This window comes from Pistacia vera, unplaced genomic scaffold (genome assembly GCF_008641045.1).
Source record: "Pistacia vera cultivar Batoury unplaced genomic scaffold, PisVer_v2 Contig374, whole genome shotgun sequence".
In the NCBI taxonomy this organism is placed as follows: domain Eukaryota; kingdom Viridiplantae; phylum Streptophyta; class Magnoliopsida; order Sapindales; family Anacardiaceae; genus Pistacia; species Pistacia vera.
In genome coordinates this window covers 271,718-343,806 of record NW_022196195.1, presented here as the reverse complement: position 1 = coordinate 343,806, position 72,089 = coordinate 271,718, and the positions used below count along the sequence as shown (strand labels likewise).

General features: G+C 37.4%; 2 protein-coding genes and 3 pseudogenes across 2 annotated transcripts; all 5 read left to right on the top strand.

Annotated features, from left to right (window-relative positions):
* Positions 1 to 13,463: 13,463 nt before the first annotated feature.
* On the top strand, positions 13,464 to 14,231 carry LOC116140581. Its single transcript, XM_031426197.1, has one exon. It carries the CDS (start codon positions 13,464 to 13,466, stop codon positions 14,229 to 14,231), a length of 768 nt encoding a protein of 255 aa, XP_031282057.1.
* A 13,612-nt stretch (positions 14,232 to 27,843) lies between these two features.
* LOC116140580 lies at positions 27,844 to 28,557 on the top strand (annotated as a pseudogene).
* Positions 28,558 to 41,309: 12,752 nt separating this feature from the next.
* LOC116140579 lies at positions 41,310 to 43,536 on the top strand (annotated as a pseudogene).
* Positions 43,537 to 59,517: 15,981 nt separating this feature from the next.
* LOC116140636 (wall-associated receptor kinase-like 1) lies at positions 59,518 to 60,897 on the top strand. Its single transcript, XM_031426238.1, is given in 3 exon segments — positions 59,518 to 59,529; positions 59,671 to 59,997; positions 60,000 to 60,897. Coding segments are annotated over 2 exon segments (618 nt in total). The 5' UTR covers positions 59,518 to 59,529; positions 59,671 to 59,936; the 3' UTR covers positions 60,557 to 60,897.
* An 8,639-nt stretch (positions 60,898 to 69,536) lies between these two features.
* Positions 69,537 to 70,983, top strand: LOC116140578 (annotated as a pseudogene).
* Positions 70,984 to 72,089: the final 1,106 nt, after the last annotated feature.

The following is a 72,089-nucleotide window of genomic DNA, read 5'->3' as shown; positions in this document are numbered from 1 at the left end:
TCCAAATCTCTAATCAAATTCTCATTCAATTTATATTTATATTTATATTTATAATTTATTCTATTATAATTTATTTATTTATACTATTCAATTTTTTCTATTTTTCAATATCTCTCTTATTCATATTATTATTAATTTTTTTCATTTTAATTATTTATTATTTTATCATGAATCATAATGGATTCCCGAAATGATGCATTCGGAAGATCATCCCCAAATGAGTTTTATGTTCCATCCACAGAAGAAATGGAAGGATTCAATCCATTTTCACCCTTTCCTCCAAAGGCAGCAACTGCAATTCAACAACCACATTCGGCAGGACGAGGTGTAGCTAAACACAAGCGAACTGCACACTCAGCCGGCACGGCATGACCTAACCCCCCTCCCCCCCCCCCCCCCCCCCCCCGACTGTCAAAGAGGGTCGTGTCTGATGTACGGCGACACTTCACCGAATCAAAACGACCAAAGACAAATGGGGAGGGGGAAGAATTGGGTGGAGTATGTAATTTCTGTGGAACCACTATTGGCGCTGAGAAGGGGACTTCGACGATGCGACAACACTTGGAGAAGAAGTACCCTCAAATAATGCAGCTGTCCAGTACATCTTCAACTGGATTAGGTAGGCAAATTCAAACTCAACTTAATTTTAATCCATAATCCTCAACTCTCTCAACATGGCAATACAATGCACATATTGTACAAGAGGAAATAGCAAGATTCATAGTTGCTACGGACTCTCCCATTTGTTTATCTGAAAATCCTTATTTTATTCACATGATTAAAACTGCATTTTGTCCAACATATACCCTTATTAGTAGAAGTACAAGTATAAAAGATATACTAAAACTTTATAACAAAATAATTAATAAACTGAAAAACGAATTTCAAAATTTTAGAAATATATCTATTGTACTTACATTAGACATATGGGCTCGTAGATCAAAAACAGATTTTTTAACTGTCATAATACATTTCTTAGATCATAGTTGGGGTTTACAACAAAAATTGATGGGTTTTAACCATTATATGAAAAACATAGTGTTGACACTATTTACTTTACAATTCTTGAAGTTTTGAAAGAATATGTATTAACTGATAAAGTTGAAGCGCTAACGCTTGATAATGCAACTGCTAACACTGCGGTAATCTCTTTATTTGAAAAGAGATTAGATCCGCGTGGTGAAGACAATTTTTTTCACCAGAGATGTGCTTGCCACATCATCAATTTGATTGTTAGAGTAGATTTAGATGTTATACATTCAAAGATGGAAAGGGTGTGCGTGGCTATCGAATTTATCGTCGGTGGTATCAATAAAAGGTGGTAGGAGTACGTCAAATATTGTAGGCAAGAGGACCCACCGGTTCGACCTTTGAAGTTATGTACGGACATGCCTATCTGTTGGAACTCCACCTACTTGATGTTGGAAAAAGTTTTGCCAACTGGAAGAACCATCTAGAGGAAGTTGTGAGCTATAATTTTTTATGATTCCACTAATACATTAAATTGTATTTATTATCCAACTACTAATTTAGCGTTAGATATTTTACTTCAAATTTCTAAATTTTTTGCTAAATATAGATATAATGATGTTTTAATGGAAATTGTTTTAAAGATGGAAGAAAAATAAGAGAAATATTGGTTAGATGTTCCATTCTTATATGGATTAGGCCTTGTTGTAGATCCTAGGTTTAAATACACATAGTTAATTGTATAATTACTGAGATAGGCCAGCATTTAGGCGATGATTATATGTCTTATTTGACTAACTTTAAGCAAAAACTGGAAAGCCTTTTTTCTTTATATCAGACTGATACAATGGAAGTGGAAGTGGAACGTCTAGGAGACACGATCAGGACCCTGATGAAGACCTCCATCAAGGACCGAGCATGTAGACGTATATGGAACATGGCGGAAGTAGCATCTCCAGCTCGTACATACATGGGCCAAATGAGCTGAATCGCTACCTACAAATGGACTTGTCCTACATGACGAAGAAGGAGAACCGTGAGATGGATTTGCTTCAATGGTGGAACCAACATCAAAGTTGATTCCCCATTGTAGCCCAAATGGTGCGTGACATATTATCTGTGTCGATTTCTACAATTGCATCCAAGTCAGCATTTTCAACGAGTGGCTGGATTGTTGAAGATAGATAATACGCTTTAACCAATGAAATGATTGAAGTGATAACATGTTTATGGGATTGGACTCATGTAGAGGGAAGACTACAACGGCACCCTGAAGATCCCAAACTACTCGAACTCTTTAGGAACACAATTTTAATGATTTAACTATTGTTGACGATGAAGATGAATAATTTAATAAAAAAAATTATTTAATTGTTTATTTATGAAGCGTGATTGTGTGAATATTACATTTATGTTAAAATTAACCATTAATTTATTTTTTAATTTATTATTTTTTAAATTAATTAAACTTTTAAAAACTTACTAATCTATCCCTGAAAATTACTAAACACCCTACAGAATTTCATTTCGCCCCTAAAATATAAAAAAAGATAAGGGGGAAAATAAAATTTTGCAAGCTCATAAGACCGGTCCGGGACTAGTCCCTTTGGCCCAAGCCGGAGCCTGCTTGGGACCGGTCCTTAACCAGCTCTAGTGTGTATTGATTCAGGTTTACAAAATGAATGAATAAAGAGTGGTGTTATCTAAGCTCGCTGAATCTCTCTCTAAACCTCAATAATAATTAAATTCATTTTAAAAATTGAATTTATAACATGATGTCCACTTTTGTCAAAAATTAAAATCATCAAGGTGTTATTTAAGCCCACTAAATCTCTCACTAAACCTCGATAATAATTAAATTCAATTTAAAAATTGAATTTATAACATGATGTCCACTTTTGTCAAAAATTAAAATTATCGAAAATTGCCCTTCCCTAAATTTTTTTGTCAGCCTTAATGATGCCCACTTTTGTCAAGGAGGGGACCAACATGACCAAGGTGATTTCAAGGTTAGTGACTTTGGGAGATTATGACATGGTGTCAGGAATTCAGTGGCTGGCAAAATTGGGGCCAATTTTGTGTGATTTTAAAAAGCCCTAGATGAAATTCAAAATTTAATGAACAAGATGTGTGTTAGTAGGACTGTAAACGAGCCGAGCTGGCTCGGCTCGGCTCGGTAAAAGCTCAGCTCAATAAGGCTCGGTTTGACTCAACTCGAACTCGGTTTGTTAACCGAGTCGAGTTCGAACACAGTGAAGCTCGGCTCGTGGGCTTGCGAGCCTGGCTTGGCTCCTGGGCTCTCGAGCCTGGCTCGGCTCGATTAAGCACTGTACACTTTATAGTTTGTTTTGGTGATTTTTAAACTATTAGGTATTAAACTGATATTTTTCAATGAAAAAAGTTTTAAAAATGACATTTTCCCCCCAAACTGCAAATTTGAAATAACATGAGTTCCCTATATCTTTTCTCACTTTCTTTTCGTTTCGTCTTTGTTCGTCTTTAGGGTTTTGGTTCTAATAATTTCTCCTCCTCGGTAAGTTCGCATCGATTCGACTCTAAGTAGATTCTATTTTCTTCGTTCGCTGCTTATCAAATTTTCGATTGCTGTCTTCTTCTTTGACTACTTACTATTTTCGGCTTGTTCAATTTGTGCTTGGACTTTTTACACTAATTTTTCTTTGTTTGGGTTTTTTCGATGATAATAAATACGAATTTAAGGTTTTCTTTTTGTCATAATTGATGTGTTGACTTTTCTCGACGTGTAGGTGCTATTTGAAATTTGGTTTCTGCAAGGAAGATGGAAGATTGGTTCTTTTAATTTATGAGTTTTGTTTGATGAAATTTGTGTGGGATTTTTAAACTGGGGTGGAATTTGAGAATTTTTAATTGGATTATAGCAGTTATTTGTCTTTTGTTTTGTCTTGAGTTAAGTTGGTCTTCAATTTTTTTCTCTCAACTGAGTTTTAGTAAAATTGGGTATGTGCTTTCTGGTAAAACATAAGGGCTCACGAACCTTATCGAGCTCGAGCTCGATAGTAAGCTCGACCGAGCTTGAGCTCGAGTCTCAATTTTGAGGCTCACCAGGCTCGAGCTCGACACTGTTGTAAACGAGCCAAGCTCGATAAGCCAAAAGCTCGGCTTGACTCGGCTCGTTTACACCCCTATGTGTTAGTAGGAGCACCAATGGGGCCTAATAAATGGTGTCTACTGATAAAATGAGTAAAAAATTGAAATAGGTTGGTCAAACTTCAACAACTCATACTTTTTAATTCGTGTTGAAGATTCGGGAGAATTGGAAGAAAAATTATTAAAGGAAAATCCATTGCCACCATCTTTGAAAGCTCTACTTCAACAATTTGAGCAAATTTTTGTCGAGCCTAAAAAGCTACCCCCACCACGGAAGCCGATCATCAGATTCCTCTCAAGGCAGATATAAACCATGTAAGTGTTTTTGTCAACTTACGAAGATTGTATGCATATTTCTTTTGATATATGCACTTTTGATTGATTAAGTATAATCATGTTTGTTTTGTTGTTTGCACATGTCCTGACATATTGTTAGATGTGTACACATTTTATTGTTCATATGATCATATTGAACAAATATGTGTGCAAATTTCTCCTTACGTATAAACATTTTATTACAGTACATATGTCTCACTCATTTTATGTTTTAAGATATTTTTATCTTGAATCTTTCATGAAATTTGTGTGAAAAGTTTACAAGTGTCATTCTTTTTATGAGTGGTTTGTTAAAAAGTGCATGTGGCTTGTTAAAAAGTTTGCAATGTGTATTGTAGAGATTTTTTGAGCAAGGATATTTAAAGTCATATTCTTCTTCCTTGCTCTTTAAACCTAAATGTTGCTTATCTTTTGAGCTCTGAAAATTTAAAGAGTATATTCACTCAGGTTCCTTTTTGTTGTTGGTTTCCTCGACGATCTAATTTCTTGTTGTTGAGAATTATGAAACTTGGTTCCTTATTGAAGCTTAAAGGGAGTGCAAGTTTTAGAGCTGAAAGGAGTTTTCAGCTATCCAAGTTCAAGAGTTGCTTGAGCTATCCAAGTGGTTACTTGGATCCAATCAGATCGTAGTTGGGCAGTCCAATCAAGAGTGTGGATTTAAATCTTGTAGACAGGCAATGCTTACTTTGATGTATTTAATTTTAGCTTTGTATTGACATTTGGCTTGTTGCAATAGTGGATTTAATTGAGTTAAACTTGGTCCCATGGATGTAGGCTAAAATGGTTTTTAGCGGAACCATGTAAAAATTCTTCGTGTGCTTTACTTTAGCTTTATATGTCCAATGTTGTTTAGATGTTGATTGATCATCCTTTCGAAGCATTAAAGAACACAATCTAACCCATTTCGCCAAGTTTGAAGAACCTTTAAACATTTTCGAACCCTAGTAATTAGGTTATATCGTTAACCTTATATTAAAAAAATGAGTTTGTGAGTTGGTTAAGGAATTGCTTGATTTTGTAGTATAAGACCTAGTGTTATTCCTTTTTCTTCACTTGTGTTACTGATAAAAAAAAAATGATAATACCTAGATGATGTATGTTAACTATAAAGCATTGAATAGCAACACCTTCAAGGAAAAATTTATGATACCAACTGTTGATGAATTATGATAATCCTATTTTTCATAGTGTTTTTGCATCATATTTCGATAAGATTTAGAGTACTTCTCATACATTTTGAGCTTAATTGAATAGTAGTTCTTTGTATTTTTACACTTTGCAGTTTTCGAAGCAAAAATTGTGATTTTAAGCTTTTAAACCTAGAAAGGATCTGGAATTTGAAGAATTGAGAAGTTTTGAGGATTTAAGGGAAGTGTTCTTGAAGACTTATTCAGAAAGAAGACTAAAGAAATGAAGATTCAAGGGTTTAAGTCAAGAAAGGGCATTTTCGACATTTGGAAAGAAAAGCTTGATTTATCCGTGGCGAAAATCTCTCTGGAATTATGGGCTTCTAGCTTTCACTGCAACGAAAATAAATTCTCGCTGTGTCGAAACTGTGATTTTAAGGAGAAAATTAAAATGCTCTGTTTTGGATTGTAGAGTTTTCAACCAAAAAAAGAAACACTATTTAAAGAACGAGAGAGAAAATTTTGAGGGAGTTCACTCACTTGGGAGGCAAGGAAACGTGAAGAGAAGAAGAAGGAGCAAGATTCATCATTTTAAAGAGATTTCCTTCATCCTTTACTCTTGTTTTTCTACGATGGACTCAATTTTACTTTGTTTGTCTTGTTTTGTTTTCATTTTTATGATGAACTAATTGCATGTCTAGGGTTCTAATGTAGCCTTGATACAATTACTCAATACATATGATTTAATCTACTCTTTTATTCTAATTTCATTGCTTGAGTGTTTATTTCTATGCTTTTTGAATCATTTAGATGATTGGCCTCTATGTAATTGATATGATGAGACTGAGAAGTAATTCATGATATTTGCATCTTGTGATAAACACCATAGGTTGAGCGAAAAGTAAAGATAGACAAACGCGGCCTATGTGACCTATAGAGGATTCCATTAAGCTTAATAAACTTTGAACTATTAACTTTCAATTTATGAGTGTTGAAGGTTAATAGGAATGAGTGGGATAGCATAACCTGAGAAGGAGTGTTAAACAAATTATGCAATTCGGTCTTCAATTGAGAAATTAGTAGTTTAGGTAAAAAAAAAAAAAAAAAAAAAATCTATGTATTGGATAGGAGTATCTTAGTGAAATTAAATACCCTAGAGTCTTGAACCATTTGTGAATTTGTGTTAATATTGGGTCTTGCTTAAGTTCATTATTAAGTGTTTATCTTTAGTTAATTTGTAGTTAATTGTTAGCATTGCATCTTTCCAATCTTTGTTGCTTCAATTAAGATTTATTCTAGATAAACAGCTAATTAATACACAATCCTCATGGAACAATACTCTACATCATCACTTTATTACTTAATGCGACTAGTGCACTTGCTAAATATGCATATGAATTTGAAGCGTCAAATTATTAGATGAATTGAATGAGGCAAATTTCTTTTCAAAATTGGACTTAAGATCAGGTTACCATAAATTACAGTTCACCTGGCTTATGTGCATAAAACAACCTTTAGAACTCATTAGGGTCACTGTGAATTTTTAGTGATTCCATTATGGTTAACCAATGCATTCTCTACCTTTCAAAGTTTGATGAATGTTATTTTTAAGTTGTTTTTGAGAAAGTTTGTATTAGTGTTCTTTGATAACAGAGGAGGCTCACTCGAAACACTTGGAGGTAACCTTGGAAGTATTAGAGTAAAATGAATTAGTTGTCAAATGGTTAAAGTGTTCTGTTGGCCAACAACAAATTGAATAGTTACAATGTCTAAGACCTTCTTCCTTGAAATGTTGCATGGTTTTTTTATGACTTACGACTTATCACAAGTGATTTGTTCGAGATTATGAGAAATTAGTCTTCCCTTGACTAATTTGATGAAGAAAGATAATTTTAAATGGAATGAAGAAGCAGAACATGCCTTCACTATTTTTTAAAAAAGGTAATAGGCACAACACTGGTGTTAGCGTTGCTTGATTTTTCCAAACAATTTGTTAGGGAGTGTGATACATATGAAGTAGGCATTAGGGCAGTTCTTATGCAAGAAAGTAGACCAATTGCCTTTACGAGTAAGGCTTTCACCAAAAAAAAAAAAAAAATGGCTTTGTCTATTTATGAGAAAAAGATGATATTAGTGGTATTTAAAGTGCAAAAGTGGAGGGCTTATCTGTTTGGTAGATTTTAAAATCTCCAATAGTGATTACAATTTAAAGTATTTATTAGAGCAACGTATTATCATTGCCATGCAACAAAAGTGGATGATAAGTGCTTGAGAAGGCACTTATACGTAGTGATTTATTGACATTATTTATGGAAAATTAGGTTTAATTGGTTTGATTTGGCTTAATTATTTCATAAATTTGTTTTTTGGGATCACGGGTATGTTTTGTGCGTTTTTAGGTCATAAATACTTAAAAATAATATTCGGATGATGAATGATAATGGCGACGGAGTTTGTGATGACTAGGAGCAAACGGTTCAAGAATCGGAGTTGAAACGAAGAAATTATGCCACTTTGAGTACAACTTGCAAATCCTGGAACATGTTTGAGTCTGGAACATGCTTCAGTATTTTGACGATAACTTAAGTTGTAGACCTCGTATTTGGGTTATTCTTAAACCATTGGAAAGCTTAGTCGAAGGTGTGAAATTCATATATTTATGACTTTGCCAGGTTCAGCAGTTAGCAGTTTTATCATGCTCAATTTGCCACTTCTTTGCATGCCGCAACATTCAAATTCTTCTATCGTGCCATTGGAGTCTCGGGTTTGGCTGGGAAATATTTAAATCTTGAGCGCGCTGAGGCAGAAAAAAGCAATGCCGCAGCATGCGTCCCGGAGTGCTAATTCTATGCGCATTTTAAAAGTTCTATCCAAATTTGTCTATCCTAGCTTGAATAGGATTGTTCCAACTACACTCCTAAAACCCTAGTACTATAAATAGTAGTTTTAATAGGAAGAGAGAGAGAGAGAGGGAGAAAGAGAGAGACAAACAGCACTTAATAAGATACAAGGATCTAGTCTTTGGAGTTTTGGATCATCAATTGGGGAAGCTTTCTTTTATTTTTCTTTAGACTTGTGTCTGTTATTTTTACAATGGTTATTTCTTTTAATACTATTATGAAATGAACTAATTTTCTAGGGCTAAGATGTAGCCCAATTTATGAATATGTGTTGATGGATTTATGTTAAATTTTGTTAAGCATATTTTTTCTAAGTTTTATTATCGTTCTCAATGCCTTCAATTCTTTTGGTACTGAGAGTTGATTGATCTAATAAACTATGTTGAGATCGAAAGATGAAATCTAGTCAGCCTAAGTAATAAAATCATAGATTGAGCAAAAGGTAGAGATAGGTAAACGCAATTTGTGTGACTGTTGTAAATTCCAAAAGGCTTAATGATCCCTTAACCTAAAATCAATTTAGAGATATCTTGGGTTGGTAATAAAAGGTTAATCCGATAATTATTCGAGAGAAAGTTATTGAAATTTCAAGAAATTTAAGGGAATTTGGTCTTTAGAAAAAGCTTAACAGTGTCAGCATAATTTTCAATTGTATTTCCTATGAGATAATGATAAAATAGGAAATTACATTGTACATATTGAAATCGAGAAGTAAAGTCCATTCTTGAGCCTCATTGTGCATCACTATGCTCATTTTTTGGACTTCGATCACAATTTCTAAGTAACAGTATGTCAATCGGGACCTCCTTAAAAGAGTTCACTCTAAGGAGTGCCCTTTTGTAGCCTTGTATCATTAAATTTAACCATAGAAGACCAAAAGACAAAATCCATAGAGAAAAGGTGTAGGAGCCAAGCATCCAAGTAGTTAATGAAAGCAAGTATGTTTAAGAAGTATTCCAAGCTATCAAAATAATGACAGTGAAGTTAGAGTTTAGCAACAAAAATCAGATTTTAAAAAGTGCAGAAAATTGAGAAAAATTAGTGTTTTGGTTTGACATGTTAGACATTACGAGAAATTTGCAGGNCCGTGGGCTTGCCCAACCTAGTCTTCTGAAAGGCTATGTTCATGTTGACAATGTACATATATGAGTTGGCCATCAATTGGAGGGGAGAGATATCAAACCGCCTTAGCATCACAGAGATAAATGGGTGCTGGGGAACCGACACCCTTTAAAAGCATTGTTGAAATCGCGACCCAACTGTTAGAAAGATTCCATGGCACATAACCTACTACCAAGCGAGCCTCGCAAAAGAGCCCGTACTCTTTTTGGATATGAGCAAACTGCTCCTCAATGAGGGGGTAGGTCGCGCTCCTCCCCGACCTGGCAACCGCTAAAGGCTCGGCAGTCTTGACGGGATCAACCTTAGCTTTAATAGGTCGAGTAGTTCTCTCGACCACCTCGTCTGAGAGCATGTTAGACTCATTCCTTTCGCTTGAGGCAGCCTGATTATCTGAGGAACCTTTGTCGACTTTGATGAAACTTTGGTTGCTACTCGCCATCTCATGAACTCATCTTCGGGTACATGAAATGTGAGGAAACAAGTTTTATAGGTTGTTTTAACCTAAATAGATAGTTTACTCACACTTACCTTCAGTCCCAAGTATACGGGGGGTTTGCAGAATGAGCCACCTCACGACAAGCCACAACATCAACCCAGAGTCCAACAACTAGTCTTGGCTATACTAAACAACTCCCCTGAACTAGATTCAACAACCTATACTCTTGCCTCAATAGTGCACAACAAAGCAAAAATGCAAACGAGAGTGGGAACGTGTAGATTAAAGGAGAAGGGGTAGCTTACTAGAAAATGGATGTCGAGGTTTACTGGAGAGTCGTCACCAAAAACTTCAATTGAAAATAGAGAAGGAGAATTGTTTATAGTCGAAGGAATTGAAAAGAGTTTGAATGCGAATGAAACTGCAAAAATGGGGTCACGATTCCTTTTATACCATGTCACCTTGGGAAAGAATTGATCTCGACTGTTCATTTTGGCTAGTAATCCCAATCGTCCATCTCTGTTAGAAATCTTAATCGATCGTCGGAGCCATGTGTCATTAATCTAGTTGGAAGCAGTAATCGTTGTTTTGTAAAAGGGAATGTTGCAGTCGGTCACTTCAACAGGCATGCCTTCTTGCCTATAGCCACATTAAATGCACCTACAACCACAATAATTGCATTTCAAATTCCTAGGATCAAAATTACACCTCTACCCTTAGCAGGTTTCCCAAGTGACTTCGCAAAAACCACCTAAGTCTATGAAACATCACCAAGTAGTCAAAGAGGTTGAAGTACTTCACCATTCTTGGGGCTCGTAATTCTCAAAACTCATATTTTTCGAAGCTCGTAAGAACCTCCAAAAATTAGGGGTTAACATTATGCGAGAATGTGCGACAACTTGGAGATGCGAGAATGAAAAATTGCTTGAATTGTCCCTAAAAATAATTCATGCAAAGGAAAGCTGGGATCGTACATAAGGCGAGCTATCGATGGTGATTCGTGTTAGGGCCAAAAATCGTCCTTGGTCCAAATAGGAAAACGGGCCCGACACTGAAGAAGAAGCCAAGCCCAATCCCGATATGATCCAACCGGGTTAGGCCCTTTTGATACGAGACATAGCCAGCCCAAACCACGTGGGCGCGAGCCTCTTAATCCCAGTCCATTTCCTATGTCCATGGGCGAATCCAGAGCCCATAGCCCCCTCAGAGTACTTTCCTACTCCTAATCAATCTCCTATTCACGGTCGCCTTCCTATTCCTGATCACTTTCCTACTCGGAGTCACTCTCCTAATCAGAATCACCTTCCTATCCGAACACTGGTAAGACAGCTTACCACAGCCCTGATTCTTCTAGGGTTTGCATTAGAATCATACTAGGACTCCTACTTCTACCAGGATTGGGAGACCAGACGACCACTATATAAGCAGAGGCCAGCCCTCTCACAAGGGATAGGACATTACACCTTCACACCCGAAGCTCTTACTTGAGAGCTTCGCTTCACCGCCGTAGTCACAGTCCCCGACTAGACTTCCAGTAATCTCTCACTCCCTAGCCCTCACTATATTAGCCTTTCAGCCTTACTGACTTGAGCATCGGAGTGCCTACGGCAAACACCACCCCGGTGTTTCCCGTTCGCTTCACGTGTGTTTCTCTACGTGTGCAGGTACAGCAGATCGCTAGTGGCCTCAACCTCATAGGATCAGACCCCCCCTTCCGTATAAGTAGATTTTTACGTCTATAGTTTGGCGCCCACCGTGGGGCCTCTAGCAATCATTGGACTCGACGAAACTTGCTACGTGGAGGAACATTCCATGGCTGACAACCCCGACAATGTTAACTCCGGCCTCGAGGCCAGACTGGAGGCTTTGACCGCTCTCATGCAACAAAACTTGGACAAGGTGGCCGCGCTGGAAGCCGAAAACACCTCTATCAGGGTCGAGAACCAGTCACTAAAGGAGAAAGTAAGTCGATTCTAAGATCTCGAGTTTCTGCCCGACCAAGCACCCCCCAATCGGTTCCGTACCACTATCCCATCCATGCAACCTCTCTCCACACTAGAGCATCGGCCCTCGGATTTCGGTAAAGGGCCACGTCAGTTAAACTCATTGGCGCTCGACTACTCCGTTCTGACTAACGGAAATAAAGATATGCCAACAGCACGCTGTCCAGTCGACCCATCCCAGCCTCATGATCAAAACGATCCAGCAACAGAGAGCCCACATCCGCAGGATCAACCCATCCCTACCATCCCACTTCACCTCCAGTCAACCCAAACACAAACCCCATCTGGCTCGACTCACTCTCGCAGGTTGAACGACCAAACCAAACCAACTCCAGCACTTGAGCCCATCCATCCTGATGGACCGAACGACTACCAGATGACTTCCCTGACCATTCATGTAGGGAAGAATAATATAACAGTGACAATGGGAGTCATCCAACCAGAAGGGATGAACGAAGACCCATGCTACCAAGGAGCGCACGACGAAATGATTCATCAGACTACCCCCCGAGGGATGACCCAACGAAATGTATCAGACTCGGTAAGATGGGATGACCCGATAGTATCCCCTTCCCCTATGGAACAATTATTGGCCAAGAGACTGGCCGACGTTGAGGCAGTAATGAGGCGCATTCCAGGAATGCCAATCCCAACCAAGAAGAGCAGACCAAATTGTTACGCCGATTCACCCTTTGTGGATGAGATCGCCTTGGCTGACATGCCCCAGAAATTCACCATCCCCAACATGAAACCATATGACGGTACCACCGACCCGGATGACCACATAGCCTCGTACAAGCAGCGGATGTTCACTGTCTCCATACCCCGACCGATTAGAGAGGCCTGCATGTGCAAAAGTTTTGGTTCTAGCTTGTCTGACCTAGAGCTCCAATGATACATGAACCTCCCGAACGGATCCATCGATTCATTCGCTCAGCTTACCGACACTTTTGTGGAACAGTTCGCCAACAGCAAGAAGCTAGAGAAGTTGTCGGTCGACTTGTACCGAATATACCAACGAAGGGGAGAGCCATTAAGAGAGTATATTAGCAGATTCAACAAAGAGAAGATCTCTATTCCCTCATGTAACCCCGAGACTACTATGGACGCTTTCAGAAAAGGCCTCCTCCCGGATGGAGAACTTACAAAGCTGGGCTGCACCACAATGGAAGACGCTCTGGCCCAAGCCGTTATCCAGACAAGATGGGAGGAAGATGAGATGAACCAAGCTACCCATTCCAGATATGAACCAAGGCGGAGTGGCAGGAAGCCAGAGCCTAGACTGGTAGAACACCGCTACCAACCTCCAGCACGCAATATAGGCAGAACCAGAAAACCTTATGATCGCCAACCTGCGAGAAATGATAACAGGCATTTCGGATCGAACCAGCACAAAATACCAGAGTACAACCTCAACGTCGAACCAACCCAGGTCGTAGCGATAATGAAAGGAATGGGGTCCGCCGTCAAGTGGCCTGGTAAGCTCAATCCTGAGGCAAGGAGAGACACAACCAAGTGGTGCAAATTCCACAACGATCACGGGCACAACACCGCAGACTGTATCGCCTTGCGGCTCGAGGTTGCCGCACTTCTGAAGAGGGGACATCTCCGTGATCTACTTACTGAAAAGGGGAAGAACACCATTAGCCAGAAGGGCTCCAAAGAACCATCGCCCCTTCCGCGAGAACCTACACCAAAGGGTTTCTGCTCACTCATCTCCGGAGGATCAGAAATCAGTGGGGTAAGTTACTCATCGGCCAAGCGGTATGCTAGAACCAACAACCACCATGAAGTCCAGTCCATCCATCCAGTCTCGAGGTCATGCTCTCATCAAGTAATTCAGTTCGAAGATGACGAACCGGTCACCCTGGCCGCTCCTCACCACGATGCTTTAGTCCTCTCCCTACAAATAGCCAACATCCTAGTGAAAAGGGTGTTCGTAGATGGAGGTTCGTCAGCAAATATCCTATTCCTCGAAGCAGTAAAAGCAATGGGGCTGGAAGAAGCAAATATCAACAGACGACCGACACTGCTGGTTGGATTCAGCTCGGAGCAGAAATACACTATCGGGGAGATCATCTTTCTTATCTATGCTGGCAGAGTAAATAAACAGACAGTCTTCCTGGTGATCGACTGCCCATCCCCCTACAAAGCCATCTTGGGGCGGCCCTGGATCCACGACATGCGGGCAGTCCCATCTACTTTCCACTAGACGATCAGGTTTCCAACCAAGTGGGGGGTACGAGAGATCAAGGGCGACCCCAAAGCTTCTAGAGACTACTACAAGAACGCCTTCAAGAGCAAGGGCAACTCCTCATAGCAATTACAATCTCATCCAACCCCTCCAACCGAGCCAGATCAACCCTCAATAGAGGAGTTGGATGAAGTACAAATACACCCGGACGACCCCGAGAGAAAGACCCACATAGGTTCCCACCTCGAGCTCGAGACAAGAGAGAAACTGATAGAGTTCCTTAGACAAAACGAAGACTACTTCGCCTGGTCCCACGCTGACATGACCGGAATCAGTCTGGAAGCAATGGTCCATCAGCTAAAGGTAAATCCGGGTCACCCCCCAGTAAAGCAGAGGAGAAGGAAGTTTGCACCAGAACGGAACCGAATCATCAACGAAGAGATTGACACACTCTTAAGCCATGGCATGATCTGAGAAGTCCACTACCTCGACTGGCTGGCGAACGTCGTGGTAGTAAGGAAAAAGAATGGGAAATGGAGAGTCTGCATCGACTTCACTGACTTGAACAAGGCCTACCCCAAGGACTCTTTCCCGCTCCCACACATCGACATGATGGTAGATACGACTGCAGGCCACAAGCTCCTTAGCTTCATGGACGTCTTCTCTGGATATAACCAGATCCTGATGCACTCGGACGACCAGGAAAAGACAGCCTTCATCACAGAGAGAGGGACCTACTGCTATAAAGTAATGCTGTTTGGACTCAAGAACGCCGGGGTCACCTACCAACGACTGGTCAACAAGATGTTCTCCAACTACTTAGGAGAGACTATGGAAGTTTACATCGACGACATGCTCGTCAAGTTCTTGATTGCCGAACAACACCTCGACCACCTCAGCCAGGCGTTCGCCATTCTACGAAAATACAACATGAAGCTGAACCCAACCAAATGCTCATTCGGCATCACATCAGGTAAATTCTTGGGCTATATGGTCACTCAGCGAGGGATAGAAGCCAACCCTGACCAGATCAGAGCGATCCTCCACATACCATCCCCGACTTGCATTAGAGATGTCCAACACCTTACGGGACGAGTGGCCGCCCTGAGCCGCTTCATCTCTAGGTCAGCTGATAAGTGCCACCTATTCTTCCATGCCCTAAAAAAATCCAACAAGTTCGACTGGACCCTTTCATGCGAAGAAGCCCTACAACAGCTGAAGAGGTATTTGACCAGCCCCCCGCTTCTTTCCAAACCTATGGACGGGGAGAAGCTCTACACCTACCTAGCGCTCTCAAAGACAGCCATATCAACGGTGCTAGTTCGGGAAGAAGAAACAAAGTAGTCACTGGTCTACTACATTAGCAAGCCGCTCCTCGACGCAGAAACTCGATATAGCCAACTGGAAAAGCTTGCCCTCGCCCTCATCCATGCATCCAGCAAGCTCAGACCGTATTTCCAGTGCCACCCTATAGTTGTGATCACCTCCTTCCCACTTAAGAAAATATTGCACAAACCAGAACTGTCAAGCCGACTCATGCAATGGGCGGTAGAGCTCAGTGAGTTCGATGTATCCTACCAACCACGCACCGCTGTCAAGTCCCAGGCACCAGCGGACTTCATTGCTGACTTCACACCAAGCGCCACCACCCAGGCCGAAAGAGAGTTACTATGCATGAACGGCGCACCACCCTCAAAGTGGACTCTCCTAGTAGACGGATCGAGTAATGTGAATGGGAGCGGACTTGGGATAGTACTGATCGCACCAGAGGGAGACATAGTCCAGCGAGCAATCCAGTGTGGGTTCAAGTGCACGAATAACGAAGCCGAATATAAGGCCCTCCTAGCTGGACTTTCCTTGGCCAGAGAAATGGGAGCAAAAAGGCTGGAAGTGAAGTCCGATTCCCAACTTGTGGTCAACCAACTAAGCACGCGACTCGAAGATGGCGTCCTACTTGAGCACGGTCAAAGAGCTGCAGGCCCAATTCGAAGAGTTCTCAATCATACAGATCCCCAAAGCTGAGAACTACCATGCCGACGGCCTCGCCAACCTTGGCTCGACACTCCCATGTTCTTCCTAGTCATCCATTCCCCTCTTATTCATGCAGTGGCCGGCCAACTAGAAGGAACTGCCACCGAACAAGTCTCCCGTAGAAGCCATGGACGTTGAACAAGCCGACTGCTGGATGACCTCGATAATAAGATACCTGGAAGACGATAAGATCCCGGCTGGTAAGAACGAAGCACGCCGAATGAAAGCAAGAGCCGCCAGACTCACCTAACATGAGGGCCAACCCCTCAGAAAGTCGTTCTCAGGCCCCTATCTTAAATGCATAAGCCCAGGAGAGGCCCAAAGTGTTCTAGCCGAACTCCATGAAGGCGAATGCGACAACCATGCAGGGGGTGCAGTCTTGCTCATCGGGTGATTACCGCTGGATACTACTGGCCGACCATACGCACCGATTCGACCGCCTACACGAAGAAGTGCGACAACTGTCAAAGGTTTGCCCGTATCTCACACTGTTAGTATATATTAGTGTATGCCTTAGAAACCATTCGTGTTGTCGGTTTCAGAGCATTTTGTCTTGTATCTATATATATCATAAATAATAGAAGAAAGAGTTCTTCAATTCATATATGTAAATTGCTTCCTTTATTCAGTCATGCATTTAAAATAAAGTATGTATATGAATTGTCCAGATGATTCATTTAATAGGTAAATGAATTATCGAAAAGGGTTCCCTACGGAAGCAATATAAATTTGGGCAACTATATTGTACAGTAGGCATACCGGATGCTTCCGAAAGATATCATGAGTTGATATAAGTACGGATGACGATGATAGTCATGTCACTAGGGCATTGGTATGGATTAACGGTTGGTGAACTGTTTTTCGAACGTGACCGAATAACGACAAATCACTTGGAAAAGCATGTAGTCAATGATTTATCGTTTGGTTATATCAGTGCACGATGTAGTCCTTTGACCTGAGACATTGTAGTCGGATCCGATATGGATGCGTATGGTTCATACGGTGTATAAGTACGAGACTAATCATGTTTCGTACAATAAAGCCTATTTGGTCATGCGTTGTTCATATGCGGAAACGAACGATGGTCAAGAGGGGATCCATTGACTCGGAAATATAGGATCGGGAGTACCGCTGACTCCATCCGGATTCGAGTTCCTAGACGAACATCGATAAATGTCGGAAAACTGAATCTCTGGCCAGAGTCTATTATTAGTCATACAAAAGTAAGTTTGTGATGACAAGTTCCGGACATATTGATCGACAATTCGGTAGAAGATCGAGTTTAGGATTTTGACGTTCCATGAATCCATACTCGATTAGGATATCTCAATGGAGGGACTTTACCTGCATGGTACGTATGATCTGAAATGGGTTCGATGAAGTATTTCTTCATCGTGGTTTAGGGACTATGGNTTTTTTTTTTTAGGCAAACCTTGGTGGAAGGAGAGAAATTTTATAATAGAAAAAAGAAATATGATACCTAAACAGGGGACATATCAAGCTATGAACCTCACCCTTCAAATAAGATTAAATACGATAATAAAACGAAAAAAAACAAAAAATGAAAGAAAACAATGCAGAATGGTTAAAATAAAATAATAAATATTTGCTTAAGAGAAGATTTAGAGATCAGAAGTTGAGAAGCAGCTTTAGCTTATGTTAGGGCCAAAAATCGTTCTCGGCCTAAATAGGAAGACAGGACCATTTATGAAGAAGAGACCTGGCCTAAATCCCAAAAAGGCCTAAGCCAGATTAGTCCCATTCGATACAAGGTACGGCTTACCCAAACCATCTGGACATGGGCCTCCCAGTTCCAGTTCGCCTCCTGGGCCTATAAGCGAGTTCCGAGCCCACAGCCCATTAATCACATTCCTGTTCCTGATCAATCTCCCATTCAAGGTCACCTTCCTATTCCTAATCACTTTCCTATTCGGAGTTACTCTCCTAATCAGAGTCACCTTCCTATCTGGACACTGGTAAGACAGCTTATCACAACCCTAATTCTTCTAGAGTTTGCATCAGAGTCATATTAGGATTCCTTCTTCTACCAGGATTGGGAGACCAGACAGTCACTATATAAGTAGAGGCCAGCCCTCTCACAAAGGGGATGACATTACATCTTCACACTGAAAGCTTGAGAGCTTCACATCACCGCCATAGGCACAGTCCCCGACTAGACTTCCAGTAATCTCTACTCCATACCCCTCACTATATTAGCCTCTCTCAGCCTTGCTGACTTGAGCGTCGGAGTGCCTACGGTAAACACTACCCCGGTGTTTCCCGTTCGCTTCACGCATGTGTTTCTCTACGTGTACAGGTGTAGCGGATCGCTAGTGGCCTCAACCTCACGGGATCAGACCCCCCCTTCCGTATAGGTAGATTTTTACGTTTACAGTTTGGCGCCCACCATGCGGCCTCTAGCAATCATTCAGCTCGACAAACCTTGTTACGTAGAGGAAGTTTCCATGGCTGACCCTTCGAACAACGCTAACTCCGGTCTCGATGCTAGACTGGAGGCTCTGACCGCTCTTGTGCAACAAAATTCAAACAAGATGGCCGTACTGGAAGCCGAGAACAATGCAATCCAGACCGAAAACGCGTCCATTAGGGCTAAAAACCAGTCTCTAAGAAGAAGGTGAGTCAATTCTATGATCTTGAGTTCTTGCCCAACCAAGTACCCCCCAATCGGTTCCGCACCCCTATCCCATCCATACAACCTCTCTCCACACCAGAGCAGCGGCCCTCGGTCTCCGATAAAGGGCCGCGTTCATTAAGCGCACTGGAGCTCGATGACTCCGTCTTGACTAATGGAGACAAAGATATGCCAATAGAACACCATCCAACCGATCAATCCCAGCCTCGTGATCAAGACGATCCAGTAACAGAAAGCCCGCATCCGCAAGACCAGCCCATCCTTACCATCCCGCCTCACCTCCAGTCAACCACCACAACACAAATCCCCTTCGGCTCAGTTCACCTTCGCGGGTTGAACGGCCAAATCAAACCAACTCCAACACTCAAGCTCATCCATCCTGACGAACCGAGCGACTACCAGACGACTCCCCTGACCATTCATGTAGGGTAGAATAATAGAACAGTGACAATAAGAGTCATCGAACTAGAAGGAATGAACGAAGATCCATGCTACCAAGGAATGCATGACGGAATGATCCATCAGACTACCCCTCGAGGGGTGACCCAACGAAATGTGCCGAGGACGAATGCAATAGCAGACCCAGTAAGACGGGATGACCCGGTAGCATCCCCTTCTCCTATGGAACAAGTACTAGCTAAGAGGTTGGCCGACGTCGAGGCAGTGATGAGACGCATTCCCGGAATGCCGGTCCCAACCAAGAAGAGCAAGCCCCACTATTACGCTGATTCACCCTTTGTGGATGAGATCGCCCNTCCTCTCAAGGTGGTGTTAAAGTGTAGAGGTTTCATCATTTTGAAGCTAATCTTCATCAATCCAAAGCAAAGGAGTAGGTATAATCTCATATCCAAGCTTTGCATGTAAACCGTTTTTTTTAATCCATGCTTTCATGCTTTCATTCTCCATCTCCACCACTCTTCATGCATGCTGGATCTTTCACACACCTCCCACCAGAACGACTCCATTCTATTCTCACACCTTGGCTATTCATGAAGTGGGGAATGGACATCGTGGGAAAGCTACCTACTGCACCGGGGAACGAGTCTTCACGTTGGCGGTGACAGACTACTTCACCAAGTGGATTGAAGCCGAAGCCTTTGTACAAGTCAGAGATCGAGAGGTAAAAGCATTCATCTGGAAGAATGTAATATGTAGGTTTGGAATACCGAAGGAGATTGTCATCGATAATGGATCCCAGTTCATTAGTTCAGGCTTCAGGGATTTCTGTGATATGTGGGGAATAAAGTTGAGCTTCTCAACACCCCGCAACCCCCAGTCTAATAGCCAGGCCGAGTCATCAAACAAGACCATCATACAGACATTGAAGAAGCGATTGCAGAAAGCTAAGGGCGCATGGGCAGACGAGCTACCTAGAGTCCTCTGGTCATACCGAACCACGGCCTGATCATCAACTGGTGAAACCCCCTTCTCCCTGACAACGGCTCCGAAACAGTCATTCCAGCGGAAGTATCAGTTCCATCCACCAGGCTCCAATGGGCGGACGAGGAATCAAACAGTCAAAACCTTTGCCAGAACCTAGACACCGTGGATGAGCTACGAGATCGGGCGAGCATCTACAACGCAGTTTACCAGCAACAGGCCGCCCGACATTATAACCGCAACGTGAGGATCCGCATTTTCAAGATAGGTGACTGGGTCCTTCATAGGGTCTTCCAAAACACCAAGGAAGTTAACTCTGGCAAACTCGGCCCCACCTGGGAAGGCCCCTACAAGATAATCAAAGAAGCAGGGAAGGGCGCCCACAAACTCCAGACCCCCGAGGGCAAAGACATCAACAACAGTTGGAATGCTGTTCGCCTCAAACGCTACTACTCCTAGGTGAACCTTGTCTTTTTTTTTTTTTTTTTGAGGATTTGTTTTTCATTTCTTTTCATTTAAATTTAAAAAAAAAAAAGAGGATGAGTGGGCCTATCCACCTCCTCTTAGACAGTCGGCCTCATGGACAGATATTTAATGAAGTATTATTTAGAAGTTCTCATCTTCAAATCGACCCCAGTCGACGAATTACTTACACTTTCAAATCGGCCCTGCCCGATAAACGTACGGACACCTTCAAATCGACCTTGCCTGATGAACGTACGGACACCTTCAAATCGGCCCTGCCCGATGAACGTACGGACACCTTCAAATCGGCCCTGCCCGATGAACGTACGGACACCTTCAAATCGGCCCTGCCTGATAAACGTACGGACACCTTCAAGTCAACCCCGATCGATGAATTACTCACACCCTTGAATCGACCCCGCTCGACTCACGATGACACCTTCAGATCGGCCCTGTCCGATCCAAGACTTGGCACCTTGGGACCAGCCCCATCCGACCCAAAAACTGAACTGAAGATGCAACGTCATTCATCCAGGGGACTACACACTAGGTCGGCCAGACCGAATGAATGATTCCTACACCATTGACAAGCAAAGCACCAACCCAGCCCAACATGAGGCCTACATGCCTTAGCCATTGGGCCACGATGAGGTAACATGCACAAACATAACACACCTACAAGAAGAGAAATAAAAGAACAATTCATTCATCCAAGTAGACAACACTAGAAACCAGAACAGTCAAAGGTGGTATATATGGCCTCAAGCGCCCCAGTTCAGAATACAAAAAACGGCACAGACGCCAGACAAAAGGGCATCGCAGGCCCCAAAATACAAAAACAAAAGAGAGCGCTAAGCATCCTCAGCATGAGCCTCATCCTCCATCACCAAATCAGTCGCCATGCTCGCACCACTAGTGCTCAGCCCCGCAGCCCGGTCGCTCACGTCCCCAACACCTGACTGACTAAGGTCAGGCTCCTACTCCTCGTCCTGTCCCCCCGGATGACCAGTTCCTTCTTCCAACAACTCCTGCATGAGCAAAATGTCTTCATCCGGATCCCAATGAGAGGTCCGCCCTTCCTTGAACTCCAGCATGAGCTCGCCTCAGGCCTTAATGATGGCGTCATCAGCAATAGAGATGCACTGCTCCCTGAGGGACTCGACCTCCGCGGTCCTCTAGGCTAACTTGCGTCGTAACCTCTCCACCTCAGCCTCACTATCCTTGAGGCGCTGCTGACTCTCCTGCTCAGCCTTCCAGGATGCTGCCTCCCTCTGCCGTAAACCAGTGTTGGCCTTGGATACATCCTGTATCCGCTTCTCCTGCGCCACGACAGACTTCCTTAGATGAAGATTGCTAGTGACTACCTGCACAACAAAACTGAGCAATGAGAAGAAAGTCAAAAACAGGAAAAATGAACAAGCACTGCCATACCTGAACGGCGCGGGATACACCCCAATCGGCGGCAGCAACTGCACCCATCTGGTTCAGGTGCGCCTCGTCTGCCGGGAACAAGAAAGAGTCGGCCAGCCTATTCATAGATGTCGCGTCGGAATAAGTCGACGCAGTAGCCGGAATCGTGATAGTAATAGTCCCGGCCTCCTCATCCACAACGGCAGCCTGGGATGACCCGGCTCCCGCTGAAGGCATTGGCTCGGTGGCTGCCGACTGGGCGGCGTCGCCAATACGTCCTCAACCCTCGCATCCGCCCTAGCCAACGACTCCCTCTTCCTCTTCCTCTTCTCTCGACGCTTGGCGATAGACTCGCTCGCACTTGGGACACTCAACTTCTTCATAAGTGACTCTGCAAGTGCAAACTCTCCAACGGTTAGTGGGTTCAGCCCGGACTCACCAAAAATCAACTGATTGCAGTATCGACTTAGGAGAACGTCCCAAGTCTGCTTCAGCGAGGGGAAGGGAGTACCTCTCTGTATCGCCTCTACTCCAGCCCAAAGAATGCTGGTCCTCAAGTTGGACTCTGCTAGCACTACCCGCCAATCCCTCTGCTCCGATGGGATGACCAACACTCTCTGAGTCGCTATGTCCAAGCCATCTCCGCTCTGCCCAGCACGATTGAAATCAAGCTCTGCAAACAAAAAATACAATCAAGATTTAGTAATCAAAAGTATGAAAGAAACGACTAAGTTCTCACCAGTGGCTCACCAGCCGATCGGGATCTCGCCCGAGCCCCTCTCTCCGAAAACGGCCTGACCCCTTAAGAAGAAGTAGCGGTCTTTCCAGTTCTTATCACTGGACTGCAGGTCGGTCACCAGGTGAGACCGGTCGTGCCTCAAGTTCAGCATATATCGGCCCTTCTCCTTATCGTTCTCCTTCAGGAAGTACGAGTACAGCAGCTCGTGTAACCCAAACATAACTTGGTGCTGAACACACAGATCCTCCAGGGCCATCAGCAATCTCCAAGCGTTTGGCATAAGTTGGGAAGGGGCAATCATGAAGTGGTTCAGCACCTCCCAGACGAGGCGAGGCACAGGCAACCTCAACCCGTCATGAAACCATTTCTCATAAACACAGACCCAGCCCTCAGCTTCCCAATCAACCCGCTCATACGACCACGGGGTCTGGATCTTGACCGAACCAGGGATATGATACAATGTACGGATGCGCCACACGTCACTATCCTTCAGCACGGGCGGATAATCCCTGGTCAGAATCCCACTGCCCTGCTAGCTCGGCTCTTCCTCGGAGCCACTACTGGACGAAGATGGATTGCTGGCCCGTCCAGAGTCTTCCCTACTCCTACCATGCCTGCCCAAGCCACTCGGCCCAGTCTGACTCACCCCCGAAGCGGCTACACTAACTCCAGTCGGTACGCCCATTGAGACGCTCCCCTCAGGAATCATCACAATAGTCGGGGCACGCTTATACTCATCCCCAACATCCACCACATCTCGACTCGAATCTACTAATGTATCGTCTGACATATCAGATTGCTCGCCCGTCCCAACCGACTGACTCGTTCCTTATTATGGAATTCTCAACTAGAAGAAACACTCAAAGTATCAACCTAGCTATCGGTCGCCCTTCAACACCGTTCGACACCCCCGAAAGTCAGCCTCTTCAATCTCAGTCGACCTGTCCTATCGAGAGATATGGAACCTTAGACGGTCAGTCGCCTTACCTAATTGACAGACCAAAGGAAAAAGCTCGCTACCAGTCGACCTGCCCGACAACGAGATCGCACCCTACCCTAGGTCGACCCTTCCAACCGACCGACCCTGGAACCACGTTCAGTAGAGCACCAACTCGCTCGCCCCAGGCGACCGACCCACCTCCAAGCTCAAACCAAGTTACTTACTCGCCCTGTTCACCAACCCACCAACCTAAAAACTCCCACTCGCCCTGGATGACCGACCGCCTTTTCAGTCTGCTCCACGCGCCCCCTCTCCACCCGGTTGGATGGATCGGACAACCTAACTCCCCTACGACTACCAAGAAAGTGCCTTGTTCGGTCAAGAGGACCGATCGAACAAACCCACACTTAACCCGACTTTGCCTTCACGAATCCCGTCCAAAACAATCGGAGACCACCCGGGAATAGACCAATCCACCAGAAACCCACCGAAAAATCCCAAATGCACGCCTATTTTTGAAAAAACATGACCTAAACACCTCAAATCCTCCTCAAAGTTCCTAGAAACTTCAAAAAAAAATTCCAATCTCTCTTCTAAAAGCTCAAGAGTATCTTAGCCTCTCCCAAAACCTCAGCAAGAACAAACAAACAAACAGAATAGACGAAAGGGAACAGTACTTATCGGAAAGCCGTCCCGAAAACCGTATAAGGAAACCACCGCTGCTCAGGAAAACTGGAACGAAAACAAAAAGGAAAGAAAAATTTTCTTTGAAGAGAGAATGGGAGAAAAATGCAAACTGGAAGATGAACAGTTCGGCCATTCACTTTTAAAGGGGAAAACTATCAGGCGAGGACACGTGACAGCCCGCGATTGGCCACAGGTCAAAACGCCTTTTCAGTTTCCCACCTCGTAAATGAAGATCTGATCTCTGTCAAACACGTGGCAAGCATCTGCGGCGCTTGGAAAACGGCAACGACATATGGAAGCTTGAATCGACCGCCCATACCCGCCGACTGAGCCAACACGCGCCTGCCAATGGACCACACCCCTGTAAATCAGAGACTCAGGAGGTTCCCCCCGACCGGTCGATCGACTGGGAACGGTCCAGCCCGAGCTTTAGCTTTGTCGTTCTCCCGTAGCGGACGAATAGACAACTAACATCAAAGCTCACATCTCCTCCACCCAATCGCTCCATACCCCCGACCGATTCGGTCCTAGACTTCCGAAGGCATTCTAAGTGCCCCACGCTTCGCCGACCTGAAAGGCGTGGCACACCGGTCGACCAGCTTAAAACGACCCATTTCGTGCCCTCGTCGGACCAAGGTAAGAAGCCTCATCCGCTCATCCTTCCATGACGAATGAAGGAACAGTTAGTATAGGTTCATCCACTCGGTCGTCCGCGCATCCCGACCGAACGAATGTTTAAATATCAATGAACTCCCCACCTCACTTGACCCGGAAGACCAAGCGAACACCTAGGCTGTGAATGACCTTTCCTATCCAGTCGGTCGAACGTACTGGATGAGCATGTGAGCTCTGGACCATGCTTCTCTGATCCCTCGACCCTATACACCGATCAGGCACGACCTTGCAAGGATGACATACTCCCGACCAGAAATGGATACAGAACGACCCCAGGATACAGATCGCCTACAGGATCAGCTATACCAACAACCGGTCATCTCGGAGGGATGACCCAGTGCCCATCGATCGCTTCCTACTCTCCAACTTAAGTAACTCTTAACTCAGAGAGTGGGGGGCAAACTGTTAAGGCCAAAAATCGTCCTTGGCCCAAATAGGAAAACGGGCCCGACACTAAAGAAGAAGCCAAGCCCAATCTCGATATGATCAAACCGGGTTAGGCCCTTTTGATACGAGACATAGCTGGCCCAAACCACGTGGGCGTGAGCCTCTTAATCCCAGTTCATTTCCTAGGTCCATGGGCGAATCCAGAGCCCATAGTCCCCTCAAAGTACTTTCCTACTCCTAATCAATCTCCTATTCAAGGTCGCCTTCCTATTCCTGATCACTTTCCTACCCGGAGTCACTCTCTTAATCAGAATCACCTTCCTATCTGGACACTGGTAAGACAGCTTACCACAGCCCTGATTCTTCTAGGGTTTGCATCAGAGTCATACTAGGACTCCTACTTCTACCAGGATTGGGAGACCAGACGACCACTATATAANTTCCTATTCGGAGTTACTCTCCTAATCAGAGTCACCTTCCTATCCGGACACTAGTAAGACAGCTTATCACAACCCTAATTCTTCTAGGGTTTGCATCAGAGTCATATTAGGACTCCTTTTTCTACCAAGATTGGGAGACCAAACAGTCACTATATAAATAGAGGCCAGCCCTCTCACAAAGGGGATGACATTACATCTTCACATTGAAAGCCTGAGAGCTTCACATCACCGCCGTAGTCATAGTCCCCGACTAGACTTCCAGTAATCTCTACTCCCTAGCCCTCACTTTATTAGCCTCTCTCAGCCTTGCTGACTTGAGCGTCGGAGTGCCTAAGGCAAACACCACCTCGGTATTTCCTGTTCGCTTCACGCGTGTGTTTCTCTACGTGTGCAGGTGCAGCGGATCTCTAATGGCCTCAACCTCACGGGATCAGACCCCCCCTTCCGTACAGGTAGATTTTTATGTCTACAGCTTAACTGAAGAACTAATAACTGTAACAATTTCTAACTCACAGTCAAAAAAGATAACAGAATTAACAGAGTTAACTAAACTGCTCTGTGAGCTTAAACACTGAGCCAACTCACTTTGAGCTTTACATGTTCTCTTTGTTGCATACTATTAGTTGAGCAAACATTATTCAAATTTTATCTAACATAATTAACATAAATATTAATGGGTAAAGTAAATTAAATTCTAAAGTAAAGCAAGTTCTTATGTCTGCTATGGCACTGGTTGGACCAAGGCCAATAGTTCTTCAATTTCCTGAAATCCATTTCTAGCAATGAAACAAACTAGCTGGGGCCTTCCAAGTAAAGGGGTGCAGACATGTATTCTAATTATTATCCCCCTAGTGACTCATTCAATTATTGAATCAAATGGCCCCTTTAACTCAATGGTACAGTAATGCCATGGTAAGGCGTATATATATATTCTAAATGTTTTTAAGAGATTTTCTTTATTTTTCGTTTGGCACTAAGATATTTCACAGAATCCATCTGGGCCTCCTGATTTCTTAGGTGTGCCTAGATCTTAGGGATACAGAGAGTCTGGATGGATCCTATCAATTTGATATCAAAGTTTAGGTTTGAGATTCTGTGGACATTTGCATAGTACACACATTTAGTTTGCATTATTTCCATTTGCATTTTGTAGATATCATTATGCGTCGACGTGGCCGACCCCGCACAAGACCTATAGCACAGTTGGGGATGGAAAGTGAAAATGAATCTAACCTAGCTAGTAGAAGAGACAGTTGCCCATCATGTGGTATCCCCAGTAAAGGTCGTTGCACTTGTAAATACGGAACAGGCACAACCTGTTGCATCTAACATAGAAGTCGCACGAGCACCGGTGTTTTATGTGGATTTTATTAACAGATCTTAACGGTGGGTGAGAAAGTGTCTTTTTGAAACTTTTAGGGTGGGAAAAACCTTAGGCCAAACCTTGGGTGGGAAATTGTCATTCTCCCCTTTTTAAGGTGCCATTTTATCGGGCAGGGGATATTAATACTTTCCTCAAAACCTTGGATACATGTAGCTGATCTCTCAAGGGCTGGATAATAAAAATCCTTACTTGGAATATAGTGATTCTTTGGCTTACGGATTCAATTACCAACCTAATCATTAAAATTTTTTAAATATTTATATTTATGTATACATCACAAAAAATACATTAACATTAAAAATTATTCCAACAAATAATGATCACAAAATATATAAATAAATAAGGTTTCAAATAATATAAAATGTCTAATTAATTACATAAATATGGAGTTGTGCAGGTTGTTCTGCTGGGCTTGGAACCTGTTGCTCGTCATTGGAATATGGTGGTTGTACAAGTTCTAAGAAAGAGAAAAGCAATCAAGTTGAAGCATAAATTGTTTAAAAGAAATGGTGGTTTATTACTGCAACAACAGTTGTCTTCAACTGAAGGTAACATCGAGAAACACGACTGTTTACTTCAAAGGAATTAGAAAAAGCTACCGACAACTACAATGCGAATCGAATCCTTGGCCAAGAGGCCAAGGCACCGTGTATAAGGTATGTTAGCTGATGGCAAAATTGTAGCAATTAAAAGTCCAAAGTTGTAGATGAAAGTCAAGTTGCGGAATTCCTCAATGAGGTGGTATAATATCTCAAATTAATCACAGAAATGTGGTTCAATTATGGGGTGTTGCTTAGAGACAGAAGTTCCGATTTTGGTGTACGAATACATTTAATGGAACTCTCTTTCATTATATACATGAGAGAATGAGGGTTTCCAATCACATGGGAGCTACGTCTACGCATTGCTTAGTTTACAGATGCTTATATATCTAATTCAGCCGCTTCCATACCTATACCATGAGACATTAAGTCAACAAACATACTCTTGGATGATAAATATCGAGCAAAGTTTCAGACTTTGGGACTTCCAGATCTGTTACAATTGACCAAACTCATTTGACCACTCAAGTACATGGAACCTTTGGATATGTAGATCCAGGTATTTTCAATCAAGCCAGTTTACTGATAAAAGTGATGTTACAGTGGCGTAGTTCTCGCTGACTTTTAACTGGACAAGGCCGATTCTTTCAACCGAATTTGCTGAAGATAGAAGTTTGGCTTTATTTCTTCATGCAATGAAAGAAAATCGACTATTTGATATCCTGATGCTCGAGTTTCAAAGAGGGTGAAAACGAGAGATTATGAATGTTGCTAATCTTACAAGAAGATGTTTGAATTTAAATGGAAAGAAGAGACCTACAATGAGAGAAGTGCAATTGAATTAGTGGGTAATACTAGAGCATCGAGTGGAGCCTCAGTGGTGCAGCAAAACTACGAAGAGGATGATTTTGCCGAGTGTGAGACAACAGATCACTATGTGACTGGTCATCTTTCAGTACTGGATCTTTTTTGACTGTGTCACTTAGATGTTGACCCTCTTATTTCCAATAATGTTGAATTAGTAAATTTCTAATATTTCACTATTGCATCCTTATGGTACTCGTTGTATCCTTTATGAACTATTTATATATGTTGTTTGATTATTGTTATGTAATGAAATGCTCATCGATTGTATGGAAAGACTAATCGTCAGCGAATTTATTCAATAGCCAATATATGCAAGAAAATGATTAGCGCCTTGGGTTGGAACCTCAGAAAAAGGAGCGAAATCCATAATAGCTTTTCTTAAGAAGTTTGCTACTTTTATCAACAGTTTAATGTATCCTCCGAAAGAATTAGATACACAGGATCATCAATCGATTTCGTTACCGTCAATAACCTTAAATTCCATAAACATTTTCAAATTGTTTCCAGGTATTTTCTCGGGTGTGTTGGTTAACTAGAAAATGAGCCATAATGTTAGTCTATCAGCTCTGAAACCATGAAAAATAAGAAATAGAAAACTTAGATCTGAGAGGAAATTAATTGAAGATTGAGAACTTTGTTACAATTACTAAAAACTAATCTGCTGTTTCGCTACCCAGCAGTCTAGGGTTGTTACTTTGCATAAGATATACTACGAAATTACGAACTAGAAAACAGAATGGTTTTTTTTTTTTTTTTTTTTTTTTTTTTTTTTTTAAGGCAAACCTTGTGTGAGGAGAGAAATTTTATAATAGAAAAAGAAATATGATACCTAAACAGGGGAGGGGACATATCAAGCAATGAACCTCACCCTTCATAAGATCAATCGATAATAAAACGGAAAAAAAAAAAAATGAAAGAAAACATTGCAGAATGGTTAAAATACAATAATAAATATTTGCTTAAGAGAAGATTTAGAGATCAGAAGCTGAGAAGCAGCTTTACCTTAACTGAAGAACTAAATAACTGTAATAATCTCTAACTCGAGTCAAAAGATAACAGAATCAACAGAGTTAACTAAACTGCTTTGTGAGTTTAAACACTGAGTCAACTCACTGAGCTTTACATGTTCTCTTTGTTGCATACTATTAGTTGAGCAAACATTATTCAAATTTATCAACATAATTACAGAAATATTAATGGGTCAAGTAAATTAAATTCTGAAGTAAAGCAAGTTCTTATGTCTGCTACGGCACTGGTTGGACCAAGGCCAATAGTTCTTCAATGTTCTATGTCTAACAATGAAAGAAACGAGCTGGGCCTTCCAAGTAAAAGGGTGCGACAGGGATTCTAATTATATCCCCCTATTGACTCATTCAATTATTGAATCAAATGGCCCTTTAATCCGTGGTACAGTAATGCCATGGTAGGCGTTTGAATATATATGAGGGCCGAGGTTCTAAATGTTTTTAAGAGATTTTCTTTATTTTCGTTTGGCGCTCAGATATTTCACAGAATCTGTCTTAGCCTCCGATTTCTTAGGAGTGCCAGGTCTTAGGGATAGCGAGGGATAGATCCTATATTGTATCCGAGCTTAGGTTTGAGATTTGTGGGCATTTGCATGATCACAATTTAGTTACATTATTGCATTTGCATTTTGTAGAATCATTATACGTCGACATGGCCGACCCGCACAAGACCTATAGCACAGTTGGGGATGCAAGGGGAAAAGAATCTAACCGAGCTAGTAGAAGAGTCATTGCCCATCCGATGGTATCCCCAGTAAGGTAATCGCACTTGTAAATCGGAACAGGCACAACCTGTGCATCTAACGTAGAAGTCGCATGAACACCAGTGTTTTATATGGATTTTATTAAAGATCTTAACGGTGGATGAGAAAGTGTCTTTTTGAAACTTTTAGGGTGGGAAAAAAAGTCATTCTCCCCTGTTTTGGATGCCATTTTAACGGGAAGGGGATATTTAATACTTTCCTCAAAGACCTTGGATACTATAGCTGATTCTCCAAGGGCTGGATTATAAAAATCCGTACTTGGAACATAGTGATTGTTGGGCTTACAATTCAATTACCAACCTAATCATTAAAAATTTTAAATATTTATATTTATGTATACATCAAAAAATACATTAACGTTAAAAATTATTCAACAATAATGATCACAAAATATATAAATAAATAAGGTTTCAAATAATATAAATGTCTAATAATTACATAATAATTAATTGTCACTAATCATTAATGCCACATAATTTTAAAAATAACTTTAATTAGGATGGGTGTGAGTGGGCCAAAGTCTGTAATACGTATCTGAATTCAATAGTGGTGTTATTAAGCCCACCCAAACTCTGTCCACACGCCAAGATTAATTATAAAAATAAAAAAAGTAATATTAGTTTACCCACTTTTTTATTAATTTTTTTCTCACAAATGTGATATGACAGCTCACAATTGGTTAGCTCGCAATATGTCGTCTAACTATATGGATTCCGTCTAACCATGCGAATTGTCTATTGCATTAGGAAGAAAAAATTAGTGAGAAGAGTGTCAACTATCTTTATTGAAAAAAAATAAAATAAAATAATGCTATTAGCACCCAAAAATTATCTTATTAGACCAATCTTTTATTTTTAACTACATCTTATCCTTAAAAAAAAAATTACTAAGAGGACGTTATGAAAATTTATTTACAAGATAAACCATTGTATTTTATTCCAAAAATCTCTTATTTTCCTTATTCATGATAATATATTTTAAAATATAATTACTCTCTTAATTCTATGGTTATTTTTCCTTTCTTTTATTAATTTTATTTTATCCATTTGTGTGTAACTTTTAGTTTAGTTGGTTGTGAGCACTGGAATTGCTTACAAAGAAATGTTAGTCTTAGAATCTTCCGTATTTTAGTTTTTCTATAAAAAAAAATTATTAAATTTATTTTATCTGTCAACTTTTGTGACATCTTCCATATTGGTAGAACGTCCAAATAAATTGCTATATTTTAATGAAGAAAACTTTATTTAATATCTTCATATCATCATGCTATAATAACAGTCTCATGAGCAAAAGGAGATAATATTAAAGCTAATAAGGAAAAAAAAGGTTTGCTTATTTATGTAGCTCTAAAACTGTTAATGGGGTATATTTAAAAATGGGGCTTATATAATGTAGCCTCGATGAACTATGGATTGACTGTAGGCCATGCATAGGTAAAATGGGCCGAGTCATTTTTTGTTGGCCCTAAATGCGAGCCAGCCAAGCCCAAGGGCCCTGCTTTTATCTCATTAAATACTCCACTATTTCTATTCTCGTACTTTCATTTCTATCATGACTAGAGATGTTAAAAGGGCGTGAGGTGGGGGTGGGTGTGGGACATCTACCCAACTCATCAATTTAAATTCAACCATTCCAATTTATTTTGACCTAAATCCATTTAGTACTTAATTTAAGGGAGGATGGTTCAATAAGGACTCTTAATATATTACTTCAAGAGATCATCAGTTTGAATCTCTCTTCGATGTTAATAGAAATATTCATTGGAATTTTACCTGACCAATGGTTTTAAGGTCTCAATGATTAGTTGAGGTACGCGTGAGTTAGTCCAAGACCCTAGTCATAAAAAAAAAGAGTGAACGACATATTTTATCCAACGTTTCGCGAATCTATAGTTCCACCCCCTAGTTTCATAAATTCTAAATTTTTACTCTTAAATCAACTCATTAGTAAGTTTTAGATCGGCAATATAAAGAGTGCTATTACCAAACTATCCTTAACACGTAAATAATAAATTACTTTTTATCTCCAAATTAGTAGAATTAAAATAACTATTTTACTTTCAAATTTATTTTAATAAAATTCTCTTCTCCAACTTTTTATTTTTGGGCTCTATTCAACCTTTTTTTTCTTTTCTTTTGTCTCTTCTTCAACCTTCCTATTCTCTGGCTGCTGCATCGCCGAAAATCACCTCCGACCGCACCAATAGACTCATTGGCGTTCCCCCACCAAAACCCCAACTCCTCCACCTCATTAGCACACCGATCGTTGTCACAAACCTTAAGATTTGCGCGATTATCGCACCTCTCTTGCGAAATTTCAGTCAATCCTGACACCAAAATCACCGCCAATTGTACCACCAACACCCTCTCCAAAAGCCCAACACCCCAACCTCGATTGCTCGTAGTTGCCATCCACCTCTCTTAGGTTTCAATTAATTGATGAATTAGGTTTAACTGAGGTTAATTTTGACAAGAGATTGGTTTTGGAGTGTTTGTTGGTTTGTTGGTTGTTTTTAGATTTTTCGGACATTTTCCTTCCGATGTCCACCAAAATCCCTATCCCCAAATGCGCCCAACAATGGTCGTATTGCCCTAACCAGCAACAAACCAACCCAACAGCAACACCCTGCTGTGCACCCACCTTCGTCGCACTTCCTTAGTCCCTGGTCAACACAAGATATGTGTGATCCTCCTCATTGACGCACTGCCACCCATTAGTGAGTCATTTGCTCGAACTGATGTTGCGTATCATCTGCCAGTGGGTTGGCGGTGGGGGTGGTGGTGGTGAGTTAGAGGCGAAGAGGAAGGGTTGGGTTGTGAAAAAAATGAGATGTGAGTGTTTTGAAATTTTACTAATTCAGGGGAGTGAAAGAGAATAGGGTTTGCTATTTTTTAGACAAAAAGACATAATATCTTTGACCCTTACAGTAAAAATTTTATGTTAATAAGAATGAAAATCTAGATTTATGAAACCGGACTTGTAGGTTTACAGACCTTAGGTGGAAACATGTTTAAAAAAAAAAAAAAATTAAGTAAAGGCTTATCCTCATTGACACAAATTTAAAATAACATTTCTCGTTTCTCTTTAAAAATCGTTTAAGTCATTACACGTTTTTTAATAAATTAATTTAATGTAAATATTTTTTCTCTTTGCTCCTTCTTCTGAAAGTGAGTAGGAAATGACAATGATTGATGGAAAATAAATGGTTTTTAAAGAGAAAGAGTGGAGATGAAGGGTGAGGAAAAGAGAGAGAGGAGATAGGGGCATACTTCGAGAAAGAGAGAGAGGGTTGCATTCGGTCAATCACATTTATTTTAGAAAAAAATTTGCTCCTTCCCCTAAAAGTGCGTGGGAAATGACAATGAGATTGATGGAAAATAAATTACTTTAAAGAGAAAGGAAAAGAGAGAGAGAGAGAGAGGAGATGAGGGGTGAGGGAAAGAGAGAGGAGACAGGGGCATACTTCGAAAAAGAGAGAGAGGGTTGCATTTGATCAAACAGACATTTATTGGAAAAAAAATTTGCTCCTTTCTTAAAGTGCATGAAAAATGGCAATGATGATTGATAGAAAATAAATGGCTTTTAAAAGAAAGAGAAGAGAAAGAGAAAGAGAGAGGAGACAAGGGCATACTTTGACAAAGAAAGAGGGTTGTATTTGGTCAAACGACATTTATTTTGGAAAAAAATTTGCTCCTTTCATCAAAAGTGTGTGGAAATGACAATGATGATTGATGGAAAATAAATGACTTCTAAAGAAAAAGAGAAAGAGAAAGAGAGAGAGAGAGAGACAGGAGATGAGGGGTGAGGGAAAGAGAGGGAGAGAGGAGACAGGAGCATACTGGGTGAGTGAGAGAGAGAGAGAGAGGAGGTTATATTAGTCAAACAACATTTATTTTAGAAAAAATTTATAAGACTAAAACGACTTTAAAAAAGGAATAGAGAAAGTAAAAATTTATAAAATAAAATAAAAATGGGGCCAAAAATTCCATAGAACGAGGCTCAGGGTGTGCCCCCATATCAGACACGCACATCAAACTTAGCACTCGCGTCGTACGGACACAATGTAGCCCCTCAGCGGTTCAAAAATCTCCACGTGTAATTTTCAACTATAATTTATTGTGATTAACCGACTAAAGTAAATGATAAAGAATAAGTAGATGGTAAACACGCTAGTTTCTTGCCTGCTCAGATCTTTTCTTTTTCACTTTTGTTGTTTTGGTCAACTGAGAAAATCATCTATTTTACTGTACAGTTAAAAGGAAATATTTTCATGAAAATATGTTTTTTATATTAATCTGAAATTGAAATTGAATATAAATATATATATTTGTGATGCCCTACTTGATATAACTTCATTTTAAAGTTATAATACATTAATGTATTATTGTATGATTAATTATGATTGCATTATACTTAAATTTATTGGATTTTATGATTCTTTATCAATTTTCTTACACAACCTAGTAATCGAGTAGTCTTAACTCTTATTGAATCAAAAAAATAAATAAATAATAAACAATTAAAGTCATATATTATAGGTATAAATAATAGTTAGACTATTGTAAACACGAATCTTTTATATAGATTATGAGACAAAATTTTAGTTCTTGATTTAATATAATTTAATGGATCAATGGGAAGTTAAAATTGGTTACATTTAATATTAAACTTATTAAGTTTTAAATTAGTAAAGAATCATGACTAATATTGTGTTTGAGTCTGGATACTATAATTTGAATATCAGTATATATTGTATTTGTGTTATTAGTTAATTGAATACTTTGCATTTGAAATACTATATTGATTTTAACCAGGGAAACCATAAGCAGTTAAAACTAGATTGATATGCCGTATTTTTCAAAATGTATTATTGACAATGAACCGTATTAAACCCGTAATACCTGTACCATATTTTTCCCGTATCCGAATTTTATGGCCGAATTTTTATAAGGTATTTTTCACCGTTTTCCGTATTATATCCGTAAAATTCCCGTATCTTTTTTGCCATAGTTGTTTATAACTAGGGTTACGACCCACACTATTATTATCTCTTTCTTGATCGTGTTCATTCAAACTTCTCAAGTTATTTCCCTCGACTTTTGTCAATCATCGGTAATCGAGTAATTTGTGAAACGCGTAGCTGCCTCTCTCAAATCAAATTTCACCTAATCCCGATCATTACAATCCAACCTATCATCACCAAAAAGCTTATCGACCTCCCCTCTTCAATAGCCCTAACAGTTTGAAACAGTTTACTCTTCGTTTGCCACCGAATCACAAACCCTAAGGGAAATATATTTTGGGTAGTAATGGAATATAACTTTGGGTAATAAATTTGTATTTTGAAACTTTTTAGGTTGGGAAAATGTCATTAAGGTAGACCTTGGGTGAGAAAAAGTCCTTACTCGATTAATATTACAAATATAGTTTAAAAAAATATTTTCACTAGGTGATTTGGTATTAAGGAATTTATATGGTAAACGGTTAATTGAGGGAGTCTTGTTTTTTATGTGTAATTAGGAAAAGGATTAGAAACATAAACCTTCAAATATCCTAATTTATAAAGAACCTCATGAGTTATCTATGATATCTTAAATTCTCTTAATTAGTGATTGGTTATAAGATACATTTTTGCCACTAGTGAGAATAGACATTTTTTTTTTTAGATGCATTAACAAAATCATTAAGGATAAAGGGTTATAGCTTTTAAAATACTCGTATTATGGGTAAAAATAATATCACAATCAAAGAGTTTATATAAAATTTTGTATACAAGTATTGGGAGTACTATGCATTGCCGCGTTATTTACTATCATTTAAATGTATATTATTCACTTTATTTTTATATTAATTTATTCAATCATATTTTAGCATATTACCTATATAAACTCTTTTTAAGCATTGTATTTCTATAGGTATAAAAGGGTTCAGAACTACTAAAAATAGCGAGAGATTTTATAAGATATCTCATCTCAGAGGTTTGCAATTATTATCCCCAGAGAATTATGAAATCTTTAGTTAATTACCCATTATTTTAGAACTAGCTTATACGATAATAAAATTTAGGATTATACCATCTAGAATCTATAGTTTGCATAATGACAAGTCAGTCCCTGTGGTATTCGAAATTTCGAATTATCCAACTATCTCCCTTGTTGTTAGTTTTTTATGTTAAAAATAATTTAGCATTATCAAAAATTCAAGTCTAAAGCAGGAAGAATGAAAGAGCAATGCACTTTCTAGGTAACTGCGTGCATTCGTGGATTGGATGAGTTATATAACTCATATGGGTCTTCCCAAAGAAAAAGATCAAGTAGTGAGAATGGGTGTTCATCATCTGGTGTTGTTGCAAACATTTGTTACTCTGGCCAATCAAAGCATCAGGCGCTCATTCATGTCGACGAAGTTGTGGTGGAGTACGATAGCATACCCTTTGGAATCGGACAAGGCTGCTACTTCGATAAGGGATTGAAGTAAGTTGCGACTACTCTTCTGGCTCTCCAAAACCTTCTTACAATAGCATCAACCTTGTACTAGAAGACTATAGTGGCGCTAGTTTTCGGGTCAACTTCTGTCATTCTTTGAATAATAAAAGAAAATTGTTTCTGAAGACTTTAACTTGTCAGACACCCATTTTTCCTTCCAAATAACCTCAATACGTTCATTGCCGCTGGCTGTGACAGCTATTACGAGCAGAGTAAATCAACTCTTGCTACATGTCAGTCCTTCTGTCATTGTGATCCTACTAAAGCTGTGGTTGCTGCGATTTCATATGCACGTTCCTAGAATATAAGTTTGATAGTATTTAACTATATCAAGGTTATTCCGCAAGTATTCCCAAGAACAAAGTGCAATTCTGATTCATGGTTGACAAAGAATGGCTTCAGTCAAACTACCAAATAACGAATTCATCGGTTTTGAAGGTAAAGAACATTCTCCTGCAGTGTGGAATGGGGAAGATTAAAGGTCGATGTGTGGAACTATTTAATTCAGATACAACTTGTGATTGGACAGTGAGTGTTAATAAATTAGACGCAGGCTATATTTGTAGTTGCTATATTAGCAGATCTGACAGCTACAAAAGAGTTAGGCAGTTACTCTTAAAAAATTACTGTAAATCGAAAAAAGGGAAGAATTAATTTGTAGCCGTGAATTAAATTAATTTTTGTACTTTCTCAGGCGACTTGATCTGTAATTCTAACGGCGGCTACCATTGCTCGGAGTTTATGGTTATAAAAAAGATGGAAGTTCGTGCTCTTCACAAAAGCATTTGGTGATTTATTTATTTTTATAAAGAAATCTCGGGCCGGATTTTTTGCTATCATAGGTACGCTTCTCACAAGTATCCCATTCTGTAAATAATTATTATCCAAAATAAAAAATGTAGAAAAAATACACTCCATGATGATGGATATGCAGTAAAAAATAAAACATGATGCAATATTATCCTTGAGTTGTGCAGGTTGTCTGCTGGGCTTGGAACCTTGTTGCTCCTCCTTGGAGTATGGTGGTCGTACAGTTCATAAGAAGAGAAAAGCAATCAAGTTGAGCATAAATTCTTAAAAGAAATGGTGGTTTATTACTGCAACAACAGTTATCTTCCAGTGAAGGTAACATCGAGAAAACACGACTGTTTACTTCAAAGGAATTAGAAAAAGCTACCGACAACTACAATGCGAATCGAATCCTTGGCCAAGGAGGCAAGGCACGTGTATAAAGGTATGTTAGCTGATGGCAAAATTGTAGCAATTAAAAAGTCAAAGTTGTAGACAAAGTCAAGTTGAGGAATTCATTAACGAGGTGGTCATAATATCTCAAATTAATCCATAGAAATGTGGTTCAATTATTGGGGTGTGCTTAGAGACAGAAGTTCCGATTTTGGTGGTACGAATACATTTCTAATGGACTCTCTTTCATTATATACATGATGAGATGCGGAGTTTCCAATCACGTGGGAGTTACGTCTACGCATTGCCTTAGATGTTACAGATGCTCTCTCGTATTCTACATTCAGCCGCTTCCATACCTATATGCCATCAAGACATTAAGTCAACAATACTCTTGGATGATAAATCGAGCAAAAGTTTCGGATTTTGGGACTTCCAGATCTGTTACAATTGACCAAACCTTTGACCACTCAAGTACATGGAACCTTTGGATATGTAGATCCGAGTATTTTCAATCAAGCCAGTTTATGATAAAAGTGATGTTTACAGTTTTGGCGTAGTTCTCGCTGAATTTTTAACTGGACAAAGGCCGATTCTTTCAACCGAATTGCTGAAGATAGAAGTTTGGCTTCTTATTTTCTTCGTGCAATGAAAGAAATGACTATTTGATATCCTTGATGTTCGAGTTTCAAAAGGGGTGAAAACGAAGAGATTATGAATGTTGTTAATCTTACAAGAAGATGTTTGAATTTAAATGGAAAGAAGAGACCTACAATGAGAGAAGTGGCAATTGAATTAGCGGGTAATACTAGAGAGCGAGTGGAGCCTCAGGGGTGTAGCAAAACTACGAAGAGGATGATTTTGCCGAGTGTGAGACAACAGATCACTATGTAACTGGTTCATCTTTCGTACTGGATCCTTTTTGACGGTGTCACTTTAGATGTTGACCCTCTTATTTCAATTAATGTTGAATTAGTAATTTCTAATATTTCTACTATATGCACCTATTGGTACTCGTTGTATCCTTTATGAACTATTTTATATATGTTGTTTGATTATTGTTATGTAATGGAATGCTCATCAGATTGTTGGAAGACTAATTGTCATGCGAATTTATTCAATAGCCAATAAACATTGACATATATATATGCAAGAAATGATTAGCGCCTTGGGTTGGAACCTCATAAAAAGGAGACGGAGCGAAATCCATAATAGCTTTTCTTCTTCATCATTTGGGAGAAGCTTGCTACTTTTATCAGTAGTTTAATGTATCCTCCGAAAGAATTAGAATACACAGGATACATAAATCGATTCGTTACCGTCAATAACCTTAAAATTCCATAAACATTTTCAAATTTTTTCCAGGTATTTTCTCGGGTGTGTTTGGTAACTAGAAAATTGAGCCATAATGTTAGTCTATCGGCTCTGAAAACCATGAAAATAAAGAAACAGAAAACTAGATCTGAGAGGAAATATTGAAGATTGAGAACTTTGTACAATTACTAAAACCTAATCTGCTGATTTCGTACCCAGCAGTCTAGGGTTGTTTACTTTGCATAAGATATACTACGAAATTACGAACTAGAAAAACAGAATGGTTTTTTTTTTTTTTTTTTTTTAAGGCAAACCTTGTTGGAAGGAGGAAATTTTATAATAGAAAAAAGAAATATGATACCTAAACAGGGGATATATCAAGCAATGAACTTACCCTTCAGTAAGACTAAATACGATAATAAAACGAAAAAAAAAATGAAAGAAAACATGCATAATGGTTAAATACAATAATAAATATTTGCTTAAGAGAAGATTTGAGATCAGAAGCTGAGAATAAATGAGATTGTTAGAAAAATGTGATAAGTAATCTAGGGTATTGCATACAACATACAACCTGAGTTTCACAATTCGAGAAGTTATATATTCCTAACAGATATATGACTAGCGTGCTCTCGAAGTATGCATGGTCACACGGCATATTTACTAAGATATGAACCTTAAAGAAGCATAGAGAGAGATAGTCCCATCATGTGTGAGTGGGAGATATTGGATAAGTTCCCGTTTGCTTTTATTTAAAACTTGTTTTGATAAAGTCCACCCATGATGAAGGGATGTGAGAAGTGGAAACTGCCAAAGGCAGTTTCTCACGAACCGCTCCCATATAAAAGGAAAACTTTTCCTTTTAGAAAAGGTTACTCACTGTCACTCTGAATATAAGAAAAGAAAAATACGCTCTCTCTCTCTAGAATTTGGAAAACAGATTCGTGGTTTTCTTCCAGATCAACTTTGTTGCTTTAGAGATAATGAAAAGAGGTATTTATGCTGTGTTAATTTCATTGTAGTTCATTTATATACAAATTTGATTGCAATGGTGACTATGATCTTGGGATTACTTTAGGATATGTGTTATTCTATGTAATTTCCAACATGAAGTCTGTTTGATTTGATTTTTTTTTTGGGAATTTCGGCCTTGCCTATTGGGTGGGGAGTCTTTAATAATGAATAAAAATAAATAAATTCTGTAATTACGAGACAATAGAAAATAGTAATTCATTTGCATTAGTCATGGCATGCAGTGTCCATCTCCATCTCCGTCATACTGAAATGCCAATACTATTTATAAGATTTTACCATTTGAGATTCATATGGAATAGATTTATGAGTGGTTATATTTGTTCCCATAATTAAACTAAAGGAACTTCATTTGATATCAGTGGTTTGAGCTTAAAGGAACCGGAAAAAATGAATGTTGGCTTAGAGTCCTTTGTTCTTATCCTCCCTTTTAAAAAAGGAGAAGGGTAAGTAATCCTTTTGTTTTATTGTACTAGATCAATTACCTATAGTACAAGGAAGTCCATTCCTAAGGAAACTAAAGAAAAGACTATTTTAAATATTTAAATTTAAAATAGTAATTAAATTAAGCAGGCCAGAGCCGGCACATGATTTAGCATTGTCAAAAATTCAAAGTCTAAAAGCAGGAAGAATGAAAGAGCAATGCACTTTCTAGGTAACTGCGTGCATTCGTTGGATGAGTATATAATTCAATATGGGTCTTCCCAAAGAAAAAGATCAAGTAGTGAGAATGGGTGTTCATCATCTGGTGTCGTTGCAAATCATTTTGTTACTCTGGCCAATCAAAGAATCAGGCGCTCATTCATGTCCATACCGTTGTGGTGATGTCGTGATAAGATACCCCTTTGGAATCGGACAAGGCTGCTACTTCGATAAAGGATTTGAAGTAAGTTGCGACTACTCTTCTAGCTCTCCAAAACCTTTCTTAACTAGCATCAACCTTGTACTAGTAGAAGATATGGAATATGGAAGCTCTAGTTTTCGGGTCAACTTTCCTGTAATTTCTTTGAATAACAAGACAATTGTTTCTGAAGACTTTAACTTGTCAGGCAGCCACTTTGCCTTCTCAAATACCCTCAATACGTTCGTTGCCGTTGGTTGTGACGGCTATTACGAGCAGAGTAAATCAACTCTTGCTACATGTCAGTCCTTCTGTCATTGTGATACTACTAAAGCTCATGGTTGCTGCGATTTCATATGCACCGTTCCTAGGAATTATACGTTTGATAGTATTGCAAGTGTATCAAAGGTATATTCCGCAAGTATTCCCCAAGAAATAGAGTGCAATTCTGCATTCATGGTTGACAAAGAATGGCTTCAGTCAAACTACCAAATAACGAATTCATCGGTTTTGAAAGGTAAAGAACACTCTCCTGCAGCGCTGGAATGGGGAAGATATAAAGGGTCATGTGTGGAACTATATAATGCAGACACAACTTGTGATTTGGATGGTAGATGTATGATAAAAACAGAAGCAGGCTATATTTGTGGTTGCTATAATTGGAGATATGACAGCTACAAAGGATGTAAAGGTACGTTACTCTTAAAAAAATTACTGTAAATCGAAAAAGGGAAGAATTGATTTGTAGCCGTGAATTAAATTAATTTTTTTTTATTTTCTCAGGCGACTTGATCTGTAATTCTACCGGCGGCTACGATTGCTCCGGATGTCCTCATGATTATAAAAAACATGGAAGTGGGTGCTCTTCACCAAAAAAAATTGAAGATATATTTATAAAGAAATCTCGGGCCAGATTTTTTGCTATCATAGGTACGCTTCTCACAAGTATCCCATTCTGTTTCAAATATATTATTATCCAAAATAAAAAATGTAGAAATAAATATACTCCATGATGATGGATATGCAGTAAAAAATAAAACATGATGCAATATTTACCCTTGAGTTGTGCAGGTTGTTCTGCTGGGCTTGGAACCGTGTTGATCGTCATTGGAATATGGTGGTGTACAAGTTATAAGAAAGAGAAAAGCAACAAGTTGAAGCATAAATTGTTTAAAAGAAATGGTGGTTTATTACTGCAAAACAAGTTGTCTTCAACTGAAGGTAACATCGAGGAAACACGACTGTTTACTTCAAAGGAATTAGAAAAAGCTACCGACAACTACAATGCGAATCGAATCCTTGGCCAAGGAGGCCAAGGCACCGTGTATAAAGGTATGTTAGCTGATGGCAAAATTGTAGCAATTAAAAAGTCCAAAGTTGTAGATGAAAGTCAAGTTGCGGAATTCATCAATGAGGTGGTCATAATATCTCAAATTAATCACAGAAATGTGGTTCAATTTGGGGTGTTGCTTAGAGACAGAAGTTCCGATTTTGGTGTACGAATACATTTCTAATGGAACTCTCTTCATTATATAATGATGAGAATGAGGAGTTTCCAATACATGGGAGCTACGTCTACGCATGCCTTAGATGTTACAGATGCTCTATCATATCTACATTCAGCCGCTTCCATACCTATATACCATCGAGACATTAAGTCAACAAACATACTCTTGGATGATAAATATCGAGCAAAGTTTCAGATTTTGGGACTTCCAGATCTGTTACAATTGACCAAACTCATTTGACCACTCAAGTACATGGAACCTTGGATATGTAGATCCAGAGTATTTTCAATCAAGCCAGTTTACTGATAAAGTGATGTTTACAGTTTTGGCGTAGTTCTCGCTGAACTTTTAACTGGACAAAGGCCGATTCTTTCAACCGAATTTGCTGAAGATAGAAGTTTGGCTTCTATTTTCTTCATGCAATGAAAGAAAATCGACTATTTGATATCCTTGATGCTCGAGTTTCAAAAGAGGGTGAAACGAAGAGATTATGAATGTTGCTATCTTACAGAAGATGTTTGAATTTAAATGGAAAGAAGAGACCTACAATGAGAGAAGTGGCAATGAATTAGTGGGTAATACTAGAGCATCGAGTGGAGCTCAGTGGTGCAGCAAAACTACGAGAGGATGATTTTGCCGAGTGTGAGACAACAGATCACTATGTGACTGGTTCATCTTTCAGTACTGGATCCTTTGACTGTGTCACTTTAGATGTTGACCCTCTTATTTCCAATTAATGTTGAATTAGTAAATTTCTAATATTTCTACTATATGCATCCTATTGGTACCGTTGTATCTTATGAACTTTTTTATATAGTGTTTGATTATTGTTATGTAATGAAATGCTCATCAGATTGTATGGAAAGACTAATCGTCATGCGAATTTATTCAATAGCCAATATATGCAAGAAATGATTAGCGCCTTGGGTTGGACCCAGAAAAGGAGCGAAATCCATAATAGCTTTTCTTAAGAAGTTTGCTACTTTTTAAACAGTTTAATGTATCCTCCGAAAGAATTAGAATCACAGGATACATCAATCGATTTCGTTACCGTCAATAACCTTAAAATTCCATAAACATTTTCAAATTGTTTTCCAGGTATTTTCTCGGGTGTGTTTGGTTAACTAGAAAATTGAGCCAAATGTTAGTCTATCGCTCTGAAACCATGAAAAATAAAGAAAGAAATAAACTTAGTCTGAGAGGAAATTAATTGAAGATTGAGAACTTTGTTACAATTACTAAAAACTAATCTGCTGATTTCGCTACCCAGCAGTCTAGGGTTGTTTACTTTGCATAAGATATACTACGAAATACGAACTAGAAAAACAGAATGGTTTTTTTTTTTTTTTTTTTTTTTTTTTAAGGCAAACCTTTGTTGAAGGAGAGAAATTTTATAATAGAAAAAAGAAATATGATACCTAAACAGGGAGGGGACATATCAAGCAATGAACCTCACCCTTCAATAGACTAAATACGATAATAAAACGGAAAAAAAAAAAATGAAAGAAAACATTGCAGAATGGTTAAAATACAATAATAATATTTGCTTAGAGAAGATTTAGAGATCAGAAGCTGAGAAGCAGCTTTAACTTAACTGAAGAACTAAATAACTGTAATAATCTCTAATCGAGTCAAAAAGATAACAGAACTAACAGAGTTAACTAAACTGCTTTGTGAGTTTAAACACTGAGTCAACTCACTTTGAGCTTTACATGTTCTCTTTGTTGCATACTATTAGTTGAGCAAACATTATTCAAATTTTATCTAACATAATTAACAGAAATATTAATGGGTCAAGTAAATTAAATTCTGAAGTAAAGCAAGTTCTTATGTCTGCTACGGCACTGGTTGGACCAAGGCCAATAGTTCTTCAATAGTTCTTATGTCTAACAATGAAAGAAACGAGCTGGGGCCTTCCAAGTAAAAGGGTGCAGACAGGGATTCTAATTATTATCCCCCTATTGACTCATTCAATTATTGAATCAAATGGCCCTTTAACTCAGTGGTACAGTAATGCCATGGTAAGGCGTTTGAATATATATGGAGGGCCGGAGGTTCTAAATGTTTTTAAGAGATTTTCTTTATTTTTCGTTTGGCGCTCAGATATTTCACAGAATCTGTCTTAGCCTCCTGATTTCTTAGGAGTGCCAGGATCTTAGGGATACAGACGATCGGGATAGATCCTATTAATTTGGTATCAGAGCTTAGGTTTGAGATTTTGGACATTTGCATGATACACACATTTAGTTTACATTATTGCCATTTGCATTTTGTAGATATCATTATACGTCGACATGGCCGACCCCGCACAAGACCTATAGCACAGTTGGGGATGCAAGGGGAAAATGAATCTAACCGAGCTAGTAGAAGAGTCAGTTGCCCATCCGATGGTATCCCCAGTAAAGGTAATCGCACTTGTAAATACGGAACAGGCACAACCTGTTGCATCTAACGTAGAAGTCGCATGAACACCAGTGTTTTATATGGATTTTATTAACGGATCTTAACGGTGGGTGAGAAAGTGTCTTTTTGAAACTTTTAGGGTGGGAAAAAAAGTCGTTCTCCCCTGTTTTTAGATGCCATTTTAACGGGAGGGGATATTTAATACTTTCCTCAAAGCCTTGGATTCATATAGCTGATCTCTCAAGGGCTGGATAATAAAAATCCTTACTTGGAATATAGTGATTGTTGGGCTTACAGATTCAATTACCAACCTAATCATTAAAAATTTTTAAATATTTATATTTATGTATACATCACAAAAAATACATTAACATTAAAAATTATTCCAACAAATAATGATCACAAAATATATAAATAAATAAGGTTTCAAATAATATAAAATGTCTAATTAATTACATAAATAATTAATTGTCACTTAATACATTAATGCCATCATAATTTTAAAAATAACTTTTAATTGGGATGGGTGTATGGTGGGCCAAAGTCTGGTAATACAAATCATGTACCTAAATTCAATAGTGGTGTTATTTAAGCCCACCCAAACTCTTTCCACACGCCAAGATTAATTATAAAAAATAAAAAAAGTAATATTATGTTTACACACTTTTTTTATTAATTTTTTTCTCACAAATGTGATATGACAGCTCACAATTGGTTAGCTCGCAATATGTCACGTCTAACTATATTGGATTCCGTCTAACCAATTGCGAATTGTCATATTGCATTAGTAAGAAAAAATTAGTGAGAAGAGTTTGTCAACTTATCTTTATTGAAAAAAAATAAAATAAAAATAATGCTATTAGCACCTCAAAAATTATCTTATTAGACCAATCTTATTATTTTTTAACTACATCTTTATCCTTAAAAAAAAAAATTACTTAAGAGGACGTTATGAAAATTATATTTACAAGATAAACCATTGTATTATTATTCCAAAAATCTCTTATTTTCCTTATTCATGATAATTATATTTAAAATATAATTACTCTCTTTAATTCTATGGTTTATTTTTCCTTTTCTTTATTTAAATTTTATTTTATCCATTTGTGTGTAACTTTTAAGTTTAGTTGGTTGTGAGCACTGGAATTGCTTTACAAAGAAATGTTAGTCTTAGAATCTTCCGTATTTTAGTTTTTCTATAAAAAAAAATTATTAAATTTATTTTATCTGTCAACTTTTGTGACATCTTCCATATTGGTAGAACGTCCAAATAAATTGCTATATTTTAATGAAGAAAACTTTATTTAATATCTTCAATATCACTTCATGCTATAATAACAGTCTCATGAGCAAAAGGAGATAAATATTAAAGCTAATATGGAAATAAAAAGGGTTTGCTTAGATATTTATGTAGCTCTAAAACTGTTAATGGGGTATATTTAAAAATGGGGCTTAATATAATGTAGCCTCGATGAACTATGGATTGACTGTAGGCCATGCATAGGTAAAATGGGCCGAGTCATTTTTTGTTGGCCCTAAATGCGAAGAGGAGATGAGGGGTGAGGGAAAGAGAGAGGAGACAGGGGCATACTTCGAAAAAGAGGAGAGAGGTTGCATTTGATCAAACAGACATTTATTTTGGAAAAAAAATTTGCTCCTTTCTCTTAAAGTGCATGAAAAATGGCAAATGATGATTGATAGAAATATGGCTTTTAAAAAGAAAGAGAAGAAGAGAGAAAGAGAAAGAGAGAGGAGACAAGGGCATACTTTGACAAAGAAAGAGGGTTGTATTTGGTCAAACGACATTTATTTTGAAAAAAATTTGCTCCTTTATCAAAAGGTGTGGAAAATGACAATGATGATTGATGGAAAATAAATGACTTCTAAAGAAAAAAGGAAAGAGAAAGAGAGAGAGAGAGAGACAGGAGAGGAGGGTGAGGGAAAGAGAGGGAGAGAGGAGAAGGAGCATAATGGGTGAGTGAGAGAGAGAGAGAGAGGAGGGTATATTTAGTCAAACAACATTTATTTAGAAAAAATTTATAAGACTAAAACGACTTTAAAAAAGGAATAGAGAAAGTAATAAATTTATAAATAAAAATAAAAATGGGGCCAAAAATTCCATAGAACGAGAGCTCACGGGTGTGCCCATATAGACACGCACATCAAAGTTAGCACTCGCGTCGTACGGACACAATGTAGCACCTCAAGCGGTTCAAAAATCTCCACGTGTAATTTTCAACTAATAATTATTTGGATTAACCGACTAAAGTAAATGAAAGAATAAGTAGATTGTAAAACGCTAGTTTCTTGCCTGCTCAGATTTTCTTTTCACTTTGTTGTTTTGGTCAACTGAAGAATCATCTTATTTCTTACTGTTACAGTTTAAAGGAAATATTTTCATGAAAATATGTTTTTATTATATATAATCTGAAATTGAAATTGAATATAAATATATATATTTGTGATGCCCTACTTGATAAACTTCATTTTTTAAAGTTATAATACATTAAGTATTATTTAGTATGATTAATTATGATTGCATTATACTTAAATTTATTGGATTTTATGATTTCTTTATTCAATTTTCTTACACAACCTAGTAATCGAGTAGTCTTAACTCTTATTGAATCAAAATAAATAAAAAATAATAAACAATTAAAGTCATATTATAGGTAAAATAATAGTGACGATATTGTAACCCGAATCTTTTATATAGATTTATGAGACAAAATTTTAGTTTGATTAATATAATTTAATGGATCAAGGGAAGTTAAAATTGGTTACATTTAATATTAAACTTATTAAGTTTAAATTAGTAAAGAATCATGACAATATTGTGTTTGAGTCTGGATACTATAATTTGAAATCAGTTATATGTATATTTGTGTTATTAGTTAATTGAATACTTTGCATTTGAAATACTATATTGATTTTAACCAGGGAAACCATAAAAGGGTTAAAACTAAGATTGATATTGCCGTATTTTTCAAAATGTATTATTGACAATGAACCGTATTAAACCCGTATATACTGTACCCTATTTTTCCCGTATCCGAATTTTATGGCGAATTTTTATAAAGGTATTTTTCACCGTTTTCCGATTATATCCGTAAAATTCCCGTATCTTTTTTTGCCATAGTTGTATTTACTAACAGGGTTACGACCCACCCTATTATTATTCTCTTTCTTGATCGGTTCATTCCAACTTCCAAGTCTTATTCCCCCGACTTTGTCAATCATCGGTAATCGAGTAATTTGTGAAACGCGTAGCTGCTCTCTCAAATCAAATTTCACCTAATCCCGATCATTACAATCCACAACTATCATCACCAAAAAGCTTACGACCTCCCTCTTCAATAGCCCTAACAGTTTGAACCGTTTACTCTTCGTTTGCCACCGAATCACAAACCCTAAGGGAAATATATTTTGGGTAGTAATGGAATATAAACTTTGGGTAATAAATTTGTATTTTGAAACTTTAGGTTGGGAAAATGTCATTAAGGTAGACCTTGGGTGAGAAAAAGTCCTTTACTCGAATTATATTAAAAATATAGTTAATAAAAATATCTTTCACTAGGTGATTGGTATTTAGGATTTATATGAAACTAGGTTAATTGAGGGAGTCTTGTTTTTTATGTGTAATTAGGAAAAGGATTAGAAATAAACCTTCAATATCCCTAATTTATAAAGAACCTCATGAGTTATCTATGATATCTCTAAATTCTCTATAATTAGTGATTGGTTATAAGATACATTTTTGCCATAGTGGAAATAGACATTTTTTTTTTTAGATGCATTAACAAAATCATTAAGGATAAAGGGTCATAGCTTTTAAAAATACTGTATATGGGTAAAAATAATATCACACATACAAAGAGTTATATAAAATTTTGTACAAGTATTGTGGAGTACATTGCATTGCCGGTTATTTACTATCATTTAAATGTATATTTATTCACTTTTTTTATATTAATTTATTCATCATATTTTAGCATTTACCTTATATAAACTCTTTTAAGCATGTATATTCTATAGGTATAAAGGGTTCAGAACTACTAAAAATAGCCGAGAGATTATTAAGATATCTCATCTATGAGGTTTGCAATTATTCCCCAGAGAATTATGAAATCTTTAAGTTAATTACCCATAATTATGAACTAGCTTATACGATAATAAAAATTTAGAGTAATACCATCTAGAATCTATAGTTTGCATAATTGACAAGTAGTCCCGTGGTATTCGAAATTTGAATATCCAACTATCTCCCTTGTTGTTAGTTTTTATGTTAAATTATTTAGCATTATCAAAAATCAAAGTCTAAAAGCAGGAAGAATGAAAGAGCAATGCACTTTCTAGGTAACTGCGTGCATTCGTTGGATTGGATGAGTTATATACTCAGTATGGGTCTCCCAAAGAAAAAGATCAAGTAGTGAGAATGGGTGTCATCATCTGGTGTTGTTGCAAATCATTTGTGTACTCTGGCCAATCAAAGCATCAGGCGTCCTTCATGTCGACGAAGTTGTGGTGGAGTCACGATAGCATACCCTTTGGAATCGGACCGGCTGCTACTTCGATAAGGGATTTGAAGTAAGTTGCGACTACTCTTCTGGCTCTCCAAAACCTTTCTAACTAGCATCAACCTTGTACTAGAACTATAGTGGCGCTAGTTTGGGTCAACTTTCCTGTCATTTCTTTGAATAATAATAAGAAAATTGTTTCTGAAGACTTTAACTTGTCAGACCCCCATTTTCTTCCCAAATAACCTCAATACGTCATTGCGCTGGCTGTGACAGCTATTACGAGCAGAGTAAATCAACTCTTGCTACATGTCAGTCCTTCTGTCATTGTGATCCTACTAAAGCTCGTGGTTGCTGCGATTTCATATGCACACGTTCCTAGGAATTATACGTTTGATAGTATTTCAACTATATCGAGGTATATTCCGCAAGATTCCCCAGAAACAAAGTGCAATTCTGCATTCATGGTTGACAAAGAATGGCTTCAGTCAAACTACCAAATAACGAATTCATCGGTTTTGAAAGGTAAAGAACATTCTCCTGCAGGGCTGGAATGGGGAAGATATAAAGGGTCTAGTGTGGAACTATTAATTCAGATACAACTTGTGATTTGGCGTGAGTGTATAATAAAATTAGACGCAGGCTAATTTGTAGTTGCTAATTAGCAGATCTGACAGCTACAAAAGATGTTCAGGCACGTTACTCTTAAAAAAATTACTGTAAATCGAAAAAGGGAAGAATTAATTTGTAGCCGTGAATTAAATTAATTTTTTGTACTTTCTCAGGCGACTTGATCTTGTAATTCTACCGGCGGCTACCATTGCTCCGGATGTTCTCATGGTATAAAAAGATGGAGTTCGTGCTCTTCCCACAGTTTGGTGATTTATTTATTTTATAAAGAAATCTCGGGCCGGATTTTTTGCTATCATAGGTACGCTTTCACAAGTATCCCATTCTGTTTAAATATATTATTATCCAAAATAAAAAATGTAGAAATAAATACACTCCATGATGATGGATATGCAGTAAAAAATAAAACATGATGCAATATTTATCCTTGAGTTGTGCAGGTTGTTCTGGGGCTTGGACCTTGTTGTCCTCCTTGGAGTATGGTGGTCGTACAAGTTCATAAGAAGAGAAAAGCAATCAAGTGAAGCTATAAATTCTTAAAAGAAATGGTGGTTTATTCTGCAACAACAGTTATCTTCAGTGAAGGTAAATCGGAAAAACACGACTGTTTACTTCAAAGGAATTAGAAAAAGCTACCGACAACTACAATGCGAATCGAATCCTTGGCCAAGGAGGCCAAGGCACGTGTATAAAGGTATGTAGGATGGCAAAATTGTAGCAATTAAAAGTCCAAAGTTGTAGACAAAGTCAAGTTGAGGAATTCATTAACGAGGTGGTCATAATATCTCAAATTAATCATAGAATGTGGTTCAATTATGGGGTGTTGCTTAGAGACAGAAGTTCCGATTTGGTGGTACGAATACATTTCTAATGGAACTCTCTTTCATTATATACATGATGAGAATGCGGAGTTTCAATCACGTGGGAGTTACGTCTACGCATTGCCTAGATGTTACAGATGCTCTTCGTATCTACATCAGCGCTCATACCTATATGCCATCAGACATTAAGTCAACAACATACTCTTGGATGATAATATCGAGCAAAAGTTCGGATGTGGACTTCCAGATCTGTTACAATTGACCAAACTCTTTGACCACTCAAGTACATGGAACCTTGGGTATGTAGATCCAGAGTATTTTCAATCAAGCCAGTTTACGATAAAAGTGATGTTTACAGTTTTGGCGTAGTTCTCGCGTGAATTTTTAACTGGACAAAGGCCGATCTTTCAACCGAATTTGCTGAAGATAGAAGTTTGGCTTCTATTTTCTTCGTGCAATGAAAGAAAATTGACTATTTGATATCCTTGATGTTCGAGTTTCAAAGAGGGGGGAACGAAGAGATTATGATGTTGTTAACTTACAAGAAGATGTTTGAATTTAAAGGAAAGAAGAGACCTACAATGAGAGAAGTGGCAATGAATTAGCGGGTAATACTAGAGGCAGGGGAGCCTCAGGGGTGTAGCAAAACTACGAAGAGGGATTTTGCCGAGTGTGAGCAACAGATCACTATGTAACTGGTTCATCTTTCAGTACTGGATCCTTTTTGACGGTGGGTACTTTAGATGTTGACCCTTTATTCCAATTATGTTGATTAGTAAATTTCTAATATTTCTACTATGCATCCTATGGTACTCGTGTGATCCTTATGAACTATTTATATATGTTGTTTGATTATTGTTATGTAATGGAATGCTCATCAGATTGTATGGAAAGACTAATTGTCATGCGAATTTATTCATGCCAATAAACCATTGATCATTATATGCAAGAAAATGATTAGCGTTGGGTTGGAACCTCATAAAAAGGGACGGAGCGAAACATAAATAGCTTTTCTTCTTCATTTGGGAGAAGCTTGTGTACTTTTATCAGTAGTTTAATGTACCTCCGAAAGAATTAGAATACACAGGATACATCAATCGATTTCGTTACCGCAATAACCTTAAAATTCCATAAACATTTTCAAATTTTTTTCCAGGATATTTTCGGTGTGTTTGGTTAACTAGAAAATTGAGCCATAATGTTAGTCTATCGGCTCTGAACCATGAAAAAATAAGAAACAGAAAACTTAGATCTGAGAGAAATAATTGAAGATTGAGAACTTGTTACAATTACTAAAACCTAATCTGCTGATTTCGCTACCCAGCAGTCTAGGGTTGTTTACTTTGCATAAGATATACACGAAATTACGAACTAGAAAACAGAATGGTTTTTTTTTTTTTTTTTAAGGCAAACCTTGTTGGAAGGAGAGAAATTTATATAGAAAAAAGAAATATGTACCTAAACAGGGGAATATCAGCAATGAACCTTACCCTTCAGTAAGACTAAATACGATAATAAACGAAAAAAAAAATGAAAGAAAACAATGCATAATGGTTAAAATACAATAATAAATATTTGCTTAAGAGAAGATTTGAGGACAGAAGCTGAGAAACAAGCTTTAGCTAATGAAGAAGAATAAATAACATGTAACAATTTCTAAACTCAGAGTCAAAAAGATAACAGAACTACCAGAAGTGATATTTAAATTTTATTTTATCCATTTGTGTGTAACTTTTAAGTTTAGTTGGTTGTGAGCACTGGAATTGCTTTACAAAGAAATGTTAGTCTTAGAATCTTCCGTATTTTAGTTTTTCTATAAAAAAAAATTATTAAATTTATTTTATCTGTCAACTTTTGTGACATCTTCCATATTGGTAGAACGTCCAAATAAATTGCTATATTTTAATGAAGAAAACTTTATTTAATATCTTCAATATCACTTCATGCTATAATAACAGTCTCATGAGCAAAAGGAGATAAATATTAAAGCTAATAAGGAAATAAAAAGGGTTTGCTTATTTATGTAGCTCTAAAACTGTTAATGGGGTATATTTAAAAATGGGGCTTAATATAATGTAGCCTCGATGAACTATGGATTGACTGTAGGCCATGCATAGGTAAAATGGGCCGAGTCATTTTTTGTTGGCCCTAAATGCGAGCCAGCCAAGCCCAAGGGCCCTGCTTTTATCTCATTAAATACTCCACTATTTCTATTCTCGTACTTTCATTTCTATCATGACTAGAGATGTTAAAAGGGCGTGAGGTGGGGGTGGGTGTGGGACATCTACCCAACTCATCAATTTAAATTCAACCATTCCAATTTATTTTATGACCTAAATCCATTTAGTACTTAATTTTAAGGGAGTATGGTTCAATAAGGACTCTTAATATATTACTTCAAGAGATCATCAGTTTGAATCTCTCTTCGATTGTTAATAGAAATATTCATTGGAATTCTTACCTGACCAATGGTTTTAAGGTCTCAAATGATTAGTTGAGGTACGCGTGAGTTAGTCCGAAGACCCTAGTCATAAAAAAAAAGAGTGAACGACATATTTCTATCCAACGTTTCGCGAATCTATAAGTTCCCACCCCTAGTTTCATAAATTCTAAATTTTTACTCTTAAATCAACTTCATTAGTAAGTTTTAGATCGGATACAATATAAAGAGTGCTATTACCAAACTATCCTTAACACGTAAATTAATAAATTACTTTTTATCCTCCAAATTAGTAGAATTAAAAATAACTATTTTACTTTCAAATTTATTTTAATAACATTCTCTTCTCCAACTTTTTATTTTTTTGGGCTCTTATTCAACCTTTTTTTTTCTTTTTTTCTTTTGTCTCTTCTTCAACCTTTCCTATTCTCTGGCTGCTGCATCGCCGAAAATCACCTCCGACCGCACCAATAGACTCATTGGCGTTCCCCCACCAAAACCCCCAACCTCCTCCACCTCATTAGCACACCGATCGTTGTCACAAACCCCTTAAGATTTCGCGCGATTATCGCACCTCTCTTGCGAAATTTCAGTCAATCCTGACACCAAAAATCACCGCCAATTGTACCACCAACACCCTCTCCAAAAGCCCCAACACCCCCAACCTCGATTGCTCGTAGTTTGCCATCCACCACTCTCTTAGGTTTTCACTTAATTGATGAAATTAGGTTTAACTGAGGTTAATTTTGACAAGAGATTGGTTTTTTGGAGTGTTTGTTGGTTTGTTGGTTGTTTTTAGATTTTTTTCGGACATTTTCCCTTCCGATGTCCACCAAAATCCCTATCCCCAAATTGCGCCCAACAATTGGTCGACCTATTGCCCTAACCAGCAACAAACCAACCCAACAGCAACACCCTGCTGTGCACCCACCTTCGTCGCACTTCCTTAGTCCCTGGTCAACACAAGATATGTGTGATCCCTCCTCATTGACGCACTGCCACCCATTAGTGTAGTCATTTGCTCGAACTGATGTTGCGTATCATCTGCCAGTGGTGTTGGCGGTGGGGGTGGTGGTGGTGGAGTTAGAGGCGAAGAGGAAGGGTTGGGTTGTGAAAAAAATTGAGATGTAGAGTGTTTTGAAATTTTACTAATTCAGGGGAGTGAAAGAGAATAGGGTTTGCTATTTTTTAGACAAAAAGACATAAATATCCTTTGACCCTTACAGTAAATAATTTTATGTTAATTTAAGAATGAAAATCTAGAATTTATGAAACCGGAACTTGTAGGTTTACAGACCTTAGGTGGAAACATGTTTAAAAAAAAAAAAATTAAGTAAAGGCTTATCCTCATTGACACAAATTTAAAATAATACTTTCTCCGTTTCTCTTTAAAAATCGTTTTAAGTCATTACACGTTTTTTAATAAATTAATTTTTTAATGTAAATATTTTTTCTCTTTGCTCCTTCTTCTGAAAGTGAGTAGGAAATGACAATGATTGATGGAAAATAAATGGTTTTTAAAGAGAAAGAGATGGGAGATGAAGGGTGAGGAAAAGAGAGAGAGGAGATAGGGGCATACTTCGAGAAAGAGAGAGAGGGTTGCATTCGGTCAATCACATTTATTTTAGAAAAAAATTTGCTCCTTCCCCTAAAAGTGCGTGGGAAATGACAATGATGATTGATGGAAAATAAATTACTTTTAAAGAGAAAGAGAAAGAGAGAGAGAGAGAGAGGAGATGAGGGGTGAGGGAAAGAGAGAGGAGACAGGGGCATACTTCGAAAAAGAGAGAGAGGGTTGCATTTGATCAAACAGACATTTATTTTGGAAAAAAATTTGCTCCTTTCTCTTAAAGTGCATGAAAAATGGCAATGATGATTGATAGAAAATAAATGGCTTTTAAAAAGAAAGAGAAAGAGAAAGAGAAAGAGAGAGGAGACAAGGGCATACTTTGACAAAGAAAGAGGGTTGTATTTGGTCAAACGACATTTATTTTGGAAAAAAATTTGCTCCTTTCATCAAAAGTGTGTGGAAAATGACAATGATGATTGATGGAAAATAAATGACTTCTAAAGAAAAAGAGAAAGAGAAAGAGAGAGAGAGAGAGACAGGAGATGAGGGGTGAGGGAAAGAGAGGGAGAGAGGAGACAGGAGCATACTGGGTGAGTGAGAGAGAGAGAGAGAGGAGGTTATATTTAGTCAAACAACATTTATTTTAGAAAAAATTTATAAGACTAAAACGACTTTAAAAAAGGAATAGAGAAAGTAATAAATTTATAAAATAAAATAAAAATGGGGCCAAAAATTCCATAGAACGAGGCTCACGGGTGTGCCCCCATATCAGACACGCACATCAAAGCTTAGCACTCGCGTCGTACGGACACAATGTAGCACCTCAAGCGGTTCAAAAATCTCCACGTGTAATTTTCAACTAATAATTTATTGTGATTAACCGACTAAAGTAAATGATAAAGAATAAGTAGATGTGTAAACACGCTAGTTTCTTGCCTGCTCAGATCTTTTCTTTTTCACTTTTGTTGTTTTGGTCAACTGAAGAAATCATCTTATTTCTTACTGTTACAGTTAAAAGGAAATATTTTCATGAAAATATGTTTTTATTATATATTAATCTGAAATTGAAATTGAATATAAATATATATATTTGTGATGCCCTACTTGATATAACTTCATTTTTTAAAGTTATAATACATTAATGTATTATTTAGTATGATTAATTATGATTGCATTATACTTAAATTTATTGGATTTTATGATTTCTTTATTCAATTTTCTTACACAACCTAGTAATCGAGTAGTCTTAACTCTTATTGAATCAAAATAAATAAATAAATAATAAACAATTAAAGTCATATATTATAGGTATAAAATAATAGTTAGACTATTGTAACACGAATCTTTTATATAGATTTATGAGACAAAATTTTAGTTCTTGATTTAATATAATTTAATGGATCAATGGGAAGTTAAAATTGGTTACATTTAATATTAAACTTATTAAGTTTTAAATTAGTAAAGAATCATGACTAAATATTGTGTTTGAGTCTGGATACTATAATTTGAATATCAGTTATATATTGTATATTTGTGTTATTAGTTAATTGAATACTTTGCATTTGAAATACTATATTGATTTTAACCAGGGAAACCATAAAAGCGTTAAAACTAAGATTGATATTGCCGTATTTTTCAAAATGTATTATTGACAATGAACCGTATTAAACCCGTATATACCTGTACCATATTTTTCCCGTATCCGAATTTTATGGCCGAATTTTTATAAAGGTATTTTTCACCGTTTTCCGTATTATATCCGTAAAATTCCCGTATCTTTTTTTGCCATAGTTGTATTTACTAACTAGGGTTACGACCCACACTATTATTATTCTCTTTCTTGATCGTCGTTCATTCAAACTTCTCAAGTCTTATTTCCCTCGACTTTGTCAATCATCGGTAATCGAGTAATTTGTGAAACGCGTAGCTGCCTCTCTCAAATCAAATTTCACCTAATCCCGATCATTACAATCCAACCTATCATCACCAAAAAGCTTATCGACCTCCCCTCTTCAATAGCCCTAACAGTTTGAACCAGTTTACTCTTCGTTTGCCACCGAATCACAAACCCTAAGGGAAATATATTTTGGGTAGTAATGGAATATAAACTTTGGGTAATAAATTTGTATTTTGAAACTTTTTAGGTTGGGAAAATGTCATTAAGGTAGACCTTGGGTGAGAAAAAGTCCTTTACTCGAATTAATATTACAAATATAGTTTAATAAAAATATCTTTCACTAGGTGATTTGGTATTAAGGAATTTATATGGTAAACTAGGTTAATTGAGGGAGTCTTGTTTTTTATGTGTAATTAGGAAAAGGATTAGAAACATAAACCTTCAAATATCCCTAATTTATAAAGAACCTCATGAGTTATCTATGATATCTCTAAATTCTCTATAATTAGTGATTGGTTATAAGATACATTTTTGCCACTAGTGAGAATAGACATTTTTTTTTTTAGATGCATTAACAAAATCATTAAGGATAAAGGGTCATAGCTTTTAAAAATACTCGTATTATGGGTAAAAATAATATCACACATACAAAGAGTTTATATAAAATTTTGTATACAAGTATTGTGGAGTACTATTGCATTGCCGCGTTATTTACTATCATTTAAATGTATATTTATTCACTTTATTTTTATATTAATTTATTCAATCATATTTTAGCATATTACCTTATATAAACTCTTTTTAAGCATTGTATTATTCTATAGGTATAAAAGGGTTCAGAACTACTAAAAATAGCCGAGAGATTTTATTAAGATATCTCATCTCATGAGGTTTGCAATTATTATCCCCAGAGAAATTATGAAATCTTTAAGTTAATTACCCATTAATTTATGAACTAGCTTATACGATAATAAAAATTTAGGATTAATACCATCTAGAATCTCTATAGTTTGCATAATTGACAAGTCAGTCCCTGTGGTATTCGAAATTTCGAATTATCCAACTATCTCCCTTGTTGTTAGTTTTTTATGTTAAAATTAATTTAGCATTATCAAAAATTCAAAGTCTAAAAGCAGGAAGAATGAAAGAGCAATGCACTTTCTAGGTAACTGCGTGCATTCGTTGGATTGGATGAGTATATATAACTCAGTATGGGTCTTCCCAAAGAAAAAGATCAAGTAGTGAGAATGGGTGTTCATCATCTGGTGTTGTTGCAAATCATTTTGTTACTCTGGCCAATCAAAGCATCAGGCGCTCATTCATGTCGACGAAGTTGTGGTGGAGTCACGATAGCATACCCCTTTGGAATCGGACAAGGCTGCTACTTCGATAAGGGATTTGAAGTAAGTTGCGACAACTCTTCTGGCTCTCCAAAACCTTTCTTAACTAGCATCAACCTTGTACTAGAAGACTATAGTGGCGCTAGTTTTCGGGTCAACTTTCCTGTCATTTCTTTGAATAATAATAAGAAAATTGTTTCTGAAGACTTTAACTTGTCAGACACCCATTTTTCCTTCCCAAATAACCTCAATACGTTCATTGCCGTTGGTTGTGACAGCTATTACGAGCAGAGTAAATCAACTCTTGCTACATGTCAGTCCTTCTGTCATTGTGATCCTACTAAAGCTCGTGGTTGCTGCGATTTCATATGCACCGTTCCTAGGAATTATACGTTTGATAGTATTTCAACTATATCAGAGGTATATTCCGCAAGTATTCCCCAAGAAATTTAGTGCAATTCTGCATTCATGGTTGACATAGAATGGTTTCAGTCAAACTACCAAATAACGAATTCATCGGTTTTGAAAGGTAAAGAACATTCTCCTGCAGTGCTGGAATGGGGAAGATATAAAGGGTCATGTGTGGAACTATTTAATTCAGATACAACTTGTGATTTGGACAGTGAGTGTATAATAAAATTAGACGCAGGCTATATTTGTAGTTGCTATATTAGCAGATCTGACAGCTACAAAAGATGTTCAGGCACGTTACTCTTAAAAAAATTACTGTAAATCGAAAAAGGGAAGAATTAATTTGTAGCCGTGAATTAAATTAATTTTTTGTACTTTCTCAGGCGACTTGATCTGTAATTCTACCGGCGGCTACCATTGCTCCGGATGTTCTCATGGTTATAAAAAAGATGGAAGTTCGTGCTCTTCACCAAAAGCATTTGGTGATTTATTTATTTTTATAAAGAAATCTCGGGCCGGATTTTTTGCTATCATAGGTACGCTTCTCACAAGTATCCCATTCTGTTTCAAATATATTATTATCCAAAATAAAAAATGTAGAAATAAATACACTCCATGATGATGGATATGCAGTAAAAAATAAAACATGATGCAATATTTATCCTTGAGTTGTGCAGGTTGTTCTGCTGGGCTTGGAACCTTGTTGCTCGTCATTGGAGTATGGTGGTTGTACAAGTTCATAAGAAAGAGAAAAGCAATCAAGTTGAAGCATAAATTCTTTAAAAGAAATGGTGGTTTATTACTGCAACAACAGTTGTCTTCCACTGAAGGTAACATCGAGAAAACACGACTGTTTACTTCAAAGGAATTAGACAAAGCTACCGACAACTACAATGCGAATCGAATCCTTGGCCAAGGAGGCCAAGGCACCGTGTATAAAGGTATGTTAGCTGATGGCAAAATTGTAGCAATTAAAAAGTCCAAAGTTGTAGACAAAGTCAAGTTGAGGAATTCATTAACGAGGTGGTCATAATATCTCAAATTAATCATAGAAATGTGGTTCAATTATTGGGGTGTTGCTTAGAGACAGAAGTTCCGATTTTGGTGTACGAATACATTTCTAATGGAACTCTCTTTCATTATATACATGATGAGAATGCGGAGTTTCCAATCACGTGGGAGTTACGTCTACGCATTGCCTTAGATGTTACAGATGCTCTCTCGTATCTACATTCAGCCGCTTCCATACCTATATGCCATCAAGACATTAAGTCAACAAACATACTCTTGGATGATAAATATCGAGCAAAAGTTTCAGACTTTGGGACTTCCAGATCTGTTACAATTGACCAAACTCATTTGACCACTCAAGTACATGGAACCTTTGGATATGTAGATCCAGAGTATTTTCAATCAAGCCAGTTTACTGATAAAAGTGATGTTTACAGTTTTGGCGTAGTTCTCGCTGAATTTTTAACTGGACAAAGGCCGATTCTTTCAACCGAATTTGCTGAAGATAGAAGTTTGGCTTCTTATTTTCTTCGTGCAATGAAAGAAAATTGACTATTTGATATCCTTGATGTTCGAGTTTCAAAAGAGGGTGAAAACGAAGAGATTATGAATGTTGTTAATCTTACAAGAAGATGTTTGAATTTAAATGGAAAGAAGAGACCTACAATGAGAGAAGTGGCAATTGAATTAGCGGGTAATACTAGAGCGAGTGGAGCCTCAGGGGTGTAGCAAAACTACGAAGAGGATGATTTTGCCGAGTGTGAGACAACAGATCACTATGTAACTGGTTCATCTTTCAGTACTGGATCCTTTTTTGACGGTGTCACTTTAGATGTTGACCCTCTTATTTCCAATTAATGTTGAATTAGTAAATTTCTAATATTTCTACTATATGCATCCTATTGGTACTCGTTGTATCCTTTATGAACTATTTTATATATGTTGTTTGATTATTGTTATGTAATGGAATGCTCATCAGATTGTATGGAAAGACTAATCGTCATGCGAATTTATTCAATAGCCAATAAACCATTGATCATATATATGCAAGAAAATGATTAGCGCCTTGGGTTGGAACCTCATAAAAAGGAGACGGAGCGAAATCCATAATAGCTTTTCTTCTTCATCATTTGGGAGAAGCTTGCTACTTTTATCAGTAGTTTAATGTATCCTCCGAAAGAATTAGAATACACAGGATACATCAATCGATTTCGTTACCGTCAATAACCTTAAAATTCCATAAACATTTTCAAATTGTTTTCCAGGTATTTTCTCGGGTGTGTTTGGTTAACTAGAAAATTGAGCCATAATGTTAGTCTATCGGCTCTGAAACCATGAAAAATAAAGAAACAGAAAACTTAGATCTGAGAGGAAATAAATTGAAGATTGAGAACTTTGTTACAATTACTAAAACCTAATCTGCTGATTTCGCTACCCAGCAGTCTAGGGTTGTTTACTTTGCATAAGATATACTACGAAATTACGAACTAGAAAAACAGAATGGTTTTTTTTTTTTTTTTTTTTAAGGCAAACCTTGTTGGAAGGAGAGAAATTTTATAATAGAAAAAAGAAATATGATACCTAAACAGGGGATATATCAAGCAATGAACCTTACCCTTCAGTAAGACTAAATACGATAATAAAACGAAAAAAAAAATGAAAGAAAACAATGCATAATGGTTAAAATACAATAATAAATATTTGCTTAAGAGAAGATTTAGAGATCAGAAGCTGAGAAACAGCTTTAGCTTAACTGAAGAACTAAATAACTGTAACAATTTCTAACTCAGAGTCAAAAAGATAACAGAACTAACAGAGTTAACTAAACTGCTTTGTGAGTTTAAACACTGAGTCAACTCACTTTGAGCTTTACATGTTCTCTTTGTTGCATACTATTAGTTGAGCAAACATTATTCAAATTTTATATAACATAATTAACAGAAATATTAATGGGTCAAGTAAATTAAATTCTGAAGTAAAGCAAGTTCTTATGTCTGCTACGGCACTGGTTGGACCAAGGCCAATAGTTCTTCAATAGTTCTTATGTCTAACAATGAAAGAAACGAGCTGGGGCCTTCCAAGTAAAGGGGTGCAGACAGGTATTCTAATTATTATCCCCCTATTGACTCGTTCAATTATTGAATCAAATGGCCCTTTAACTCAGTGGTACAGTAATGCCATGGTAAGGCGTTTGAATATAAATGGAGGGCCGGAGGTTCTAAATGTTTTTAAGAGATTTTCTTTATTTTTCGTTTGGCGCTCAGATATTTCACAGAATCCGTCTTGGCCTCCTGATTTCTTAGGAGTGCCAGGATCTTAGGGATACAGACGGTCGGGATAGATCCTATTAATTTGGTATCAGAGCTTAGGTTTGAGATTTTGGACATTTGCATGATACACACATTTAGTTTACATTATTGCCATTTGCATTTTGTAGATATCATTATACGTCGACATGGCCGACCCCGCACAAGACCTATAGCACAGTTGGGGATGCAAGGGGAAAATGAATCTAACCGAGCTAGTAGAAGAGTCAGTTGCCCATCCGATGGTATCCCCAGTAAAGGTAATCGCACTTGTAAATACGGAACAGGCACAACCTGTTGCATCTAACGTAGAAGTCGCATGAACACCAGTGTTTTATATGGATTTTATTAACGGATCTTAACGGTGGATGAGAAAGTGTCTTTTTGAAACTTTTAGGGTGGGAAAAAAAGTCATTCTCCCCTGTTTTTGGATGCCATTTTAACGGGAAGGGGATATTTAATACTTTCCTCAAAGCCTTGGATACATATAGCTGATCTCTCAAGGGCTGGATTATAAAAATCCGTACTTGGAACATAGTGATTGTTGGGCTTACAATTCAATTACCAACCTAATCATTAAAAAATTTTAAAATATTTATATTTATGTATACATCACAAAAAATACATTAACGTTAAAAATTATTCCAACAAATAATGATCACAAAATATATAAATAAATAAGGTTTCAAATAATATAAAATGTCTAATTAATTACATAAATAATTAATTGTCACTTAATACATTAATGCCATCATAATTTTAAAAATAACTTTTAATTAGGATGGGTGTGTAGTGGGCCAAAGTCTGATAATACATGTATCTGAATTCAATAGTGGTGTTATTTAAGCCCACCCAAACTCTGTCCACACGCCAAGATTAATTATAAAAAATAAAAAAAGTAATATTATGTTTACACACTTTTTTTATTAATTTTTTTCTCACAAATGTGATATGACAGCTCACAATTGGTTAGCTCGCAATATGTCACGTCTAACTATATTGGATTCCGTCTAACCAATTGCGAATTGTCATATTGCATTAGTAAGAAAAAATTAGTGAGAAGAGTTTGTCAACTTATCTTTATTGAAAAAAAATAAAATAAAAATAATGCTATTAGCACCTCAAAAATTATCTTATTAGACCAATCTTATTATTTTTTAACTACATCTTTATCCTTAAAAAAAAAAATTACTTAAGAGGACGTTATGAAAATTATATTTACAAGATAAACCATTGTATTATTATTCCAAAAATCTCTTATTTTCCTTATTCATGATAATTATATTTAAAATATAATTACTCTCTTTAATTCTATGGTTTATTTTTCCTTTTCTTTATTTAAATTTTATTTTATCCATTTGTGTGTAACTTTTAAGTTTAGTTGGTTGTGAGCACTGGAATTGCTTTACAAAGAAATGTTAGTCTTAGAATCTTCCGTATTTTAGTTTTTCTATAAAAAAAAATTATTAAATTTATTTTATCTGTCAACTTTTGTGACATCTTCCATATTGGTAGAACGTCCAAATAAATTGCTATATTTTAATGAAGAAAACTTTATTTAATATCTTCAATATCACTTCATGCTATAATAACAGTCTCATGAGCAAAAGGAGATAAATATTAAAGCTAATAAGGAAATAAAAAGGGTTTGCTTATTTATGTAGCTCTAAAACTGTTAATGGGGTATATTTAAAAATGGGGCTTAATATAATGTAGCCTCGATGAACTATGGATTGACTGTAGGCCATGCATAGGTAAAATGGGCCGAGTCATTTTTTGTTGGCCCTAAATGCGAGCCAGCCAAGCCCAAGGGCCCTGCTTTTATCTCATTAAATACTCCACTATTTCTATTCTCGTACTTTCATTTCTATCATGACTAGAGATGTTAAAAGGGCGTGAGGTGGGGGTGGGTGTGGGACATCTACCCAACTCATCAATTTAAATTCAACCATTCCAATTTATTTTATGACCTAAATCCATTTAGTACTTAATTTTAAGGGAGTATGGTTCAATAAGGACTCTTAATATATTACTTCAAGAGATCATCAGTTTGAATCTCTCTTCGATTGTTAATAGAAATATTCATTGGAATTCTTACCTGACCAATGGTTTTAAGGTCTCAAATGATTAGTTGAGGTACGTGAGTTAGTCCGAAGACCCTAGTCATAAAAAAAAAGAGTGAACGCCATATTTCATCCAACGTTTCGCGAATCTATAAGTTCCCACCCCTAGTTTCATAAATTCTAATTTTTACTCTTAAATCAACTTCATGTAGTTTTAGATCGGATACAATATAAAGAGTGCTATTACCAAACTATCCTTAACACGTAAATAATAAATACTTTTTATCCTCCAAATTAGTAGAATTAAAAATAACTATTTACTTTCAAATTTATTTTAATAACATTCTCTTCCCAACTTTTTATTTTTTGGGCTCTCTATTCAACCTTTTTTTTTCTTTTTTTCTTTTGTCTCTTCTTCAACCTTTCTATTCTCTGGCTGCTGCATCGCCGAAAATCACCTCCACCGCACCAATAGACTCATTGGCGTTCCCCCACCAAAACCCCAACCTCCTCCACCTCATTAGCACACCGATCGTTGTCACAAACCCCTTAAGATTTCGCGCGATTATCGCACCTCTCTTGCGAAATTTCAGTCAATCCTGACACCAAAATCACCGCCAATTGTACCACCAACACCCTTCCAAAAGCCCCAACACCCCCAACCTCGATTGCTCGTAGTTTGCCATCCACACTCTCTTAGGTTTTCACTTAATTGATGAAATTAGGTTTAACTGAGGTTAATTTTGACAAGAGATTGGTTTTTTGGAGTGTTTGTTGGTTTGTTGGTGTTTTTAGATTTTTTTCGGACATTTTCCCTTCCGATGTCCACCAAAATCCCTATCCCCAAATTGCGCCCAACAATTGGTCGACCATTGCCCTAACCAGCAACAAACCAACCCAACAGCAACACCCGCTGTGCACCCACCTTCGTCGCACTTCCTTAGTCCCTGGTCAACACAAGATATGTGTGATCCCTCCTCATTGACGCACTGCCACCATTAGTGTAGTCATTTGCTCGAACTGATGTTGCGTATCATCTGCAGTGGTGTTGCGGTGGGGGTGGTGGTGGTGGAGTTAGAGGCGAAGAGGAAGGGTTGGGTTGTGAAAAAAATTGAGATGTAGATGTTTTGAAATTTTACTAATTCAGGGGAGTGAAAGAGAATAGGGTTTGCTATTTTTTAGACAAAAAGACATAAATATCCTTTGACCCTTACAGTAAATAATTTTATGTTAATTTAGAATGAAAATCTAGAATTTATGAAACCGGAACTTGTAGGTTTACAGACCTTAGGTGGAAACATGTTTAAAAAAAAAAAATTAAGTAAAGGCTTATCCTCATTGACACAAATTTAAAATAATACTTTCTCCGTTTCTCTTTAAAAATCGTTTTAAGTCATTACACGTTTTTTAATAAATTAATTTTTTAATGTAAATTTTTTTCTCTTTGCTCCTTCTTCTGAAGTGAGTAGGAAATGACAATGATTGATGGAAAATAAATGGTTTTTAAAGAGAAAGAGATGGGAGATGAAGGGTGAGGAAAAGAGAGAGAGGAGATAGGGGCATACTTCGAGAAAGAGAGAGAGGGTTGCATTCGGTCAATCACATTTATTTTAGAAAAAAATTTGCTCCTTCCCCTAAAAGTGCGTGGGAAATGACAATGATGATTGATGGAAATAAATTCTTTTAAAGAGAAAGAGAAGAGAGAGAGAGAGAGAGGATGAGGGGTGAGGGAAAGGAGAGGAGACAGGGGCTACTTCGAAAAAGAGAGAGAGGGTTGCATTTGATCAAACGACATTTTTTGGAAAAAAATTGCTCCTTTCTCTTAAAGTGCATGAAAAATGCAATGATGATTGATAGAAAATATGGCTTTTAAAAGAAAGAGAAGAGAAGAGAAAAGAGAGAGGAGACAAGGGCATACTTTGACAAAGAAAGGGGTTGTATTGGTCAAACGACATTTATTTTGGAAAAAAATTTGCTCCTTTCATCAAGTGTGTGGAAAATGACAGATGATTGATGGAAATAAATGACTCTAAAGAAAAGAGAAGAGAAAGAGAGAGAGAGAGAGACAGGAGATGAGGGGTGAGGGAAAGAGAGGGAGAGAGGAGACAGGAGCATACTGGGTGAGTGAGAGAGAGAGAGAGAGAGGTTATATTTAGTCAAACAACATTTATTTTAGAAAAATTTATAAGACTAAAACGACTTTAAAAAAGGAATAGAGAAAGTAATAAATTTATAAATAAAATAAAATGGGCCAAAAATTCCATAGAACGAGGCTCACGGGGGTGCCCCCATATCAGACACGCACATCAAAGCTTAGCACTCGCGTCGTACGGACACAATGTAGCACCTCAAGCGGTTCAAAAATCTCCACGTGTAATTTTCAACTAATAATTTATTGTGATTAACCGACTAAAGTAAATGATAAAGAATAAGTAGATGTGTAAACACGCTAGTTTCTGCCTGCTCAGATCTTTTCTTTTTCACTTTTGTTGTTTTGGTCAACTGAAGAAATCATCTTATTTCTTACTGTTACAGTTAAAGAAATATTTTCATGAAAAATGTTTTTTTATTATATTATCTGAAATGAAATTGAATATAAATAATATATTTGTGATGCCCTACTTGATATAACTTCATTTTTAAAGTTATAATACATTAATGTATTATTTAGTATGATTAATTATGATTGCATTATACTTAAATTTATTGGATTTTATGATTTCTTTATTCAATTTTCTTACACAACCTAGTAATCGAGTGTCTTAACTCTTATTGAATCAAAATAATAAATAATAATAAACAATTAAAGTCATATATTATAGGTAAAAATAATAGTTAGACTATTGTAACACGAATCTTTTATATAGATTTATGAGACAAAATTTTAGTTCTTGATTTAATATAATTTAATGGATCAATGGGATTAAAATGGTTTTACATTTAATTAACTTATTAAGTTTTAATTAGTAAAGAATCATGACTAATATTGTTTTGAGTCTGGATACTATAATTTGAATATCAGTTATATATTGTATATTTGTGTTATTAGTTAATTGAATACTTTGCATTGAATACTATATTGATTTTAACCAGGAACCATAAAGCGTTAAAACTAAGATTGATATTGCCGTATTTTCAAAATGTATTATGACAATGAACCGTATTAACCCGTATATACCTGTACCATATTTTTCCCGTATCCGAATTTTATGGCCGAATTTTTATAAGGTATTTTTCACCGTTTTCCGTATTATATCCGTAAAATTCCCGTATCTTTTTTTGCCATAGTTGTATTACTAACTAGGGTTACGACCCACACTATTATTATTCTCTTTCTTATCGCGTTCATTCAAACTTCTCAAGTCTTATTTCCCTCGACTTTGTCAATCATCGGTAATCGAGTAATTTGTGAAACGCGTAGCTGCCTCTCCAAATCAAATTTCACCTAATCCCGATCATTACAATCCAACCTATCATCACCAAAAAGCTTATCGACCTCCCCTCTTCAATGCCCTACAGTTTGAACCAGTTTACTCTTCGTTTGCCACCGAATCACAAACCCTAAGGGAAATATATTTTGGGTAGTAATGGAATATAAACTTTGGGTAATAAATTTGATTTTGAAACTTTTTAGGTGGGAAATGTCATTAAGGTAGACCTTGGGTGAGAAAAGTCCTTTACTCGAATTAATATTACAAATATAGTTTAATAAAAATACTTTCACTAGGTGATTTGTATAAGGATATTTATGTGTAAACTAGGTTAATTGAGGGAGTCTTGTTTTTTATGTGTATTAGGAAAAGGATTAGAAACATAAACCTTCAAATATCCCTAATTTATAAGAACCTCATGAGTTATCTATGATATCTCTAAATTCTCTATAATTAGTGATTGGTTATAAGATACATTTTGCCACTAGTGAGAATAGACTTTTTTTTTTAGATGCATTAACAAAACATTAAGGATAAAGGGTCATAGCTTTTAAAAATACTCGATTATGGGTAAAATAATATCACCATACAAAAGTTTATATAAAATTTTGTAACGTATTGTGGAGTACTATTGCATTGCCGCTTTATTACTATCATTTAAATGTATATTTATTCACTTTATTTTTATATTATATTTTCAATCATATTTTAGCATATTACCTTATATAAACTCTTTTAGCATTGTATTATTCTATAGGTTAAAAGGGTTCAGAACTACTAAAATAGCCGAGAGATTTTATTAAGATATCTCATCTCATGAGGTTTGCAATTATTATCCCCAGAGAAATTATGAAATCTTTAAGTTAATTACCCATTAATTTATGAACTAGCTTATACGATAATAAAAATTTAGGATTAATACCATCTAGAATCTCTATGTTTCATAATTGACAAGTCAGTCCCTGTGGTATTCGAAATTTCGAATTATCCAACTATCTCCCTTGTTGTTAGTTTTTTATGTTAAATTATTTAGCATTATCAAAAATTCAAAGTCTAAAAGCAGGAAGAATGAAAGAGCAATGCACTTTCTAGGTAACTGCTGCATTCGTTGGATTGGATGAGTATATATAACTCAGTATGGGTCTTCCCAAAGAAAAAGATCATAGTGAGAATGGTGTTTCACATCTGTTGTTGTTGCAAATCATTTTGTTACTCTGGCCAATCAAGCATCAGGCGCTCATTCATGTCGACGAAGTTGTGGTGGAGTCACGATAGCATACCCCTTGGAATCGGACAAGGCTGCTACTCGATAAGGGATTTAATAAGTTGCGACTACTCTTCTGGCTCTCCAAAACCTTTCTTAACTAGCATCAACCTTGTACTAGAAGACTATAGTGGCGCTAGTTTTCGGGTCAACTTTCCTGTCATTTCTTTGAAATATATAAGAAAATTGTTTCTGAAGACTTTAACTTGTCAGACACCCATTTTTCCTTCCCAAATAACCTCAATACGTTCATTGCCGCTGGCTGTGACAGCTATTACGAGCAGAGTAAATCAACTCTTGCTACATGTCAGTCCTTCTGTCATTGTATCCTACAAAGCTCGTGGTTGCTGCGATTTCATATGCACCGTTCCTAGGAATTATACGTTTGATAGTATTTCAACTATATCAGAGTATATTCCGCAAGTATTCCCCAGAAACAAGTGCAATCTGCATTCATGGTTGACAAGAATGGCTTCAGTCAAACTACCAAATAACGAATTCATCGGTTTTGAAAGTAAAGAACATTCTCCTGCAGTGCTGGAATGGGGAAGATATAAAGGTCATGTGTGGAACTATTTTTCAGATACAACTGTGATTTGGACATGAGTGTATAATAAAATTAGACGCGGCTATATTTGTAGTTGCTATATAGCAGATCTGACAGCTACAAAAGATGTTCAGGCACGTTCTCTTAAAAAAATTACTGTAAATCGAAAAAGGAAGAATTAATTTGTAGCCGTGAATTAAATTATTTTTTGTACTTTCTCAGGCGACTTGATCTGTAATTCTACCGGCGGCTACCATTGCTCCGGATGTTCTCATGGTATAAAAAAAGATGGAAGTTCGTGCTCTTCACCAAAAGCATTGGTGTATTATTTATTTTTATAAAGAAATCTCGGCCGGATTTTTTGCTATCATAGGTACGCTTCTCACAAGTATCCCATTCTGTTTCAAATATATTATTATCCAAAATAAAAAATGTAGAAATAATCACTCCATGATGATGGATATGCAGTAAAAAATAAACATGATGCAATATTTATCCTTGAGTTGTGCAGGTTGTTCTGCTGGGCTTGGAACCTTGTTGCTCCTCCTGGTAGGGTGGTCGTACAAGTTCTAAAGAAAAGAAAAGCAATCAAGTTGAAGCATAAATTCTTTAAAAGAAATGGTGGTTTATTACTGCACAACAGTTATCTTCCAGTGAAGGTAACATCGAGAAAACACGACTGTTTACTTCAAAGGAATTAGAAAAAGCTACCGACAACTACAATGCGAACGAATCCGTGCCAAGGAGGCCAAGGCACCGTGTATAAAGGTATGTTAGCTGATGGCAAAATTGTAGCAATTAAAAAGTCCAGTTGTAGACAAAGTCAGTTGAGGAATTCATTAACAGTGGTCATAATATCTCAAATTATCATAGAAATGTGGTTCAATTATTGGGGTGTTGCTTAGAGACAGAAGTTCCGTATTTGGTGTACGAATACATTTCTAATGGAACTCTCTTTCATTATATACATGAGAGAATGCGGAGTTTCCAATCACGTGGGAGTTACTTCTACGCATGCCTTAGATGTTACAGATGCTCTCTCGTATCTACATTCAGCCGCTTCCATACCTATATGCCATCGACATTAAGTCAACAAACACTCTTTGATGATAATATCGAGCAAAGTTCGGATTTTGGGACTTCCAGATCTTTTACAATTGACCAAACTCATTTACCACTCAAGTACATGGAACCTTTGGATATGTAGATCCAGAGTATTTTCAATCAAGCCAGTTTTCGATAAAGTGTGTTTACAGTTTTGGCGTAGTTCTCGCTGAATTTTTAACTGGACAAAGGCCGATTCTTTCAACCGAATTTGCTGAAGATAGATTTGGCTTCTTATTTCTTCGTGCAATGAAAGAAAATTGACTATTTGATATCCTTGATGTTCGAGTTTCAAAAGAGGGTGAAAACGAAGAGATTATGAAGTTGTTAATCTTACAAAAGATGTTTGAATTTAAATGGAAAGAAGAGACCTACAATGAAGAAGTGGCAATTGAATTAGCGGTAATACTAGAGCGAGTGGAGCCTCAGGGGTGTAGCAAAACTACGAAGAGGATGATTTTGCCGAGTGTAGACAACAGATCACTATGTAACTGTTCATCTTTCAGTACTGGATCCTTTTTGACGGTGTCACTTTAGATGTTGACCCTCTTATTTCCAATTAATGTTGAATTAGTAAATTCTAATATTTCTACTATATGCATCCTATTGGTACTCGTTGTATCCTTTATGAACTATTTTATATATGTTGTTTGATTATTGTTATGTAATGGAATGCCATCAATTGATGGAAAGACTAATTGTCATGCGAATTTATTCAATGCAATAAACCATTGATCATATATATGCAAGAAAAGATTAGCGCCTTGGGTTGGAACCTCATAAAAAGGAGACGGAGCGAAATCCATATAGCTTTTCTTCTTCATCATTTGGGAGAAGCTTGCTACTTTTATCAGTAGTTTAATGTATCCCCGAAAGAATTAGAATACACAGGATACATCAATCGATTTCGTTACCGTCAATAACCTTAAAATTCCATAAACATTTTCAAATTTTTTTCCAGGTATTTTCTCGGTGTGTTTGGTTAACTAGAAAATTGAGCCATAATGTTAGTCTATCGGCTCTGAAACCATGAAAAATAAGAACAGAAAAACTTAGATCTAGAGGAAATAAATTGAAGATTGAGAACTTTGTTACAATTACTAAAACCTAATCTGCTGATTTCGCTACCCAGCAGTCTAGGGTTTTTACTTTGCATAAGATATACTACGAAATTACGAACTAGAAAAACAGAATGGTTTTTTTTTTTTTTTTTTTAAGGCAAACCTTGTTGGAAGGAGAGAAATTTTATAATAGAAAAAGAAATATGATACCTAAACGGGATATATCAAGCAATGAACCTTACCCTTCAGTAAGACTAAATACGATAATAAAACGAAAAAAAAAATGAAAGAAAACAATGCATAATGGTT

Bases quoted from the DNA above. Each gene is read 5' to 3' on its own strand.
- LOC116140581 (XM_031426197.1), top strand. From the start codon at position 13,464: ATGAAAGGAATGGGGTCCGCCGTCAAGTGGCCTGGTAAGCTCAATCCT.